At 37.0% G+C, this 72,089-nt stretch overlaps 2 protein-coding genes across 3 annotated transcripts; one reads left to right on the top strand and one right to left on the bottom strand.

Annotated features, from left to right (window-relative positions):
- The first annotated feature begins 42,717 nt into the window (after positions 1 to 42,717).
- Positions 42,718 to 43,970, top strand: LOC110919493 (uncharacterized mitochondrial protein AtMg00810-like). Its single transcript, XM_022163761.1, has 2 exons — positions 42,718 to 42,813; positions 43,059 to 43,970. Exons 1-2 carry the CDS (start codon positions 42,718 to 42,720, stop codon positions 43,968 to 43,970), a joined length of 1,008 nt encoding a protein of 335 aa, XP_022019453.1.
- A 768-nt stretch (positions 43,971 to 44,738) lies between these two features.
- Positions 44,739 to 53,407, bottom strand: LOC110916045 (kinesin-like protein KIN-14Q). 2 transcript variants are annotated; one of them, XM_022160793.1, is made up of 18 exons: positions 52,927 to 53,407; positions 52,256 to 52,422; positions 52,028 to 52,171; positions 51,744 to 51,935; positions 51,599 to 51,658; positions 51,453 to 51,527; positions 51,318 to 51,377; positions 51,166 to 51,240; positions 50,276 to 50,323; positions 49,353 to 50,183; positions 49,194 to 49,275; positions 48,842 to 49,111; positions 48,654 to 48,760; positions 47,578 to 47,756; positions 47,319 to 47,480; positions 46,580 to 46,833; positions 46,085 to 46,448; positions 44,739 to 45,127 (listed from the first exon to the last, which is right to left on the bottom strand). In XM_022160793.1, the coding sequence occupies exons 1-18, from the start codon at positions 53,051 to 53,053 to the stop codon at positions 45,028 to 45,030; spliced, it is 3,297 nt and encodes a 1,098-aa protein (XP_022016485.1). In that variant the 5' UTR covers positions 53,054 to 53,407; the 3' UTR covers positions 44,739 to 45,027. The 2 variants fall into 2 exon arrangements, with proteins under 2 accessions (XP_022016485.1, XP_035841492.1); XM_035985599.1 differs by lacking the exon at positions 51,599 to 51,658.
- Between the last annotated feature and the right edge of the window lie 18,682 nt (positions 53,408 to 72,089).

The raw sequence follows: 72,089 nt of genomic DNA on the forward strand, positions 1-72,089 counted from the left end.
AGTAATGCTTTGACCTAGTCTATAACCTTCCTAGGACCCTAACGCGAGTTTACTTGCGTTTAGTCATAAAACAATACCGTCACCTATCCTTAGGCGACAACCACAACAAGAACATAAATTTCAAAACCGCTTTGAAAACTAATCATCTGTTCTAGGATGATTGATTACTAGGTTTTGAACCCTCTAAGTTTTCAAATCTCGTCAAAGTTTGGGTCTTATAATGTGAATGCGTGCAAACTGGAAGGGTGAATGCATGTACTCTGAGTTTTCTGTCTAAGGTTAGAGTGTTCGTACAAATCCGCAGTATCAGACCAGTCACTCTTACCTGGGAACTCTTGGGGTGAGTGTTCACTTATAGGCAAGCATGTCTTCAGCGATGCATTATTATGACCTGTTTGCTTTGATTTGTCACCGTCTCATTTGTTTGCCTTAGGTAACAAACAAATGATCGCAATTCGTTTGCCTTTCTGTTTTGTTTATCCGATAACATTCCATTTGTTGCTTCCTATGTCTTTCATTTTCTTCTAGAATATCTCTTCATCTCAACAACGGTCAGATGTCCGAGCAAACAGCCAAATTTGCCCAGCAAATAGGAGAAGTAATTCTGAAATCTGTGGATCTAGGCATTGCCATGTCTCGTCTCAAAAATGGAGCCACTCAAGAGTCACCGAAGGAAGCAGAAGTCAGGCCTGCACCAAAATCAAGAAAGCGTAAGGCTTCAGAGAAATCCGCAGCAGTTACACCTAATCAAGCGGGACCTAGCCAAGTAATGACGCCACCAGCTAGGAAGCCGTACTTGGGAGCTGCCCCATGGTGCAAGCGATGCAACCAGCATCATTTAAACCTCATACTCTGCTCCAAATGTACCTTCTGTGGATGGTGGGGACATTTAATTATCATATGCCGCTTTGTCATCCAAAACAAAGCTGCTATAAACCTTGCTGCTACCCAACGCCAAGTCAACCCTACTCAAGCTCGTTTTCCGTCTGGTACTTGCTACAATTGTGGTGAGACGAGCCATTTCAGGAACAAATGCCCGAAGATTGTCAATGCAAATCCAACCCTTGGATGAGCATTTGGCCGAGCAAAAGATGTTCCTATCTTATGTCGTTGTTCCTTTTGTTTTCTTGTATTGTGAAACAATCTGTTTTGTTCATAAATAAAAGTCGTTGTTCGCAATTCTGATATACAAATGTGGTTACATGTGTATATGGCATTTCCCTATGATACCTAGATCAAGGAACTATGCTCTTTGCAAACTACTCTTGTGATTCTCCCTTTCAAGTGATCGCTCATGATTTCCTCAAAAAAATTTTAAGTACTCGTTTCATTCTAGGAGACGAAGTACAAGAAATAAAGCGAAATTGTGAGTAATCGTGCTTTTTGCACATCTGTGTCCTTGAATCCTTGGTTAAGGGTATTTTCAAATCTCATACCCATTACGTTCTGATTTTTCAACATGCATAACATAAGTTTTCAAAACAACCTTCATGATTTCAAAAACATTGTCTATATTTTCAAAAACAACCCCCATGATTTCAAAAACATTGTCTATATTTTCAAAAACAACCCCCATGATTTCAAAAACATTGTCTATATTTTCAAAAACAACCCCCATGATTTCAAAAACATTATCTATATTTTCAAAAACAACCTCCATGATTTCAAAAACATTGTCTATATTTTCAAAAACAACCTTCATGATTTCAAAATGTTTCATATAGTTTGATAACAATATTAATACAGTATAATTACTTATATCAAGTGCATGATTTCAAAAGCATCATTCATGTTTTCAAAAACCTTATATTTTCAAAATTCATCTCGCATGATTTTAAAACATTTTTTTTAAATATACCTACCTAATACACCTACTTTACGATTTCAAAAGTATTATATTTAAGGTTTCAAAAACATTGAACACATTTTTTTTTAAAGAACCCCATGCATAATTTTCAAAGTATTTTCCTCATACATTGACTTAACCTTCAAATTCCGCGTCATATGTTGCCTTGGCATATCTAGCATCTGAACTTCATAAGCATTTTATATCTCATGTTTTGACTTAAGCACATCCAGTGCAAGGTTTCAAAACATCTTCAACTTCAAAAATCCAAGTGGGATCTTTTTATCTTCACAATTAAACCCTGGTGGATAATTATCATTCAAATCAGAGTTCTTAATTGGATTCCTTGTATACCTTAATTCGAACATTTCGTTTCCTTGCAATCGAAATCGAATTTCCTCTTTAAGATCTATCTATATTCATAGTTAGATTTTTGATAATGTTTAAAGCACCAATCAAAATACACTGATTAGATACCTGGTGTGCTTTAATTACATGTGCTCAGTTAGCAGAACAAATTAACAAAATGATGACAAATTTAAAACCAATTTAAACAATTATGTGATTATGTGTTTATGCACCTTGTGTTTTCTTTTATGAATTTTGTGTTTTTGTATACTCTGGATATTCGTTATCCAAATCCTCGTAGAACCTTTCATATCTTCATATGAGGGATTCGTAGTAGGATATTCAAAAAGGTACTACCTCAAATCCTTATTGGGCTTCTACGTGATAGTCAAGACCCTTGGATTATATAGTGCCATTCCATCATTCAAAGGAGACCCTTTGAGTGGTCTAGTCAAAGGATTGATTTAGAATCCGTCTGAGAATGACATGTGATGATATAAGCTGAAAAGACTCCTTGGCGGTCTGGAGATCATTTATTGACTCAATTAAAAAGGACCCCAGTATGGTCTAGTCACAATCATCACAGGCTCGTTCATTGTTTTCCTCCCCTACACATTATAAGATGCACTACGTGACTATGCAAGGAATTACGTAATTAAGGATGCATACATAATTACGAAGTTCAGTGCACGGAAACCATGGTAAGACTTATTATGTGTAAGAACCAATAGTGGCAACCGTAACAAAATGTGAACAATGTAATAGAGGTACGGTGGACGCACCAATAACGCTTTATATACTTGTATATAAGTGACCCTCTCACATTGCAAGCATGATGTTATTTAAAGTTACTAGAAGTTCAGGACTCTAACCAGTGTTGTTCGATCTTTTCAACTTCATGTTTCAAGCTCTCACAAGTTTCCTCTAAATAAATTTCGGGACGAAATTTCCTGAAGTAGGGGAGACTGTGACACCTGTGTCACTTCAGCCATCAAACAAATACCAAACCAATGAAATATTGTATTTCATACTTGGGATTTGTATAAACATGCGTATCATTTGCACATATCAACTCTTGTTCGATTTCGGGCTTTAGATCGCTTTCTGGAGGGTTATAAGCGCACTGATGCGTAAATATAACCAGTTTAATGCAACAAACACTCTAGAATAGTGACATAGGCTTAACATACCTTAAATAACCTTTACATAACTTAGAAATAAGTTTTGGAAGGTTCGGTATGCCGAAATCAAGTTTATTCGCTTATAGGGACTAAATTCGACAAACTGCGCAAGTATGCCAATTTGAACTGTAACGAACCTTCTGGAACTTGACCATAAGTTAAAAATACCCTAAATATCCTTTACATAGCTTAGAAATAGGCTCTCAGGTATTCGGTGTGCTAAAATAAACTTTTTGGTCATTGAGGGACTAAAAGCGTCAAAAAGTGCATAAGTTTGCATTTTCGCGCATAACTTACGTTCCGAATACATTCGGACATCCAAAAATTTATGCAAGCATTGAAGTATTTTATTTTAGTGTTTGGCATGAGAAAAATCCATTCGTCGCGCAATTTGGATCGTTTTTCGCGCTTATGCGCATTCCGTCGTAATTAAGCAAACATCGCGATCGTACGGCCAAACGAACCGACATCTGGAATATTTTTGAGCATGTTTCAAGTTCCCCACACTTTAACTTCATCTTAGAGCCTTGAAATGAGGTTAACGGGGCTTAAACGTGCCAAAAATGGGCCAAAATACATGTTTCTGAAGTGCAGGGACTAAAACTGCAATTTCTGAACTGTGACCCTCAGGCGGGGCGCGTAAGATCCCATGTATTTCTTACGCGGGCCGCGTGGCCTCTCCAGATGTGCAAAATCATTTTAACAGCTGTTAACAGCTGTTATGCACTCCAAACCCAATTTCAAATGGTACTTTCAATCCATGGGCTGAATCTAGGGGTGCCCAAGGTTTCCCAAAACAATGGGCCCATGTGTACGGCCGAGATCGAAGCATGTTTCGTGATGAACGATCCTAACGGTTGTGCCATGCCTATATAAACCCAACCCATTTCATTCATTCCTCACTTGAATTCTGAGATTTTCTCTAAGTTGGAGTGGTTATCACTTCATACCTGAGAAATACTTGGAATTCAATCTTGCGGGGACCTTCTGTAAGTACTTTCGCGTTTTTCATTCATTTTAGCGTTAAAGTCAAACTGCGTTTGACTTTCTGCATTGACCAGTTTATGGTCAACGTGAAGTTCGTTTGAACTTCATAACGTGAGCGTAATCACGATGGTTATAGTCCCTCGTGACTATACCCACTGATTACCACGTTATCTAGGCTCAGTGACGAGTCGTAGTTTCGGCCAAAATGCGTTTCCTCATGTATTTTGTAACCAAACTACTCTAGGGTATCAAAACCGTTTATTTTGATACCAAACCTATTTTCTAACTTTACTAAACATGTTCTAGCATGTTTAGCTCATCGCTTTTAGATTTGTGCTTGTTTAGGGTCGTAAAGGTAAGCGATCTAATCAATCGCTTATACTTTTGAACCCGACCCATTTGGTCGATCATTAGGATCCGACCAAACACCTTAGGTGACCATAGTTGTATAGGGAATAACCTTCCGAGGGTATACCTTATGGTCACGTCGTTTAAGTAGTTGTATGATAAGTAGTTCTTATGCCTTATGTAAATTACCAAAATGCCCTTTTTGCGCTAAAATTCATTTTTAGCCTATGTAACATAACTTTTGACATATAAACTGTTTTGGCAACAATATTAAACATATTAAGGCATATCTTGCTTGTCATAGGACTAGTTAGGCATTCCGAACGCGTTTTACGCGAACGACGCGTTAAAGTAGCATAAGCTACCTAAACGGGTCGTAATGGGTCGTAAGCACTTAGGTTAGGTTTCATTTTAGTATGTGGGCTTTGTTTAACCATATCATATGAGTTCCAATACTCATTTGGTTTACGAAACCTCATACTATCCAATCCCCCGATTTAGGTCCGGTTATTTATGTAGTTATCTATATAGGGTGCCGTTTGATTCCGTGATCCCTCTAGCTTTGCTTGGTTGTTGTTCAAGACTTCTAAGCACCCTCAATTGAGTACATAGTACCCCTCTTTTACTGTTTTTCAAACATTTTGGGATGAAACACATGTGCCTACTTGTTACTTTCATGCTTTCCATGTTTTCATATCATATGCTTGTTATGTTCAATAGTACACATATAGTACATGCTTTCATTGTGTTTTTGCTTTGTATGTCCATTGTGTGCATACTTAGTACATTGTTTTACATGACATTTTCATGCTGTGTATGTTCATCATACTTGGTGCATTTGTTTTTCATCACATGCTTACATTTTGGGTATGACATTTGGGTTGTTTAAGTGGGACCATATACATTCATTAACTTTGATCACGCCACTCGTTAGTAGGTAATGGTACCATAGGAATTGACAACTCCCGTTCCTGACATCCTGGGTATGTTTGGATGGAAGGAATGACCGAATTCGATTTAAACATAACACAGATAAACCTTTAATTTGTTTAAAGGTTTATCACCACAGTCGCAAGGCTTGAATGTATGCATTTTTACAATACCATATAAATGTTTGTATTCAGTATAGCATGCATTTCCACAAAACATAACATTGATTTAGACCATGTTTTACTCAATACATTGTTTTGTGCATTTTTTACCTATGGTTTAGTTGATACATATATCACTTGCCATACATGACATTTTATTTACACATTACATGATTGACATTTGACATAGACATTTTGATATTGACATATACATTTCATAAACATTTAGACATGGTTTTCACAAAAAACATTTGACGAATGCTTTAGACATGGGCAATTTACATTGGTGGTTTGTTTGGGTAAGTGATTTGAGTAACGAGACGTGTGTAATGTGATACAAGCATGGTGGATACGCCGCTGGTACTTCCTATATATAAGTGCTTGTATTATATTACATGTCGTAGCGTTATTTAAATCATTCAATTTGGATTTATACATTTTATACAAATGACATATTTTTCACAAGACATTGTTTTACAAAACTGTTTGTTATATACAAACTCATTTTACTTGGTTATTCATTTAACCTTACATTACTTTTTTACATATCATCTACTTTATCATCGCTTTTCAAATGATTTATAAAACAAAACATTTTACAAGGATCATGACTGGCTTTTGTTAAAACAACTTTTTTTCTAAACTTATAAGTCATGAATTCTAAATCAATAAAACCTATGTACTCGCCGGCATTTTTATGCTGACGTACCTATTTTCACATGTGTTTCAGGAGATGATGCATAGGATTGATCAAGATACACATAGGCGAACTTGGGCCTTAGTGACAATAAAAGATGCAAGACTAGTTAATTTTGTTATACTTCTTTGTTTGTTGAGACATTGTAACTCTTTTTATCAATAAAACAACATTTCAATTTTCCATGTGTTATGAAACAATGATTCTGTTACAACACTCCCCGACGTCTCCGCCACGTTTTGTTGTTTTACGTGGTCGGGGTGTGACAAGGCGGAATCACGAAAAATGCAGGTTTTAGATTGAATTTAAAGCTGAAATTTTTAAGGCTTTGTTAATACATGTTTCCGAACACACTGTGAAAAATTTAGCAAATTTTAACCGTGAAAAGATGTAAAATTTGTAAAAGAAGGTGTAGAAGTCAGAAATCACAGTTGAATTGGTTTGAACTCTTCCTCCTGAGCTCTGATACCACTTGTAGGATCGATTTGTGACCCAACCGAGTCGTTCAGAAGAGTTCTTAGACTATACGAAAGGCGAAAACAGATGTATAGACTCGAAACAGCTTGAATATCACTTTAACCTTCTTGTATATTGAATTGACAGAGTTTACAGTTACAAGAAATACCGGCAGCACTTCGGTACAATATCCTGATTCCCCACCAAATGAAATGATCACTAGCCTATTTTTAGAGATTCTGATTTCCCATGAAAGTGCAATGTTCATTTCGTGGGAAATCAACATTTCGTGGGAAATCAACTCTAAAACTCTATTTTCCTGAACTACGTGACTCGATCTAACATATCTAGTGTAAGACATGATACAAGACGAAGTCGACAGATGTATGCACTAACATCATACAAGTGGTTGATAAAACAAAATGATGAAGTAATCCCCAACCTACAGGTGGTAAAATCAACAAAACTTATTTTCTGGAAAAACCATTTTGATTAAAACAAACTTAAGTGTTTTGAAATCATAATGGGAAAATAGTTTGTTGTCAGGGGGAGTTTGGATTGTTTAAGCCAAGTGGATGGCGAATTGAAGCAATTCTCATCAGTTTGTCACTTTACTTGTACAGTTTATTTTCAAAATTTTCTTTAAATATTTTTGAATTTTAGGGGGAGTAAGAAATTTTAGAAAAATCCAAAAACATTAGAAAATTTGAAAAAGCCAAAAACATTGAAAAATTTAAAACGAGTTTTGTTGTGAAAAAGAGGAAATGATAGTTCATCAGTGGACTATCACAACACACTAAAGAATTAGAAAGTAAAAAATGTGATAAACAATCTCACTGAGGATATGCCAATAGGATTTTATACATTCAGTAGATTGTTTTCGAGATATAAACATAAATATCAAATACTTATTTATCTTGTGGGGAACATCTCTCGGATATATGGGTAACCCCCGAAATCTTGTTTGAAAGATTTTCTATTTCTGACATACTAGGTCTTTGTGCGTGGTGATATCTGGGGTATTATACCAGGACTTCTGATTTTGCGGGAGCAATAGCCTAGTCCTCATATAATACTTTGCAAAAGCTTTAATCTTAAAGCCAGCCCTCAGTACAAAAAATGATGAAACATTGAAAAATGCTAATCATGTGCTGTTGAAGAAAAGATCCCCAAACGGGACACACCTAAAGACGAGCCGTCATCTCTTTGTACGAACGGAAGTTCTAGCCTGAGCTCTCACGGTCTCGCATTTACCCGTTTACAGATATCATTGGTGTACATTCACCTGTAAGACTAAATATAGAAGTCTGGATACGGGAGTATATTCTGAGGTGGGACACGCGAATAAGTTTATGTCATTAAAACACTAATCTCGTATCTCAAAACATTTGAACCTTGTGTGAAAATTTAAGTGGATCAGTATACTGACAATCTAAGTGAATCGTTTAGAACTTAAAATGTGACAACCCTCACAATTACAGGTACTGTACAATTAATTAATCTTAATTATGTGCCTAATGACTGTGCTTGATTATAACTGACAGTTTAAACTCCTTTATGATTTCTGCATCATACATACGCATCATATTTTATACTGTCACTTCGTATATTACACACAAACTTTAATGACATACTTGATGCACAAAGCACAGTTAGCACACTGAACGGATAATTCAGAAACATGCTGACAATGCCAGCAATAGACAGACAGTGTTTTTAAGGCCCAGTATGGGCCAGGGATAAGGTACTACACTAGTATGGAGTGTAGGGAAGTGAGGGTCATAAAACGGTGTCAATAGGTGCTAGTTACAGTGCCGGGAAGTGCCTAAAACACACTTTAAATGCAGAATTCTGCACTCATTAATAAAATTCAGCATTTTAAAATACTAGTAGAGTGCAAAAATATGGCAGAATGGTCCTGTATACTTTCCTAAGTGCCGGGGATTAAAAGTGTTGCAAAAATATATATAAAAGACTCTTTAAGGAATAATTAAATACTTTAACGGAACGGTATCCAACCGAATAACCGGACATTACCCGGAACACCAATTTTTTGCCAAATACATTGTTTATTTATTTCCTGGCTTGTCGTGATCCCCGAACACCCTAACACCCATTAAAAAGCAACTAACTAACATATATAAACACATTACTTGAAATCTAACTAACCATTACACATTAGTTGACAATATTTCCCTTAACCTCCCCCCCCCCCTCCAGCCGAAATCGGTCCCCAAGGGACCCACAAATCACCACCTCCATGCTTCACATCTTGTTCAAGATTTAATCTTAATTTTTTATTAGGTTTTGCTTGTTGATATCACCAAAACATTAGGAGGACATGCTATAAGTATGGCACCTAGATCACCTTCATCATTTCAAACTTTCACACCCCTCATCTTCACTCACTCTCCCTCTTTCTCGGCTCCCCACAACCGCCCCCATCACCACCATTAAACCACCATCATCCTCCATCATTCAAGTTCCATTCAAGCATCTAAGGTGATTCAAGGAAGTGCAAACTTGTGGAGCTTCAAAAGGGCTTTGTTCTTGCTTGTTCATCATCATTTCTCATCATCTTTTTCACTAGATTCTACCCTAGCCTTTGTGCTAGTAGTAAGTTCCTTGTGCACCCTTGTTCATCTTGTTTCTTAGTTAAAAATTGTAGTATGATGGTTATATTTAAAGCACACAAGAACTAGAACACTAAAAAGGGTCAAGACAAGAATCATTAACATAAAAGTTTACATGGAAGTGAAAAGTTACTAGTATGATGTTGTAGTAAACATGTTGTTGGTTTATTATTGATTCTTGGTTATGTAATATTGATCACCATGTGAATCTTGTTAAATGATATGTAGAAGTATGATCTAACAAGAATAGAAAGTGGTTATGTGTTACGAAAAATAACCACCTCCTAGTTAGACATGAACTTGATAAAAATGATTTTTCACAAAATATAAATTAACTAGTAAGTTGATGAGTTTGTAAATCCAAGAGTTTACAAAGGATTTTTGTAAGAAACCAAGTTAGAAAAGCGGTTTTTGGAAAACCATGATGATTACAAACACTTACACTATTTTTAGAGATACGACAAGTATGAAAATGTTTTATTTACAAGAAGAGTTCAAGAGTTTAAATTTTTGTAAAAAAAATTATTTACAAGTTGTAAACACTAAACCATTTTGTGAGAATGATTTCTAAAGAAATAAATACGTTTCGAAAGGTAACTAAGTCCACTAAAAGTCTTACCAAGTTACTACGCGTTTTCGAAATGAATCAAGTTCATGGTTAGTGTAAAACACATATATTTTTGCTCTTGGTAGTGTAAGGATTGTTGTTTTGATTTTGAAAAGAAAATGATATGCTTAATAGCATGGATACCTCCGTTTTTAAGGGAAACTCTGGCGAAATTTTCTAAAATTCCAACCCTTAGAAAATATTTTTCTAGCAAGTGTTCACGAATATATTTTTAACCTGGTTTTCAAAATAAACTTCGCCATGATTTTTATTACAAAAATACTAAGTGCCAGAGGTTGATTTTCGTAAGTAAAATTTGATAAATATATATTTAGAATATATATTTCATACTAAAACTCTTGTGTGATTATTTGTTTATTTTGTGAACTAGCTATATTATTTTTAGGGTAAAATAATATAACTTATGTATACCATGAAATTACAACTCCAAAATAATACCAAAACTCTCACGAAATAAATATTTAAGTTACGTAATTATTATTGCAATACGAAATGCTAAAACGTAACTTATATGATATTTCAGAAAATACTCTCACACGCACATTTTTGGTAAAATATTATTTTGGAAAATTTATGAAGTAAAATATAATATTTTTGGGAAAAACATATGTATTTTGAATTAAGGTGTTTTAGACGAGTAATTTAAATATATTTTTCTAAGTGGGACTTAAAATACATTTTTCGGAATTACAAGTGTACATGTATAAATTACCCCATCCTTGGGAAGGAAATACACATATAAAATACTTGAGAAGTGTGGATACGAAATAGTTGCCTAACTATTTTCCTTAAAACAAACTTTAAGTTAAAATAATTATTATTATTTTAACAAGTAGTTACAAACTTGGAATAATGTCAAAGTAACGCGACTCAGAACATTAAACCCTAAGCCAAGGCACGGCCCGTTCGTCTAATAGACATTAGTACGTGTAGGTCGTCGCGTAGCAGATCGAGTTTGGATTGACGATTCTATTCAGGAGACGCACTTCTGTGAGTTCATGTCCCCCTTTTCTCTTAACTGTTTTCAGTTTTATACTTCGGGGTGAAATACATGCTACAATTATTAGAAACATTTATTTACATGGTATGTTGGTGCAGTTATCTGACGACTTCATCTTCGTTCGAGTCTTAGATTAGAACTGATAGATTAGTGCACGCAAAACGAGAAATGGGATTATAGGTAATTCTGCTTGAAATGACATGGTGTCATTTCAAGCAAAATCAGCAGAATTATTTCAAGCGAAATCAAGTGATTCAGCTTGTGTAGTGATTCCGCTTGAGTTGTGATTCCGCTTGAGCATGTTCAAGCGAAATCACTTGCCTATAAATACCATACAAGCGAAATCAGTGGTAATGTTCTTGTTTCCGACGCCGAAGTGCTATCGAAGTGTCTACGAGTCTGTAATTGCTTTCTAATCAATACAAGAGACAGTTAATAGTGATTCTAGTGTTATACAAGCTAAACAAAGACTGAATCAATGAATTCCGCCTTTGATTCAGTCTAAGACCTCTTTTGATCGACTCATTCGGGTTGCTACACGATCCTACATGTGGTATCAGAGCTCAGGAGGAAGAGTTCTTACTGTTTAGCTCGTTTTCGCTGGAAAATTTTGATTTCTACACCTTCTTTTCAAAATTAATCAAGTTTTCACGGTTAAAATGGACTGAGTTTTTAGTATTGTGTGTAAAACTGTGTTTTATCAAATCCTTGAGAGAATCAGATCAAAATTCGGCCTAAATCTGCTAAAAATGGACTGAAAACCTTATTCCGCTTGAACGAGTCAGGTTGATTCCGCTTGAAATTTCAAGCGAAATAAGGTATTCTGCTTGAAAAGATCTGATTCCGCTTGAAGATTGTGGTAATTTCAAGGGAAATAAGTGATTTCGCTTGAAAACACCTGATTCCGCTTGAGAAGGTTCAAGCGAAATAAGTGATTCCGTTTCAAATAGCTATTCCGCTTGAAAAAGTTGTTTGATTCCGCTTGAAAACGTAATTTCGCTTGAAATTACACTTGATTCCGCTTCAAGTTGTTATTTCGCTTGAGTGATCTCGTTTAAAAACTAATTTCGCTTGAAACATTTCAAGCGAAATCAGTTATTCTGCTTCAAGGGAGTTATTCCGCTTCAGAAGTGTTATTTTGCTTGAAGTGTGTTTGAGTCTTGAAAATTAATTTCGTTTGAAAGTGATCATTTGTGAAATTTGTCGGGATTGTTTTGGAAGTATGGAAAACATGTTTGATGAAAAGAAAAATGATTTCATTGAAAGATTAAATAGTAGTTATTGTTGGAATAGAGTGAGTGTGTATGAACAAGATGATAAGAATATCTGGACGCTCAGACTTGAAAATTTTGCCTGTCAAAAGAATGAAACAGTGACAGAGATGAAAAAAAGATTTGATTACTTAATAGACAAATTAAAAACATTTGAGATAAAGTTGACAGATTCTGAAAAGGTATCAAAGCTTGCAGATGCATTACCTGCTGAATGGGATGATGTATTGAAAAAGATAAAACAAAATTCCAAATTTTCAAAATTACATCCATCTGATTTTATCGATAAACTTCAAAAGCATTGTTATGAAAATTTTGATAAGAAGAAAAAGTTGATAGATAAAAATAAAGGGAATCTAGATGAATTGAATTTGGGGAATCTAGATAAAGTAAATTTGGATGTAGTTACTGAAATAGATAGAAGAATCTGTATATGCTTTGGTGCACAAAGGATCATGATATATGATTATAAGAGGGGATGTTACATTGATAACAATTTGAATCCTCTTGAGTTTGTTAAAACTCTTTGTGCAGGTATATTCTTGACAAGGACAGAGACAGAGCAAGTTCAAAAGAATGAAGAATCTGTGAAGATTGGATCCTCAAGTTCTGAATCAGTGTGTTCTAAATATGATAAACTTAAAGTTGACAATGTCAAACTCTTGAAGGATGCGGAAAGTTTGACATTGGAAATTAAAAAGTTGAAAGAACAGAAGTTATCTGATGATAAACAGATTCTTCTTTTGCAGGAAAATTGTGAGAAGTTGAAATCTGAAAATGTCAAACTGTTAAGTGTTTTAAACAGTTTGACATTAGAAAACAAGGTGTTGAAAGAGAAAGAAAAAGATTTTGAAAGCAAAAAGAAATCTTCAGAAAATGAAGATTTCTGGATAAAACTTGAAAACAAAAATTTGAAAGCAAATGAAATAAAATTTCAAGAACAGATAAAAGTTTTTGAAAATGAAAAACCTGTTCTTGAAAACAATCAAATTGAAAATGAAAAAACAATCAAGTCTCATCTTGAGAGAATATCTAAGCTTGAAAATGAAGCTAAGAATTCAAGAGCTAAAATTGATGAGCTTGAAAAGAAATTGAAAGGTTTTGTGACCTCATCAGAGTTTTTGAATCACCCTTGTCCAAAACCGATCAATTCGGTTCCAATAAGTGACAATGTCACAAATTTTGACAAAGTGAAAATTAAAGATTGCGATGAGAAATCTGATGATGAAAATGAAAAAATTGAGAAAAAGAAATTATTTTTGAAATTAAAAGAAAAGTTTCAGAAAACTGATTTGCATTCTACAGAAAAAGGTGAATGTTCAAAGCAGAAACCTTTGGAAAAGAATGCAAAACCAAAACAAAAAGAGAAAAATATGAAAATTGTTCAAAAAGAAAATAAAAGCTCATCAGATTAATCATCCAATCGCAATCAAAAATCACAAAAATCAAAAAATCAAAAATAAAAAAATAGTTGGTAATGGGTGGTGCAGGTTTGACCACAGTACTTCAAAGCCAAATCCAGCTTTCAGGAAGAGAGATGATTACCACAAATCCAGACAATGCTATGATCTGAGTATTTGGTGTGAAAGTGGTGAATGGTACGATAACAGAATGTGTTACACATGCGGTGTTCGAGGACACATTGCTGTTAACTGCCAAAATCAGTGGTTTGAGACTAGAAGATGCTTTGAATGCCATATCAAAGGTTATATTGCCAGAGATTTCCCAATGAGATCAAAGGGAAGATCGAGAGCTGAATCTCAGAAAATGGCAAAGAAATCAGTCAATGTCAAGCCCAAAGAACAGAAATTTCAAGAACCTAAAGTTCAAGACCAGAAAGTTCACGAACAGAAAGTGAAACTTCACAGGGGTAGAAAGACAGACTGAGGAAGAAAAGAAAGAAGGCGAGAGAGTATCTGGAAAGGATTTTGTCCTCGGGTACACCAGTTGGTTCAAATAAGAGTGCTGATGAATCGCTTAACTTGACTGCAAAATCAAGTAAATCGAAGTCATCAGATGCAAATCTGAGGACAAAAGGGAAGGAAAAAGAGAAGATAAAGAAAGAAAAATTAACTAAGCAAAATGATAAACAGTCAAAGAAAGTTAATTTTTCAGACAAAATCTTTATCAAGGTTTTCGAGTATAAAAGAGACTGTGAAAGATTATTCATTTCACAGGCTAATAAGTTTGGAAAACCTAGATCCAGAAAGAATTGGGTACCAATGAAGTATGGCGATGAATCTGTTTCTTCGGAAACAAAGGAGCCACGTGTCGGCGATGAATCTGGCTCATCAAAGTTAGACAAGCCACATTCAGGCAATGATTGTGGTTCGTCAAAACCAGAAGAGCCATTTGTTGAGGTAAAAGTTGAGAATTCTGGTTTAACAATGGATGATGCAAATTTTCCACCATTGTTGAACAAGAATTCAAAATCTCCCAAGGACCGTCAGGCTTGGGTGAATCTGTTTAAATAGAAAAAACCTGACTTGCCGGAGTTCCCAGGTTGGTAAGCGTGGAACATGAATCGGCACATTTCTTGAGAAATTCACTTCGGTGATATTTCGAACGACAAGTGGTTAATCAAGGATATTAAATTGTACTTGATTTTCTACAAGTGGTGTTGAGGTTTAAAACCGGAAAAATGATAAATCTACATGTGGTTAAAAGGAACAATGTGATGAAGTAACCCCGAACCTACAAAGTGATTGGTAAACAAACTAATTTTCCGGAAAAACCATTTTGATTAAAACAAACTTAAGTGTTTTGAAATCACAATAGGAGTATAGTTTGTTGTGAGGGGGAGTTCTGATTGTTTTATGTCAAGGGGATGGAGAATTGAAGCAATTTTCATCAAGTTGTCAAGTTTATACAGGTTGTTTCAAATTTTCCCAGAAAATCAAAATTGAAACATATTTTGATTTTAGGGGGAGTAAAATTTCAAAAAATTAGAAAATTTGAAAAACTCAAAAACATTGAAAAATTCAAAAAATGAGTTTTGTTGATACAAGAGGAAATGATAGTAAATCAGTGGACTATCACAGCATGCTAAAGAAATGTAATGCCAAAAGTGATGAACGATCTCACTAAAGATGTGACGATAGGCTCAGCTAGACTAGTAGATTTGCTATAACGATACAAACATAAATGAAAAAGCCTAGTTCTAGTGGGAAACATGATTGAAAGCATAGTACTTAGTTTTGTCCTTCTTGATTGTGTGCCTGCTCAGTAATCGCTGAATGCCAAAAAGCATAAAAACTGGTTAAGTTTGTGAGCTTTCACAACTTTGCTGAAAATGACACTGTGATTGTGTATTTCTTTTGCAAAGATTTAAGCTTGTTTTATTTCTTTATTTTGATTAAGCATTGGACATCCTCTGCGTATACGTGAGTATCGACCTGGATGTTAGTGCCTAAACGTTCTGCTTTATTTTCTTTGGTGTTTCGTTTAAGCTTTGGATCACCTCTGTGTATACGTGAGTATCGAACTGGTGGTTAAATCCTAAACAATTTCAACTTGTTTTTATTTTTTTGTTTTGTTTAAACATTGGACTTTCTCTGCGTATACGAAAGTATCGACCTGATTGTTAATGTTTAAACATTCTGCTTTGTTTTCGCACAAATCACAGTTGATCAAAGTTTAAAGGCATTACTTGAGTTAGTGTATTACATGATGAGGGATATGCTGAAATCGTACTTAGTGCATAATTAATATACCTTAACGTATCGGTAAGCATTTCGAAAGTTTTTAGATTGAGTTTAAGAGGACAAATATATTGTCAATCTATGTGAATCGTTTAGAACTGAAAATGTTTAAAAGCTTAACAGTGTTAGTGATTGGTCACATAAACTGATATGATCCTCTTACACAAACTCACAAAAAATAATGTTTGTACATAATTCATTTCTGCATTTAAATTTCTGTTTAGTTTACATCTTTTGAAAAATCCAAAAAGATTTTCGACAACTAATGATGAAGAGCTGATTTTCAAAATTCAAAAGCTAAACATGTCGAACTGATGGTTTGGATAAGAGTGTTTGAGTTGGAAATTTTGAAATGTTTAGATGATTCATTAATTTGAATCAGATTTTAGAATGTTTAAAATTTTTGATAAGCTTTTAAATGAGAAAATTTGGTTATAAGTGTTTGAGATGTGTGTAGGTGAAAGAAAGGTTTCTGATCCTGTTGCTACGGAAAGCCAGGATGCAATCCAGAACCTGTGGAGAGCTTAATCAGAGAAAAAGCCAGGGATTGATCTCAAGGTGATAGCTAATTCCAGACAACAATCCCAGCATGATGATAGGGGGAGTCTGACGAGGTTAGAGCCAAAGAGAAGATCCTGGTACATTCTAAGAAAGAAAAAAGACCGACCAAGATTGAAGAGTCGTCATGTTGAAGACTCTCACAGAAGATTCCGTCAACATTCAAGGGGGAGTCTGTTGGTGCAGTTGTCTGTTGACTTCATCTTCGTTCAAGTCTTAGATTAGAATTGATAGATTAGTGCACGCAAAACGAGAAATGGGATTATAGGTAATTCCGTTTGAAATGACATGGTGTCATTTCAAGCGAAATCAGCAGAATTATTTTAAGCGAAATCAAGTGATTCAGCTTGTGTAGTGATTCTGCTTGAGTTGTGATTCGCTTGAGCATGTTCAAGAGAAATCACTTGCCTATAAATACCATACAAGCGAAATTAGTGGTAATGTTCTTGTTTCCGACGCCGAAGTGCTGTCGAAGTGTCTACGAGTCTGTAATTGCTTTCTAATCAATACAAGAGACAATTAATAGTGATTCTAGTGTTATACAAGCTAAACAAAGACTGAATCAATGAATTCCGCCTCTGATTCAGTCTAAGACCTCTTCTGATCGACTCATTCGGGTCGCTACACGATCCTACATGGTATGGTTAGCTTAGGGAGGGTTTTTACTGCTAGATCATGTGAAGGGTGGGTACAACACCTAAGGCCATCAATCCTCGTTGTTAGGACCGAGGGACATGAGTGATAGATCTATTTGGGTGTAGCGAGCCCACACCCATGAGGCCGGGGCGGCCCATAGAGGTGACTGTGTCTTACAGCCGAAGCCCGGTAACAAATTTGCTAGGTTTGAGTCTTCCTGCACCTTTTCACACATACCAGTGGCTTTGCAACCCATTGGTGATCTCTTTTTCCTTATTGCTACATACCAGGGACTTTTACTCATACTTTGAAGGTTTATACATACTCACTTTTACATGAACTCGCTCAACTTTTGTTGATTTTTCAAACTACATGTATTTCAGGAAATTAATGGATCTGGCGAAGTGTGCAATTGTGTCAAGCTGCGTAGTGAATAACGATGTCATCCAGGTTTAGGAGGTGTAACCCTTACCTGGACGGGTTACATGTCTATAAACCACGTTTTTATTTAAGTCTTTTATTGTGTCATGTGAACACGCTTTAATCATGTCATGGTTGTAATTTGTTTTATGTGTCTACATTTTAAACAATGTCGTTGTGGTATTTTGTTTTAACTTAATGAATGGATGAACGTCTTGTGTTTTATCATATAGCATTGTTATATTAAGAAGTCACACCAAAATAAACCCACGCTTCCACAAAAGCCAGGGTGTGACAGCTTGGTATCAGAGCCTCAATCATAACAAACTAAGATTCTTTCTCGAGTCTAGACTATGATCACTAGGGCTCTCACTAAAACATTTTTACATTGCATACACTAAACATCCAGATCCAGGGTACAAAACATTTTTACAAACAAAAAGGCATAAATACACTTTTCAAAAATTATATTTCAGTCTTAGAGACTGAGGGAGGTTCAGTCTTAGAGACTGAGGGGTTCAATCTTGGAGATTGGGGAGGTTTAGTCTTAGAGACTGGGAGGTTGGTCTTAGAGACCAGGGGATTAGTCTGAGAGGCTAGGGAGTTCAGTCTGAGAGGCTGGGACGGGTAGTCTGGGAAGACTAGGAGGATTACTTGCTTGCATTGTTGTGACTTACGTGTTTATTTGATTTCATGTTAATATATGTGCATATGTGTGGTTGTGTTACAGACACCATGCCATCATCTTCAGATACTGGAGTATTGGACACCTTGGATCCTATAGCGATCGTGTCGGACGATGAGATCCTGTCAGAGAGTGAGGTCTACACATCAGACACTACTAGCACGGATGAGGATGACTTCCAGCCGTTTGCTCTTCCTGATTTTGGGGATGATATTCCTATTGCTGATGGCCCTTTCGGTGGGGACCTACCTCTTCTTCAGGTCCCTGCTCCTCTACCGATCGCCGCAGTTCCTCTCGAGGATCTGCCTCATGATGAGTTTGCCGATGATGACATTGACTTGTTCCTAGAGGGTCCCCCGGAGGGTGACCAGGATGGTGTGGCCTTCATGGATGCCGATGTCCCTTTTGCTGATGATCCTGTTGTCGACCCTGTTGTTCCCTTGGCTGAGATATATGCCCATTGCTGATCCTGTCGTTCCAGTCGAGGCTCCCATTGAGGAAGCTCCTTTTGATCTGTTTGGTGCTTACTCATTCGAGTCTGTAGCATCCGCTTCACTGCACGCCCAGGGCGTACAGCTCTATTCCTCTGATTCCGACTCAGACATGGCGATGTTTGTTGCGCCTCTCGTTTTCCTCGACGTTGACCCAGATCCGGAGATCGAGTTTTTACCTGATGAGCCTGCTCCTGTTGGTCCGGAGCCGGTCGTTGCTTATGACACCCATTGAGGCCCCAGCTGTTGCACATTTTCCAGACCCTTTACCTGAGCCTGGTCATGTCGATATGCCAGACATAGCACCACCCGTCGTTGTTGCGCCCGTCGATTTGACACCAATTTCTGATGTTCCTGTTATTGATGCACCCATTATTGCACCGGTAGTACCTGTTTCAGCCCCTGTGCATGCTGACCATGCACCGTTTGCTTCTCACATTGATCCTCGTTATGCTGACACCCGTAACGGGTGGATCGAGGATGATGACTATCCACCGTTTGTGCTACCCGTTACTCCTCCTGTAGCACCTGTTTCCATACCTACTGAGATTCCATTGTTCCACCCACACACCTCTGACGTCCATCGCACTGATCTCCCCATCACATTCCTCCAGGACATCCCGCCACCTCGTCCTGGGGAGGGTTCATCGAGGCAGCCGCCTGTTTTTGCTCCACCTGTATCGTCATCAGTCCCGTTCATGTCCCAGTTCCCTCATACTGCACCATCTTTTGTACCTTCGGGCGAGCTGTTTCTGTGGGCTTCGCCCAATGTTATGCCGTTGTCAGACCCGTACCACCCTTATCATGTGGGGTACACGACAGAGGACATACTCATCTCTCTACAGCTACAGCAGGACGCACTGAGTCGTCGCATTCAGGAGTTAGAGAGAGCTCCACGTCCTCCATGCAACTGTCAGACTCCTTTTGCCGCACCGCACACTCCCCTTCCTTTTCCACCTGATTCGGATGTTCGTTTCCTTACATCTGAGCAGCAGATTGCCTATTTGCTGCGCGACATTCATGCCTTAGAGGAGGATTGGGTGCACATGCGCCGGTTGCTTTTCTCTCACCTTCCTCCTCCTCCTCCGCCATCAGCATAGATATTTTTGGTTTGATGCAGGTAGATCATTTTGTTGAGAAAGTCGCGATTGGGCCAGCTTGCGAAGACTTTTTGGAAGACCACGCTTTTGTACATGATTTGTGTAGACAGATTTGTATTCTTGGGGGTGATGTAACCCCATGATCTTATTTTGATATGTGATCTACTGTAAAACATGTAAAAACAATATGGTGGTCATGATTAATGAAAGCCCAATGGCAACGTTCTCACTACATGCTTTGTTGAATTATTTGTTTTATATTATAACATGAGATGTTATGTGGTTGATGAATGTTACTATATATGCATATTTACTATACTTACTATGACCTGACCAACATGATCATCTTTTAGAAGATGCCTCCATGACACGACGCACGCATGCCTACTACTGAAGCGGAACTCCAGGGGATAATTTCCGCGGCTATAGCTCAGTATGCGGCCTCCCAAGCAGAGACAAGCGGGAATATCTCGAACAACAACGGCAATAACAATCCACCCAATGGGTGCACCTACAAACAATTCCTGGACTGTAAGCCCGTAAATTCCGACGGCACGGGAGGTGCTGTTGCATTCGTCAGGTGGGCAGAAAAGACAGATTCTGTCCTAAGGATGAGCAAGTGTACTCCTAAGCAACAAGTTACCTACATCTCAGGGCTGTTTCTTGATGGTGCCCTATCGTGGTGGAATCTGCAAGTGCAAACTTTGGGAGAAGCAGCGGCATATGCACTAACCTGGAATGAGCTGAAGGAGCTCATGAGGAAGAAGTACTGTTCGCGAGCTAAAATACAGAAGCTAGAAACTGAGTTCTGGCACCTAAAAATGGAAGGTCCTAAGATTGCAGAATATGTTCAAAGGTTTCATGATTTGTCCCACGTGGTGCCGTACATGGTCACGCCCGAATTTAAATGCGTTGAGCGCTTCATCTGGGGATTGGCACCCCAGATCATGAGCATGGTTACCACGTCCAAGCCTGCAACGATTACGGAGGCCATCGATCTCAGTGTGGCACTTACTGAGGAAGCCATTAGATTGAACAAGTTTTGAGTATCTGAACCGAAGAAGAAGGAGACTCATGTGGAGTCGTCTGCTGAAAACAAACGGAAATTTTCCAACTTTAAGCAAGGTACCAGCAATGTGAGCAAGAAGGGTGAGTCAAGCACACCGGCCAGAGCCACAACCGGTGTCGAAAATAAAGGGAGGGGTTACATGGGCACTCTGCTCAAGTGTGATACATGCCAGCGCCATCATTTTGGCTAGTGCAGATTGAGGAAATGCGAGACATATGGGAAGAACGGCCACTCGAAGGATACATGCTGGGCCAGAACTGGTGCTGGGCATAGTGGTAATCGAGGCTATGGGAATGGTAATGGAAACCGCCAACAGGGAGGAAATGGCAGAAATGGAAACCGTGAAAATTTTGCGAACCAAGCTGGGAGTGGAAATCGCAACCAAAACAACACTCAAGGTGGAAATGGAAGTGGTAACGGTCAGGGACCGGGATGTTTCAATTGTGGAGACATTGGGCACTTTAAGAGGGAATGCCCAAAACTGAATCAAGCTCGTGGGAGGGTATTCAACATTGGCGCAAGGGAAGCGCGCCAGGATCCAAACGTTGACACTGGTACGTTCCCTATAAACCAACGCTTTGCATCTGTTCTGTTTGATATTGGTGCCGATTATAGTTTCGTATCGTTAGAATTTAAGAAAATGCTTGGGTTAACTGCTAGTAAGTTAGACATTCCGTACTCGATCGAACTGGCTAATGTGAAACTAGTTGAAACGAATGAAGTCATCAGAGGATGCGTGATAGAACTGGGAGGACACGAGTTTACACTAGATCTACTGACAGTCAAGTTGGGAAGCTTCGACGTAGTGGTAGGGATGGATTGGTTATCGAGCAACAAAGTCGAGATTGTTTGCCACGAGAAGACCATTCGTATCCCAATGACAGATGGAGAGACGATTGTGGTTCATGGAGAAAAGCGCGATACGCCTCTGAGAATCATCAGTTGCTTGAAAGCTCGAAAGTGTTTAAAGAAAGGATGTGTTGCCTTCTTGGCACATATCGTAGATAAAGAAGCCGCTGAGCCAAGGATCGAAGACATTCCAGTCGTAAAGGAATATCCTGAAGTCTTTCCAGAAGACTTGCCAGGATTACCGCTGCAAAGACAAGTCGAGTTCCACATTGACTTAGTCCCAGGCGTCGCGCCTGTGACTAAGGCACCCTACCAACTTGCGCCTTCGGAGATGCAGGAGTTGTCAACGCAACTCCAGGAGCTGTTAGACAAAGGATTTATCAGGCCAAGCTTCTCACCTTGGGGAGCTCCAGTTTTGTTTGTTAAGAAGAAAGATGGTAGTTTTCGCATGTGTATCGACTACCTGGAGTTAAACAAGTTGACTATCAAGAATAGATATCCCCTGCCGAGAATTGATGACCTATTCGATCAGTTACAAGGTTCAAGTTTCTACTCAAGGATCGATTTGTGATCAGGTTATGATCAGTTGAGAATTCAAGAGGAAAGTATTCCCAAGACTGCTTTTAGAACTCGATATGGACATTACGAGTTTCTGGTGATGCCATTTGGATTGACAAACGCGCCAGCCGTTTTTATGGATTTAATGAACAGAGTTTCTAAGTCGTACCTCAACAAGTTCATGATTGTGTTCTTCGATGATATTTTGATCTACTCGAAGACGAAGGATGAGCATGAACAGCATTTAAGAGCTATTTTGGAGCTACTTAAAAAGGAGAAATTGTATGCCATGTTCTCGAAGTGCGAGTTCTGATTACGCGAAGTCCAATTTCTTGGACATGTGGTTAATGGAAATGGAATCCATGTGGATCCCACAAAGATCGAAGCGATAAAGAACTGGGAAACTCTAAAGACGCCAACCGATATTCGACAGTTCTTAGGTTTGGCTGGTTATTCTCGAAGGTTCATTGAGGATTTCTCGAAAATCGCTCAACCTTTGACTTCCCTTACCCAGAAAGACAAGAAGTTTGATTGGGGAGACAAACAAGAAGAAGCGTTTCAGTTGTTGAAGAACAAGCTTTGTGACGCACCGATCTTATCGCTACCCGAAGGAACGGACGACTTCGTGGTATATTGCGACGCCTCGCGTCAAGGTTTGGGTTGCGTGTTGATGCAGCGACAGAAGGTTATAGCATATGCTTCTCGCCAGTTGAAGGTCCACGAGAAAAATTATACCACGCACGACTTGGAATTAGGCGCGGTGGTATTTGCGTTGAAGATCTGGTGACATTATTTGTATGGCACGCGATGTACAATCTTCACTGATCACAAAAGCCTGCAGCACATATTTGACCAAAAGGAGCTTAATATGAGGCAAAGACGCTGGGTAGAGCTGTTGAACGACTACGATTGTGAGATCAAGTATCATCCAGGGAAGGCGAATGTGGTCGCCGATGTCCTAAGTCGGAAAGAAAGGATCAAGCCCATAAGGGTTAGGGCTTTGGAAATGATTGTCCATACAGACCTCTCATTGCGCATTCGTGCCGCGCAGAGAGAAGCTCTCAAAGAAAGGAATATTGAGGACAAGTATCTCCGTGGGATGGAGAAGCAGTTGGTACCAAACGAGGAAGGAACTTTATGCTTTATGAAACGAATTTGGGTTCCTTTGTTTGGTGGATTGAGAAAGGTGATTTTCGACGAGGCTCACAAGTCACGGTACTCGATTCATCCAGGAGCGGATAAGATGTACCAAGATCTTAAAGATTTCTATTGGTAGCCAAGGATGAAAGGCGATGTTGCGATATATGTGGGCAAATGTTTAACTTGCGCCAAAGTGAAAGCCGAGTACCAGAAGCCTTCAGGCCTTCTGCAGCAACCGGAAATACCCAAATGGAAATGGGAACAGATTTCAATGGACTTCATAACGAAACTGCCAAGAACGCCCAAGGGCCACGATACGATTTGGGTAATAGTAGACCGTTTAACGAAATCTGCACACTTTTTACCAATTAGGGAGAAAGACAACACGAGCAAACTTGCCGAGATATACCTGAGAGAGATTGTTGCACGTCATGGAGTGCCTCTCTCAATCATCTCTGATAGAGACGGAAGATTCGTGTCAAGGATTTGGCAATCCTTTCAAGAAGCATTTGGTTCTCAGTTGAATCTGAGTACAACATTTCACCCGCAACAGACGGACAGAGTTAACGAACAATCCAGACATTAGAAAACATGCTGCGAGCTTGCGTAATGGATTTAGGTGGAAGTTGGGACACTCACCTACCATTGGTTGAATTTTCATACAATAGCAGTTATCATGCAAGTATCCAAGCCGCACCGTTCGAAGCTCTTTATGGACGTAAGTGTCGATCACCAGTTTGTTGGGCTGACGCGGGAGATAGACAGTTAGTTAGTCCAGATGTGGTTCAAGAAACAACAGACAACATTTTCCAGATCCGGGAACGCATCAAAGCGGCTCGTAATCGTCAAAAGTTTTATGCGGGCCGAAGAAGGAAACCTCTGGAATTTGGGGTAGGAGATATGGTTTTACTGAAGGTTTCACCCTGGAAGGGTGTGGCACGCTTTGGGAAATGTGGGAAGTTGAATCCGCGTTACATTGGCCCATTCAGAATTCTGCAAAGGATTGGGCTTGTAGCATACAAGTTGGACCTACCTGCTAAACTTAATGGCGTTCACGATACATTTCATGTATCGAACCTGAAAAAGAGTCCAACTCAAGAGACAGTTGTCATTCATGCTGACGAAGTTCATATTGACGACACACTCCACTTCATTGAAGAACCAGTTGAGGTCACTGATTGGAAAGTTAACAAAACACGCAGGAGTAGTGTCAAGCTCGTCAAAATTCGATGGAATGCAAGACACGGCCCAGAATTCACGTGGGAACGTAAGGATCATATGAAAGAGAAATACCCACATTTGTTCCCCAAGACCCCTGCAACTAGAAGCAGCACCTAAAATTTCGGGACGAAATTTTCTTAACAGGGGGAGAATGTGACAACCCTCACAATTACAGGTACTGTACAATTAATTAATCTTAATTATGTGCCTAATGACTGTGCTTGATTATAACTGACAGTTTAAACTCCTTTATAATTTCTGCATTATACATACATACGCATCATATTTTATACTGTCACTCCGTATATTACACACAAACTTTAGTGACATACTTGATGCACAAAGCATAGTTAGCACACTGAACGGATAATTCAGAAACATGCTGACAATGCCAGCAATAGACAGACAGTGTTTTTAAGGCCCAGTATGGGCCAGGGATAAGGTACTACACTAGTATGGAGTGTAGGGAAGTGAGGGTCATAAAACTGTGTCAATAGGTGCTAGTTACAGTGCCGGGAAGTGCCTAAAACACACTTTAAATGCAGAATTCTGCACTCATTAATAAAATTCAGCATTTTAAAATACTAGTAGAGTGCAAAAATATGGCAGAATGGTCCTGTATACTTTCCTAAGTGCCGGGGATTAAAAGTGTTGCAAAAAATATATATAAAAGACTCTTTAAGGAATAATCAAACACTTTAACGGAACGGTATCCAACCGAATAACCGGACATTACCCAGAACAACAAATTTTTGCCAAATACATTGTTTATTTATTTCCTGGCTTGTCGTGATCCCCGAACACCCTAACACCCATTAAAAAGCAACTAACTAACATATATAAACACATTACTTGAAATCTAACTAACCATTACACATTAGTTGAAAATGTTACCCTTAACCTCCCCTCCCCCCTAGCCGAAATCGGTCCCCAAGGGACCCACAAATCACCACCTCCATGCTTCATATCTTGTTCAAGATTTAATCTTAATTTTTTATTAGATTTTGCTTGTTGATATCACCAAAACATTAGGATTACATGCTATAAGTATGGCACCTAGATCACCTTCATCATTTCAAACTTTCACACCCCTCATCTTCACTCTTTCTCCCTCTTTCTCGGCTCCCCACAACCGCCCCCATCACCACCACTAAACCACCATCATCCTCCATCATTCAAGTTCCATTCAAGCATCTAAGGTGATTCAAGGAAGTGCAAACTTGTGGAGCTTCAAAAGGGCTTTGTTCTTGCTTGTTCATCATCATTTCTCATAATCTTTTTCACTAGATTCTACCCTAGCATTTGTGCTAGTAGTAAGTTCCTTGTGCACCCTTGTTCATCTTGTTTCTTAGTTAAAAATTGTAGTATGATGGTTAGTTAAAAATAGTAGTCACAAACTTGGAATAATGTCAAAGTAACGTGACTCAGAACATTAAACCCTAAGCCAAGGCACGGCCCGTTCGTCTAATAGACATTAGTACATGTAGGTCGTCGCGTAGCAGATCGAGTTTGGATTGACGATTCTATTCAGGAGACGCACTTCTGTGAGTTCAGGTCCCCCTTTTCTCTTAACTGTTTTCAGTTTTATACTTCGGGGGTGAAATACATGCTACAATTATTACAGACATTTATTTACATGGTATGGTTAGCTTAGGGAGGGTTTTTACTGCTAGATCATGTGAAGGGTGGGTACAACACTTAAGGCCATCAATCCTCGTTGTTAGGACCGAGGGACATGAGTGATAGATCTATTTGGGTGTAGCGAGCCCACACCCATGAGGTCGGGGCGGCCCATAGAGGTGAATGTGTCTTACAGCCGAAGCCCGGTAACAAATTTGCTAGGTTTGAGTCTTCCTGCACCTTTTCACACATACCAGTGGCTTTGCAACCCATTGGTGATCTTTTTTTCCTTATTGCTACATACCAGGGACTTTTACTCATACTTTGAAGGTTTATACATACTCACTTTTACATGAACTCGCTGAACTTTTGTTGATTTTTCAAACTACATGTATTTCAGGAAATTAATGGATCTGGCGAAGTGTGCAATTGTGTCAAGCTGCGTAGTGAATAACGATTTCATCCAGGTTTAGGAGGTGTAACCCTTACCTGGACGGGTTACATGTCTATAACCCACGTTTTTATTTAAGTCTTTTGTTGTGTCATGTGAACACGCTTTAATCATGTCATGGTTGTAATTTGTTTTATGTGTCTACATTTTAAACAATGTCGTTGTGGTATTTTGTTTTAACTTAGTTAATGGATGAACGTCTTGTGTCTTATCATATAGCCTTGTTATGATTGTTGCTATGGTATTAGGAAGTCACACCAAAATAAACCCATGCTTCCGCAAAAGCCAGGGTGTGACATAAAATGTTTAAAGCTTAACGGTGTTAGTGATTTATCTCAAAACTTATATGATCCTCTTACACAAACTCACAAAAATATTGTCTGTAAATATTTCTTTTCTGCATTTCTTTCAAAACAAAAATCCAAAAAGATTTTAAGTGTGTTTTAGCATAAAGTTTTGAAAATACAAAAAGATTTTATTTCATCTTATTTTCGACAACTGATGTTGGAAAGATGATTTTCAAAATTCCAAGTGCTAAACATGATGAACAAAAGGTTTGAGAGAATTTGTTTGAGATGAAAAATTGTTTGAAAAAAATGTTATTTTTACAATTGGTTCATCAGAGATTTAAATTGTAAAATCATTTTGTGATTGATTGATACCTGCAAGTGGTAAATAAATTTGTAAAATTTTAAATTTGTGAAATTTATTTTGGGGTAGAGGATGTGCAGGTAAACTAGGTTTCGATTCCTGAGGAGTCTATGATTAGGAAGAACCAGGTTTAGATCCTGAAAATGTGAAAGTCAGACTATGATCCCAAGCACAGCTTAAGGGGGAGTTGGCTAGCAAAAGAGGAGTCTGTAGAGCTAGGTTCTGATCATGGATCTGTGAGATTGCGCAAACTGATGATACTGATGAACTTAAGGAATCAAGAGATCTGATCAAGAGAAATAGAGTGAGATAATAGCCAGGTCGAGATCCTGGAAATGAAGAGAAGAAAGAAGATTGAGGATGCTTTACATTGTCAGATACTTCGAGAGAGTTCGAGAAGACTGATAAAGATTAAAGATTGAAGACTCGACACTGAAGACTTCGTCAACATCTGAGGGGGAGTCTGTTGGTGCATACGTCTGTCGACTTTGTCTTGTATCGAGTGTTGTATTAAAATAGATAGATAATGGCACGTAATACGAGAAAAACGTCAAAAAGTATGTTTGTGGGTATTTCGCACGAAATCACTTGGTGATTTCGTACGAAATAGGAATTTCATCTGAAAGTGATTTCGCGTGGGCATATTCGTGCGAAATAGGCAGTCCTATAAATACCCATCGTGCCATCTCATTTGTAACTTTCCGGTTTCAGTACCGAACTGCTGCCGAAGTGTCTACTCGCTGTAAAACTTTGTCAAATCAATCAAAAGATAGTTTAAAGTGAATTACAAGCTGAATTACCTCAATACGTTTGTTTCCGCCTCTCGTATTAAGCAAAAACTCTTCTGATCGACTCGTTTGGGTCAGAAAATGATCCTACACTCCCCCACCTTGTTTTAAATCTCGTCCTCGAGATTTGAGCTATGCTATCTCCTTGGAGTTAGGTCAGGCCTTGTAGTTAGTAAAAACAGTGTCAAGGTGTCTGAGGTAGAATCAAAAGATGAATATAAGGATATCATATGGTAATTGGAATTCAATGGTTTCAATAAAATTAGTTTCAGGAATCGATGTTAACTAAACGAGATGAAATGATATCATCATTAAGGTGACTAAATGTCACAGGGACTTATGAATCGAATGTAAATGACTTTTTAGATATAATAGGATTCAATGTCAAAAGAGAACTTACTTTGATCGTCAATTGAGGAAGACTCAGAATCATTGATTCCAAATGAAAATAGAAGTATGAAAAATGATTTGTCAACTTATCAAACCAGAAATTAGTGACATTTATTTGAATGGCAGGGATACATCAAAAATACAATAGAGTTTAGTGTATCATTGTCCTGATACATAATTGTATCAAGACTACTTGAATGATGAGTCAAACGAAAGACATATGGAGGTTGCGTGAATTAGTGGAAATTAAAATCACGAATAACTCATGTTACAAATTTATACAGACACCGCAAGGTGTCGTATTGATTTGAAAGAATTCAATGATTACGGTGACCGAACGAATTCACCGTTCTCGAAATTAACTGAAAGTTTCAATAAAGTGAATCTGGATATTCAAAAGATAGGATGTTCAAATGAAGGAATAAATGAATATCATAGGATTGATCAAAGATGAAAGAAATGTCATGTAACACCCCAACCCGGAAGGGCTGACGTGTCACAATAACGGTAACATAAACAAAAGTCATAATTCCATTTATTTATTTGATAAGGATACAATCACACGACCATTAAAATTAAGATTATTATACAAGCGGAGACGTTTGTCTTAATTAACTAACATCTTCAGATTTATTCCTAGGCTTTATTCTTCTCTCGTTTCCCCTCCCAAAGTAACCTGTGGACCTGTATATACAAAAAGTTTACGGAATGAGCCGAATGCTCAGTACGGAATTTTAGGCTCAAATAACAAATAATGCTTCATATGAAATCTTATCCGGATGGAACTTTAGGCGAAAATGATACGATGCAAGAACAAAATTTCATAATCATATCTTACGGATGTACCCATGAGCAAACTTAAAACGTGACAATACACAGGTAGCTACTCCTGCATAATTATCACATGAGATGGCGAATTGGCATACCCGTTATCCACCTCCTTATACTTAAATTCTAGGATCGATCCATACGCCTCCTAATAGCCTTATGTACCACACTTGTACTTAAGAGACGCCGTGAACTGATCTCTCCATCACGGATGGAGCACATGATGTTGATGCCACAACAACATGCTCGTGGGACACTCCACGAGAAGCGATACTCAGGGTATCAGAGTACAAATGGTCTTATTCACATAACTTATAAAACTTATTTTCATAACAAAACGGAACATATATTGGAACATGCGATAATGAGTATAACAACATAATACTATCGCATGACATGAAAGTTAAATCAAATGTTTAGGATAGGAATCGAACGGACTGTCAAATGAATCGATAATCAAAGACGTGAGGAGTTTTTTAAAAGATATAGTAACTTAGGGGTTTATAACAATTTGAATATGAAGCAATAAAGAGTGGGGTAAGGATCCGTACCTTAATAACTTCAAAGTGACGCTACCTTGTGCTAATATTTTAGATTTATACGGGCAGAGTTTAGACTACTGATTAATCTTTTAACCTAATTTAAATAACATGCACACAAACTAGGTTAGTAACTTAATACAGCATTTACGTCAATTCACGAGATTAAACCTTCACAACAATTAACAAGTACAATCGTCGGATAGTTATAATCGATCGGATGTTGAATCGTAATAGCGATCGAGTTATTACCCTGATTGCGGCAGCGTTTCGAGATTAGTGTGTGTTTGTGTAGTAATTGAACTATAACTCAGCGTATATTGTGAATTTTTCCGTCGATTTTGTGCCAGAAATCAAGTCCCAGGCCCGACTATTTATAGCTGGAAAATGGACTCCTTCGCGCCACGCGAAAGAGACTTGTGTACCCGTCGCGTGGCGCGACGGGTCTACTTTCTAGCCTAGGTTGCTTCGTGTCTAAGTAGCTTAGCTGAGTCAAAATCTGGTCCAATTGAATTTAAACAACGTTTTTAAGTAGATAAACATCCAGCCGGGTTTAACCCCCCTGAGTTTTAGGGGCCCTGATCCTGATTCCGATTGTTTCGAAAATTTTAGGGTTAGTGCAGAATTACTTGGGTGTCTTAATTAGGGTGTTCTTAGTGGTTAATGATTTTAAATTTATGGGCATTACAACTATTACCCCCTTAAAAGAAATTTCGTCCTCGAAATTTTTCAAATAAGAATATAACCTAATGTATAAGTAACAGAAACGAAACTTTCCTAACAGAGTTACTAACTTATGTAATCAGAATCTCCTAACCACACATGTGTATCTGAAATTCATAACTAAGGTCATGACTATACTTGTTAATTATCTTATATATGTGCCCTAATGGTCCTTTTATAACTTATCTTAATAAAATATCTTACCATACGAAAAGTCAATAGAGACTTTTTCATTTGTAATCTGAACTAATTCTGGCCCTTCAATAATCTTTTCTCCGACTTCATTCCAGCATAATGGTGCGCGACATTTCCGACTGTACAAAAGTTCAAAAGGTGCCATGCCAATACTTGCTTGCCAACTATTGTTGTAAGCGAACTCAACAAGACATAAATATTCATCCCAGTTTCCAGACCATTCAAATGCGCATGCTCGGAGCATGTCTTCCAAGGTCTGAATCGTGCGTTCTGACTGCCCATCTGTTTGTGGATGGAAAGCCGTACTAAACTTTAGTCGTGTCCCCCAAGCTGCCTGAAAACCTTTCCAAAATCGTGAGGTGAAACGTGGGTCTCTATCGGAAACAATGGAAGATGGTGTGCCATGGAGTCGAATAATTTCTTGAAGAAATATTTCGGATAACTTATTAACCGAAAATCCTTGTTGAATTGGTAGAAAATGTGCTGACTTTGATAATCTATCGACAACAACCCATACAACATCATTCTTCTTGAATGTCTTAGGTAGACCAGTAACAAAATCCATTGTGATCTCATCCCACTTCCATATGGGAATATCCAATGGCTGCAACAGACCGCTTGCTCGTTTGTGTTCAATTTTCACTTGTTGGCAAGTGAGACATTTACTTACGTATCGAGCAACGTCTTCCTTCATGCCATTCCACCAGAAGTTTTGTCTTAAATCTCTATACATCTTGGTAGATCCTGGGTGAATCGAAAATGGTGAGCTGTGAGCTTCGGCTAACAATGACTCACGAAGGGTGGAGTCATCGGGTACACAAAGTCTTTTGCCGCACCAAATCACCCCCTGATGGTCTATACTAAATTCAGATTGCTTACCCACCTCGAGATTTTGCACAATTGCCCAAAGTTCTCCATCTTGCTTTTGTGCTTCTTTGATCCGGGATATGAGTTCGGGTTCAATCTGCATTTTAGCTAGATATCCATCAGATTTACTAACCTGAAGCCAAATGTCCATCCTTTCGAGATCCCTCCTAACATGAGGTTGAATTTGTAGGCAAGATATAGTGCCGGAGTTCTTTCGGCTTAATGCGTCAGCTACAACATTGGCTTTGCCTGGATGGTATTGAATATTTGCGTCATAATCTTTTAAAAGTTCTAACCACCTTCTTTGCCTCATATTTAGCTCCTTCTGCGTAAATATATACTTGAGGCTCTTGTGGTCGGTGAAGATGTCACAACTCTCACCATACAGATAATGTCGCTAAATCTTAAGTGCAAAGACGACTGCGGCTAGTTCTAAATCATGTGTAGGATAGTTAACTTCATAAGGCTTCAACTGACGGGAGGCATAAGCGATAACCTTCCCATGTTGCATTAGCACACAACCTAATCCCTTCTTTGAGGCATCACTGTAGACTTGGTAACCTCCTGATCTAGAAGGGAGAGCGAGTATCGGAGAGGATACAAGTCGTTTCTTTAATTCTTCAAAGCTTTTCTCTTGTTCCTCATTCCATGAGTACTTCACCCCTTTCCTTAGGAGTTTTGTGAGTGGTAAAGCAATTACCGAGAATCTTTCAACAAATCTTCGGTAATAGCCAGCAAGACCCAAGAAACTTCGTATTTCGGTAACAGAAATGGGTCTTGGCCATTTTGTAATAGCTTCAACCTTTGTTGGGTCTACCATAATTCCCTCTGCTGATATGACATGACCTAGAAATGACACTTGGCTAAGCCAAAAGTCACATTTGGAGAACTTCGCGTACAATTTCTCATGCCGGAAGGTTCCAAGTACTTCATGTAGATGTGCTTCATGCTCTTCGCGACTTTTAGAATATACCAGAATGTCATCGATAAAGACAATAACGAATTTGTCTAGGAATTGGTGAAATACGCGATTCATCAAATCCATGAAGACTGCGGGTGCATTAGTTAGCCCAAAGGGCATAACCAAAAATCCGTAATGACCATATCGAGTACGAAAAGCGGTCTTGGGAACATCATCATTCTTAACCTTTAGTTGATGGTACCCAGACCTCAGGTCGATTTTTGAGAAGAACTGAGCCCCCTGAAGTTGATCAAAGAGGTCATCAATGCGAGGCAGAGGATACTGATTACGAATAGTAATCTTGTTCAGCTCTCGGTAGTCAATACATAAACGCATACTACCGTCTTTCTTCTTCACAAATAAGACCGGAGCACCCCAAGGTGAAACACTGGGTCTTATGAATCCTAAATCTAACAATTCTTGCAATTGTTCCTTCAACTCCTTCAGTTCCATCGGGGCAATACGGTATGGAGCTTTAGAAATAGGTTCGGCACCAGGAATCAAGTCGATGGTGAATTCCAACTGACGGTCGGGTGGTAATCCCGAGAGTTCATCCGGAAATACATCAGGATATTCACGAACAACGGAGTGGCTATCGATACTCTTAATACTAGCAGAAGTATCCTTAATCGATGCTAGGAATCCAGCACAGCCGTTTGATATGGATTTTCGAGCCTTAAGTGCAGAGATAATTTTAAGAGATTTATGGGCTTGAGTTCCCTGATATATAATATCAGGATGATGAAGATCACCGAAAATAACTCGGCGAGAATGACAATCTATAGTTACACGATGTCTAGACAACCAATCTATTCCTAGAATAACATCAAAGTCACACATATGTATTGGAAATAGGTCTGCCTTACACACAATAGATTCAATACGGATCGGACAATCTTGATATACGTAAGTGATTACGGATGAAGTTCCTATGGGAGTGGAAATGGTGAAAGTGTGATCTAAGAGAGTTGGTCTTATCGGAAGATACTTAGTAAACGAGTGGGATACTAAAGAATGGGTCGCTCCTGTATCGAATAACACATAGATACTACGTTCACCAATCAGTAGCAGAAAGTGCGAAAATTCTTCCTCCAACATTGGGTTGATTATTCTTCTTAGTATCTTTCTTAGGACATTCCTTGATCATGTGTCCAGTTTGGCCACATCTAAAGCATGCTCCTGTACTTCGGTGACATATGCCCTGATGTCTCTTACCACAAGTATTACATAGAGGATATGTAATCTGATTCGGGTTTACTTGTTGATTCAGTGGTTGAGCTCTAATAGGTTCTGCATACAACTGAATCTGGTTTTGAGCAGGCTTTGGGTTTTGAAGTCTAGGTTGCCATGGACGTGCTTGATTTCCGGAGTTTTGATTTCCTTGCACTTTACGATCTTGATGCTGTGGCGTAGTGGATGATTGGCCGATTTCTTGCTTAAATTGGCCTTCCCTATTTCTCTTCTTATTATCCCCAGTTCGGGATAGGAATTCTTTCCTTTCGAATTCAAAAGTTTTGATTGCATCAGCAACTTCGGTGATATCTATAAATTTCATGTACATGATCGATTTCCGAATTCGATCATTAACTGCCCACTTGCATTTTTCTGCCTGGACTTCTGCTGATCCTGCAACATCTCCTACAATACTAGCCAACCTTGAAAATCGAGTAATGAACTCAGAGGCTGGTTCATCACTCCCCTGTCGAATTATTGCATACTCCCTGATATAAGCTTCTTTATCAGCGGTCGAAAAATACTTATCGTAAAAGATATTACGAAAGTCGACCCATGAAAGATTAGCGTCAAAATCATCCCCTCCTTTGACTTGCTTATATCCTTCCCACCAAGTTTGTGCGTCATCTTCCAATTTGTAGGTAGCCAGTCTAACTTTGTATTGCTCCGGAACTCCAAGAACTCCGAAGATCTTTTCAACATGAGCTATCCAGTTTCTTGCTTCGACTGGATTAGTAGCGTGACTAAAGGATTTCGGCTTTTGTTTTTGGAATTTACTAATCCATATGTCTATACTATAAGTAATATTGTTCGTGGTATTCTCACGAATTTCACCACCAGAGGTTAGATTAGTGTTAGGGCGTTCTGGATGAAGAGTTTGTTGAATAACGGCCTCAGCTGTTTGAGCAACCAGGTTTGGAAGCAACCCAGCAACAGCCTGGTTGATAGCATTAATTATGATAGCATCAAAACTTATATGATCCTCTTACACAAACTCACAAAAATATTGTCTGTAAATATTTCTTTTCTGCATTTCTTTCAAAACAAAAATCCAAAAAGATTTTAAGTGTGTTTTAGCATAAAGTTTTGAAAATACAAAAAGATTTTATTTCATCTTATTTTCGACAACTGATGTTGGAAAGATGATTTTCAAAATTCCAAGTGCTAAACATGATGAACAAAAGGTTTGAGAGAATTTGTTTGAGATGAAAAATTGTTTGAAAAAAATGTTATTTTTACAATTGGTTCATCAGAGATTTAAATTGTAAAATCATTTTGTGATTGATTGATACCTGCAAGTGGTAAATAAATTTGTAAAATTTTAAATTTGTGAAATTTATTTTGGGGTAGAGGATGTGTAGGTAAACTAGGTTTCGATTCCTGAGGAGTCTTTGATTAGGAAGAACCAGGTTTAGATCCTGAAAATGTGAAAGTCAGACTATGATCCCAAGCACAGCTTAAGGGGGAGTTGGCTAGCAAAAGAGGAGTCTGTAGAGCTAGGTTCTGATCATGGATCTGTGAGATTGCGCAAACTGATGATACTGATGAACTTAAGGAATCAAGAGATCTGATCAAGAGAAATAGAGTGAGATAATAGCCAGGTCGAGATCCTGGAAATGAAGAGAAGAAAGAAGATTGAGGATGCTTTACATTGTCAGATACTTCGAGAGAGTTCGAGAAGACTGATAAAGATTAAGGATTGAAGACTTGACACTGAAGACTTCGTCAACATCTGAGGGGGAGTCTGTTGGTGCATACGTCTGTCGACTTTGTCTTGTATCGAGTCTTGTATTAAAATAGATAGATAATGGCACGTAATACGAGAAAAACGTCAAAAAGTATGTTTGTGGGTATTTCGCACGAAATCACTTGGTGATTTCGTACGAAATAGGAATTTCATCTGAAAGTGATTTCGCGTGGGCATATTCGTGCGAAATAGGCAGTCCTATAAATACCCATCGTGCCATCTCATTTGTAACTTTCCGGTTTCAGTACCGAACTGCTGCCGAAGTGTCTACTCGCTGTAAAACTTTGTCAAATCAATCAAAAGATAGTTTAAAGTGAATTACAAGCTGAATTACCTCAATACGTTTGTTTCCGCCTCTCGTATTAAGCAAAAACTCTTCTGATCGACTCGTTTGGGTCAGAAAATGATCCTACACTCCCCCACCTTGTTTTAAATCTCGTCCTCGAGATTTGAGCTATGCTATCTCCTTGGAGTTAGGTCAGGCCTTGTAGTTAGTAAAAACAGTGTCAAGGTGTCTGAGGTAGAATCAAAAGATGAATATAAGGATATCATATGGTAATTGGAATTCAATGGTTTCAATAAAATTAGTTTCAGGAATCGATGTTAACTAAACGAGATGAAATGATATCATCATTAAGGTGACTAAATGTCACAGGGACTTATGAATCGAATGTAAATGACTTTTTAGATATAATAGGATTCAATGTCAAAAGAGAACTTACTTTGATCGTCAATTGAGGAAGACTCAGAATCATTGATTCCAAATGAAAATAGAAGTATGAAAAATGATTTGTCAACTTATCAAACCAGAAATTAGTGACATTTATTTGAATGGCAGGGATACATCAAAAATACAATAGAGTTTAGTGTATCATTGTCCTGATACATAATTGTATCAAGACTACTTGAATGATGAGTCAAACGAAAGACATATGGAGGTTGCGTGAATTAGTGGAAATTAAAATCACGAATAACTCATGTTACAAATTTATACAGACACCGCAAGGTGTCGTATTGATTTGAAAGAATTCAATGATTACGGTGACCGAACGAATTCACCGTTCTCGAAATTAACTGAAAGTTTCAATAAAGTGAATCTGGATATTCAAAAGATAGGATGTTCAAATGAAGGAATAAATGAATATCATAGGATTGATCAAAGATGAAAGAAATGTCATGTAACACCCCAACCCGGAAGGGCTGACGTGTCACAATAACGGTAACATAAACAAAAGTCATAATTCCATTTATTTATTTGATAAGGATACAATCACACGACCATTAAAATTAAGATTATTATACAAGCGGAGACGTTTGTCTTAATTAACTAACATCTTCAGATTTATTCCTAGGCTTTATTCTTCTCTCGTTTCCCCTCCCAAAGTAACCTGTGGACCTGTATATACAAAAAGTTTACGGAATGAGCCGAATGCTCAGTACGGAATTTTAGGCTCAAATAACAAATAATGCTTCATATGAAATCTTATCCGGATGGAACTTTAGGCGAAAATGATACGATGCAAGAACAAAATTTCATAATCATATCTTACGGATGTACCCATGAGCAAACTTAAAACGTGACAATACACAGGTAGCTACTCCTGCATAATTATCACATGAGATGGCGAATTGGCATACCCGTTATCCACCTCCTTATACTTAAATTCTAGGATCGATCCATACGCCTCCTAATAGCCTTATGTACCACACTTGTACTTAAGAGACGCCGTGAACTGATCTCTCCATCACGGATGGAGCACATGATGTTGATGCCACAACAACATGCTCGTGGGACACTCCACGAGAAGCGATACTCAGGGTATCAGAGTACAAATGGTCTTATTCACATAACTTATAAAACTTATTTTCATAACAAAACGGAACATATATTGGAACATGCGATAATGAGTATAACAACATAATACTATCGCATGACATGAAAGTTAAATCAAATGTTTAGGATAGGAATCGAACGGACTGTCAAATGAATCGATAATCAAAGACGTGAGGAGTTTTTTAAAAGATATAGTAACTTAGGGGTTTATAACAATTTGAATATGAAGCAATAAAGAGTGGGGTAAGGATCCGTACCTTAATAACTTCAAAGTGACGCTACCTTGTGCTAATATTTTAGATTTATACGGGCAGAGTTTAGACTACTGATTAATCTTTTAACCTAATTTAAATAACATGCACACAAACTAGGTTAGTAACTTAATACAGCATTTACGTCAATTCACGAGATTAAACCTTCACAACAATTAACAAGTGCAATACTTCAACTCATTTATCGAATTATCGACAAACGACAAAGTATAATACTTAATAATTCGATCGGATTCACAACCAATAACAGAGCATAGTCCGAATTCGAACAGCACTCAAATATTCAAGTCGAAATCACGATGAATAATAAAGTATAAGCTCGATTTGAGCAGCACTCGGACAATCGTCGGATAGTTATAATCGATCGGATGTTGAATCGTAATAGCGATCGAGTTATTACCCTGATTGCGGCAGCGTTTCGAGATTAGTGTGTGTTTGTATAGTAATTGAACTATAACTCAGCGTATATTGTGAATTTTTCCGTCGATTTTGTGCCAGAAATCAAGTCCCAGACCCGACTATTTATAGCTGGAAAATGGACTCCTTCGCGCCACGCGAAAGAGACTTGTGTACCCGTCGCGTGGCGCGACGGGTCTACTTTCTAGCCTAGGTTGCTTCGTGTCTAAGTAGCTTAGCTGAGTCAAAATCTGGTCCAATTGAATTTAAACAACGTTTTTAAGTAGATAAACATCCAGCCGGGTTTAACCCCCCTGAGTTTTAGGGGCCCTGATCCTGATTCCGATTGTTTCGAAAATTTTAGGGTTAGTGCAGAATTACTTGGGTGTCTTAATTAGGGTGTTCTTAGTGGTTAATGATTTTAAATTTATGGGCATTACATGTCAGAGGTACATTGGAATAGGAATTTAGGTACCTTTATCTTAACACATAATTGAATTAAGACTGGTTTAGGATAATGAACCAACAGAAGATGGATAAATTCACACCTTAGGCGTGAAAATGAAATCAGTTCAAGTTTCAAAGAAAACGTCACCACAGGGTGTCGTGATTTAACAAATGATTTATTGGAGTTGAATACTTTAAACAAGTCTACTATGATTCAAACAAATGAAAGGTTAGTTGAGATTACCTTGAATATGATGAGCTCAATTCATCATATGGGATCTTGAATTGAATACATATCTGAGCAAGTTCAAAAAATTTGAGCTTGGTTTGGACATATTCCAACAATGGATATATGTTTTTGACAATAAATGGTTACAATGAAAAATCCGGTAAGGAACTTTAAAAAGAAAAGGAGTTTTCCAAGAAATCTGTTGACTCGATATCAAGAAGTCAATGTTTTGTAATCATATAGATTATCAGAATGAGTATAACGAAATAATATTTGAACTTGTGAATAAATGATTTTTTGAAGTGAAATCACGTGCGTAACAAGCAATGCATGTGCGACATAAGAATATGCCAAGAGATGAGACAAATGTGTGTTGGCTTTATGAAAGAAATTCGGCGACACAATGATCATAAGATTTTGATTGGAATCAAAAAGTCAATTAGTACTTTAGTACAGACAAAACGTACGGGTGCTTATATTAAAAGTTGTTGTTGCTTCCTGCGTCGTGGATATTTATGCGTTTTCCTTAGCTTCATCTGGGTTTTTAGCCTTGTGGTCGAGTGCCTTAGATAGTTTCGGGCAGTAAGGACGGATGTGACCTGGTTCTCCGCAATTGAAACATATGTTATTTTTCCTTCTACATTCTTCCTCTGTATGCCCAGTCTTTTTGCAAAAGTTACAGTGGTGTGTCTTCCTAAAATGGCGTCTTCCTGAATGCTTTTTATTATAGGTGCTGCAGATAGGTTGCTGGTTTCATTCCTTTGTTCTTATATGATTTATTAGAGCGGGATTCCTTATAAGAATAACTATAGATTGTGGTTTTCTTTCGTTTGGAAGATGGAGTTTTGGTATGAATTTCATGGCTTCCATTGATACTACGGCTAGGTTTGAAGTGATGGGTATGCTTACAGCGTATAGCGGGCTTCTCGTTTATAGGCATAGAAATTTTAATAGCTTCAATGATCGAAGGTATGGCATTAGATATTACTTGAGCTATCATACTTTCTATAGTACTTTTATCCCAAGAATTTTCATTACTAGCCTGAATTTCCTGAGTACATGCTATTTCCTTTGACATCTGAATTGCAAGCATTTTCAGATATTAATATCACAAAACAATCATTCAGATACGTTTTGTTGTTCATACTGCATTAGCATAACTATAATCATACCTATCAGTATTAGGCATTGCTAGATATATATATATATATATATATATATATATATGTTATATATTATCATTTACTTTCACTATATATGTTTTATCAAAATATAAGGAAAGTATATGTGTGTGTGTATATATATATATATATATATATTATGTGTTGTTCCCTTTCGTCGTAGTTGCAGGCAAGCTTTTCTTCTAGATTACGAGCTCGGTGTTCTACTGATAATAGCTTTTCTCCATATTGCCATAATTCAGCTATATTTCTAGAACTCATGGCTGGATAGGTATTCAGAATGTACGGTGGAAGTTATGGTTGTGGCTAGAAGTAAGGGTTTTATATAAGATTCTGAGATTCTACGTCATTGGCCTACCATTGTTCCCTTAGATTTGGTGCTAGTACGGGTATCCTTAAGGTTTCTTGTAGGTTAAATGCGGTTAATGGTTGAAAAATCATTTGGAGAGATTCTGGGTAAACATGTAGGTTTGTTTCTTCTATTATCTATAAAAGCTTATTTTTCTACAGAAGATTATTATATTGTGTATGCTATCAACAAATTGTGTCTTGTATATCGATACGTATATAAATATAAAGTTTCAAAAATCCAATTATATATAACTGATGGTATTAGTTGTCCTGCTTGTTCCCATAACTTTATTTAATGAAGCGCGTGCACGTAATAAAGTTGATGCTATTAACGGAAACGCCACCGCGCCAATCTAATCCATACATTGTTTTGATCCAACTGATCAGAACCGTTTTCACTGTTTTCACACTTTAGGATGTTTTCTCTAAATCATGCCCCTATATATATAATATATAAACGTACAATGATTTGAACCACTGCCTTCAATGATGTTTTTAGCAGTGAATCAACTGCAACATAGTGTTGGTTGATTATTTTTGATAGAGTCATCCCTTTAATTAGATTTCGTGTCCTTAGTAAAATACACGTACGCCCGCAGAGTACAACAATCCACCTAGAGCAATAATTGTAGTGATGGACATGAGCTCGGAAATCCAAGCACGCACCGGGTTTTTGGTGTTTTATTTTGGTGGAAAAGTAGATAGTAGTGAATGAACGATTGAGATTACTCACCAAATTTTTAAAAGGTTTCTAAGTTGCTTATTCCTGTGTTGTAGTTTTTCATCTTTAGAAAAATGAACCTTCAAGTTCATTTATACATGCTAGGAAGTACTATACAAAATTAATTTCATTAATATGAATTTAAGTTGTCATGAACTAAAAGTCTAAAACCGTCATTTACAATTCATGACAACTGTTACAATGGTTTGTAACAGCGATAACCACGTTGTTTCTCGTTAGCAGTTACAGTCACAGTGCCAGAGCTTGACCAAAAGTTCTGCGGGGGCGGAAAGTCATGGGACCCAAAAAAAAATTCCTATCACTATGTTTCGAGTTATATGTTTGGGTTGGCTATTTGATTCGGGTCGGGTCAAACAATAATAACTCCAAATAAAACTAAATAATCTTCATTCATCCAAAGGACTCATTCTTACGTATAAAAAACTAAATTTGAACCCTCAAGTTTCATTTATATAAAAACTAGTTTCAGACTTTATTTAAACTCACTTTAAGTTTAAAAACAATTATAAAAAAAATAACTAATAGCCCCATTCTTCACGTTTTTTTTAAACTCAATACGAAAATATGTATAATTTTTTTGTGGGATAATCACGAAAATAGCAATTGAATGGTTAACTTTTCAAAAATGGCCAACTGAAACGGCTCCACGAGGCTTTTCACGAGTTCCAACACGGCTTAAAAGAGCTTTCCTCAGCAGCCACTCACCTTTTGCCACGTGTCAACACCATTTCTCTCTCCTTTTTTTTCATAAATGCAGTTGACTCACCTTTTACCATGCTTAGTCTAGTCTGTCATCCACGCTCAGTCTCACACACACACACACATACATACAGACGAAACAAAGAATAACGCTGTCATTTTCCATCATTCTTTATTCATCTTATTACTCTCTTCTTCAATCTTCATTCATTCAACTTTCTCCTTCTTTATGACGTTACACTTCAGATCCAAATCCTGTGGTGGTATTCCCCACCCCAAAGCCTCATTTTTCCGGTACTCCTTTTCTTCATCAAAACAAGACAATGATCATAACAATGACGATGATGATGTTTGCTTCTGTTGTCAAGATTATAATAGTCCAATAACCACTCCGTTTATCACTCCTCGTCAACCTCAGTCACATCACAATTTCACTATTGTGTCTGTTTTGTTAACCGCCTTATGCAAGTCGCTTCTCACCTGCACTGTTAATGATTCCGACGATGTTGTATCCACTAGTATCATAAAGATTAAGGGTTTAAACCTACTAAACCCCACAACTTTGAACATGATTCAGCAAACCCACAAAGCAAGGAGAAGCCAAAATTAAGAAAGTGGTAAGAGAGAGAGAGAGAGAAAGTGGGTTTTGTAAGATCTTAATGAACAAAACAATACGGAAGAGAGAGAAAGAGAGTGATGTGGATGTAACATGGTCAGAACCCAGCACATGGTCAGAAAGTTCTCAGTGGCAAAAGGTGAGTGGCTGTTTTGGAAAGCTCTTTTAAGCCGTGTCAGAACTCGTGAAAAGGTTCGTAGAGCCGTTTCAGTTGGTCATTTTTGAAAAGTTGACCATTCAATGGCTATTCTAGTGATTACCCCATTTTTGGACAATAAACTTGGTAGGGGCAGTGTTAGACAAAAATAGTTAAATGTGTATTTATTATATCTATTTATTTGGGTCCATTGGTGTTCTCTATTTTTTTGTATATATAGTCTTTAGCTCCCAAAGGTTGGATTTACTCAAGTATCACATGGTATCACACTAGTCTCTTACGGCCACGAGTCTCTTACGGCTGACGGTCTCTTCCTAACCCAGTCGAAATATGCTCATGACATCCTTGCTCGTGCGGATCTCCTTGAGTGCAAGCCCGTTCACACTCCTATGGCAGCGCACGAGTCTCTTACGGCCATTGGGGACATGCATTCGGATCCAACTTTATACCGTTCTTTGGTTGGGGCTCTCCAGTACCTCACAATTACTCGCCCAGACATATCCTACGCTGTGAATCAAGTCAGCCAGTTTCTACAGGCTCCCACCACCACTCACTTTCAGCTGGTCAAACGCATCATTCGCTATGTCAAAGGCACGATTGCATTTGGGTTGTCTTTTAGCAAGCCTGCAAAAACTGCCATACTTGGGTATTCTGACGCTGATTGGGCTCGTTGTATTGACATCGGACGCTCCACCTATGGTTACTCAATTTTCTTGGGTGGGAACCTCGTTTCATGGAGTGCTAAGAAACAACCTACTGTTGCTCGCTCAAGTTGTGAATCTGAATACCGAGCTATGGCTAACACTGCTGCTGAAATTGTTTGGCTTACTCACCTTCTACGTGAGCTTCATGCTCTTCCTCCTGATCGTCCAACCTTACTGTGTGACAACAAAAGTGCTTTATTCTTGACTCAGAATCCTGTCTCTCACAAGCGTGCTAAACATATTGATCTAGATTATCACTTTATTCGAGAACTTGTCTCCTCTGGGAAGTTATACACGTGCTTTGTTCTGACCAAGCTACAAGTTGCGGATATCTTCATCAAAAGTCTTCCTCGATCCCATTTTGAAGTCTTTCGTGATCGTCTTGGGATCCGGCCGCCACCGTTCCGCTTGAAGGGGGATGTTAGACAAAAATAGTTAAATGTGTATTTATTGTATCTATTTATTTGGGTCCATTGGTGTTCTCTATTTTTTGTATATATAGTCTTTGGCTCCTAAATGTTGGAGCAGTAAATTTACTCAATTATCACAGGCAGGGAATTTTTAGGCAAAATAATTGGCGGTGGCGAACCTATATAATTTTAAAAATTTCAGACGAAAAATCGGAAAAATTACACTCCTAACCGAAATATTGGCGGGGGCGGGTGCACCCCCTTCCCCCTTAAAAGCTCCGCCCCTGCATTAGTAGCACTTGTATCATCATGAACCATCGACGACAACTAGATCTATCCATAACAAGTTCCAACTGATCAATAGCAACCGAGAGCAGCGCGAACTGAACTCAACAGAAACATGCAAGATCTTTTGGAGTCAATTTTGAAAATGGCTTCTGAGACCTGCTTCATGACTTGATCCTAAACATGCCTCCTGAGACCTCCGAGTGCCACTGAACCAACCACTGGACTGAACCATTCGCTACAAGTTCATGCTGCTCCCTTCATAACTATCCGGTTTTAGAACAACCAGTATGAGGATGATACTTTTAAAATGATTTGTTGTGCATGCACTTCTTTCTACAACTAGAAATCCCGCCTCATTTTGTTCATAAATATTGGGTCATAAGAAATGTTCAGCCTCAACGCGTTTTAGGCGCCTTGAGTGAGAACTCCACAGTACAATATGGTGATGATCTTGTTATTCTTGTGTGCTTATTTTTTTATATAAATAAAGTAAACAAAATGAAGAGAACGTAAGAAACGTGATCCAACCATGTGATCTATACAGAATCAACTTTTCTATACATCAAACTGATTCCCAGTATCACCATATACAGAATCAATAACTCTATCTCTATGTATAAACAATAAAAACTATAGACCCGTCACTCGTATAAAATCAAAAATTCACTTCCAGATGAAAAACACTCCTCATCTCTCTCTACACGTCCTTCCGGTGAAAGATTTGAAGAGATAAATGCCACAAAGTTCTTCCTTGGTAGAAATTGCATCCACCATAAAACCGAAAAAAAAAAAACTTACTTTCCAGCTTTTTTCTTAGTATCAGCAGCAGATGCCTTTCCCTTTGTAGCAGGTGAACTGCCAGCAGCCTTTTTTGCAGGTGCCGCTGGACTAGCCCTGTTATGGCACAAATGTTATGAGGTAAGTTGTATTATTTCCTTTCACAAAGAAAAAAGGTTTTAAAATGAAAAAAAAAATGGTTAAACTTTATGACAGGTAAAAATCAACTCCGATTTGTGATCATAAAGTTACTAGGTTTGAAATCGTTAGATGAAGTCGAACGAACTACTTATAAAACGACATGGACTCCGATGCATCTTTTGCTTTATTTATGAACTAGTATTAAGACCAGTCGCGCGTTGCGGCCGCATCGAAACTTAAAGTAACTCGAACTTATACTGTCAAATATTTGACCTGACTCGTTTTCGAACAAAATTTAAGTCAAAACGTAGACCAACTGAAAATGCACATGAAAATAAGCCCGCAAACATACTATATTTGACCTGACTCGTTACCGAGAAAATTTACGTCGAAACGTAAACCAACTTGGAGTTATAACGAAACATAAGCACGTAAGAAACTAGTGTTTTTTACATTAAAGAATGGTACCACGCATTGCAGCGGAGTTGAAAGGTAAAGTAACTCAAATTTTATACCGCTTAGTGAGAACGTATTATTTTTAACCCGACTAGTTTCCGAACAAAACGTAGACCAGCAAAAAACGTACATAAAAATAGGCACGAAAATGTATTATATTTGACCCACGTACATCAATATAAGCACGTAAAACTCGAGGGGGGGGGGGGATGGCATTTTACAAAGTTTTTAGAAAGTTGAGGGGGTGTAAGTGGCAATGCTAAAAGTTGAAGCGTTGAATACACAAAAAGAACGGAAAAAAACATGTGTTGGATGGCATTATTGTAAATTTAATAAAGAAAAGAACAAAAATTGAGTTTAAGACACCCTCTTTTGTTATAAATATAATGGGTCAATTTGGGTTATCGATTACGGGTCAAATGTCGCAAATAAAAGAACAACTAAAAGACAAAGGAGCTAGTGATTGTCATGTCTTACTTGCTAGGTGCGCTCTTTCCTGCTGCTGCACCAGCCTTCTTTGACGCTGCACCACCATTAGCAGCTTTCTGTGGCTGTGAGTCAGCCTCGGAACACTCACTTGCATTATCATCATCATCATCACCTCCGTCTAGATTACCACTATCCGTCGGTATATCTCCTCCTCCTTCTTTGGATAATGCCGCCTTAAGAGAAGCCACCTGTTCTTTCAACTGCCTCAGATCTATGTCATCTTTGTTAGATTTAGCAGCCCCGAGCTCAACCGTAGACACGCGTTCCGCAAATTTAAGCGTGCTAATCGTTTCCCCAACTGTATCCGGATCAGGACTTACATGGATAAACATCAGTGTCTTGGCCTGCCCTCCTAGTAAATCGACAGACACAAGCTTAGTGAAATAAATAATAAAAAAAGAATATAATAATAATAATAATAATAATAATAATAATAATAATAATAATAATAATAATATTTAGAAAAAGGAGTTACCAACTTACCAAGAGCATCTTGGAGCAACAGGGTGAGTTTACTATTCCTATAAGGAACGTGTGTGCTTTTTTGGGCAAGAGAAGCTATAACGTCTCCTAAAGCAGAAAGCGATTTATTTATAAATGTTGCTTCCTTTAATCGATCACCCGTAGCCTCGGTTTTGTCAGCTCTTTCACTTCCAGCAAGATCAACCAAATGCATACAACCTCGAACAATTGAACCGGATGTCAAGTCTTTTCCACTGACGTGAACCGTAAGGCAACTGCAATGATATAATAAGGTTCCATGCATTAAAATTAGACATTAGGAGACTTCCAACCGGTTCGACCTGTTTTCCTTTTACTAAAGTTTTGAGTAATGAACACGGATGGTCCCTGTGGTTTACCAAAATTTCGGTTTTGGTCCCTATCTTTCCAAAAGTACACAGATGGTCCCAGTGGTTTGCACTTTATAACGCATTTAGTCCCCAGCCAACAAATCTAAAGTTTTTAGCATGTCCAAGTTAGGGACTAAATGCGTTACAAAGTGCAAACCACAAGGACCATCCATGTACTTTTGGAAAAAGCTGAGGACTAAATGTGTTACAAAGTGCAAACCACACGGACCATCCAGTGTACTTTTGGAAAGCTAGGGACCAAATCCAAAATTTTGGTAAACCATAGGGACCATCCATGTACTTAGTTTTTATATGACGCGTTTGAAGTAAAATACAGACTCAAATCGACCAACATATAAGTAAACAGGTACCTGTGAGAACGACTGCTACGTTGGTTCATTGCAGTAGAACCTACAGCACGGTTTTTGTGACCAAGGTTCATCAAGCGTATAACATCTTCTGTTTTCGAAACAGGTATAAGAGCTGCATCGGGTACATTTATTCCATCTTGTGTACCCAGTCGTATTTCTAATGTGGATAGTGGTTAAGAACACAAAAACTAGACAACACGTAGTGATAATGATAAGCGAATGTCAAACAAACAACCATAACCGTAAAAAAAAAGGATATTTCTTGCTAGCACCATCTGCACTAAGGAGATCCCTGACCATTTCATTGTAAATTTCAAGCATCTGAACACAAACTTCATAGGCGATCATATTCGCCCTCTGCTGTTGGATATCGAACAAATCATTTAGTGATCGGTAGTTAACTCCCATGGTTTCTGTTGTAAAGACATCAGGTCCAGTCTGCAAAAAAAAAAATCATAATTACCATATTTGATTTAAGGGTTAATACCATAAAAATCCACAACGTTTTCTTATTTTTATTCTCTAAAAAGGTAGTATATTAAAGTCCCTCCATTTTTTTATAAAACGAAACTAATTTTTGCATATTAAAGTCTCTAAACTTGTCTAAAACGCATGTACTTATTAACTTATAAAAAAATAAGGACTTGTTAACTCTTAAAATGGTCAAAATTTGATAAAGTGACATTCAACATTCTTACAAAAATAAAATAAAATTACTCCCAATCTTATTTTGACCAATTTAAGAGTTAACAAGCATTATAAATAAAATTTGTGTGCATTTTAGACAAGTTACGGGACATTGATATATAAAAACAAGTTTATTTGATTTTTTTTCATGTATTTGTTACAAGCAATGTTTTTAGGACCGGATCAGACGTCGAACCGGTAGAGGTAATTCCTACGGGTAGAGGTAAGGTTGTCTACATCTTACCCTCCTTAGACCCTACCTTAGCTTTGCTATTGGTGGGATTTACCGAGTATGATGATGATGATGATCAGACGTCGAACTGGTCTTCTTACCGGTTTTTAGGTCGGGCCGGTCGAACCGATGTAAGAACCAGGTGATACCATAAACAATATAATAATGAATAGGGTAAAATTGAATTTTTTTTTAATAAAAATCCGGTTTTCTGGTCCGACCAGTTCGACTCAAAACGGGTCTGATAGGGTGAACCAGTTCAGTCAGACCCCTAGTCCGGTCCGGCTTTCAAAACAAACATTGGTTACAAGTTGCGGGACTTGAATATACCAAAATTAGGTTGCGAGACTTTTTCATGAAAAATAAGGAAGTATGTTGTAGTATAACATGAAAGAATACGCATAATTTGTTGTTACCATTGTGAAAGTTTTCCCTGATCCTGTTTGACCATATGCAAATATGCAAACATTGTATCCATCAAGGACAGAACGGATCAACGGTTGGGTGTCTACGTATACCAAAGCTACAAGAACAACATGGAAACAGAAAAAACGTATAAAAAAAACAATGAAAAGAAATCAAAGATTCGAGTTTCAAGACCTACATTGAGTTGCAGCTGCATTAAAAACTCTATTAAAAGTGAAATTTTTGCGGGTGTCTTTTCCGCCTTTTCCAGGTATGATGACTGCCATATTCGTCTCATCAATGCAATCCACACAGCTCGGTTTTTTTACCGTTCCAAAAGCAGGTCTCAGTCGGCAGTACACCCTTATACTTCCTTTTAGGTCCTGCACTAGATTATATAACTTTCGGTTTTCATCCACCACTTTACGGTACCCTGATGCTGCTTGCGCCAAAGTCGTCAAGTGTTTAACTGATCAAAAACAACCATGTTATCAATGGAATGACCCAAATCGCTTCATTCATAAATTAAACAAAAAATGTCAAGACTGTACCCAAATTATTGACCTCCTCTTGATAGTTTGTCCTCAGTAGCTCTACATCTGCTTTTGCAGCAGAAAATATGTTTTTCAACGCCTGTGTGACGTCGATATTAGAATTCATCTAACTTATAAACATTATTTAATTCTATACGGTGGAGAATAAGAATATACTTGTATGTCTTTATGTTGGCGGTCAACCATACTTTGCTGCTTTGCGATACTGCGTTTTAATCGCTCGCTTTCGTCGCTGACCCAATTGTAGTATTTCTCTTCCTTTGCGTCTTCGGCCGCTTTCCGTTCCATTTCCATTTTCCGTTCCATCTCTCTCTTCTTTCTAATCTCTCTCTTCTTTTCCATTTCCGCTTGTCTTTCCATCTCTTTCTGCTTCTCCGCTTCTTTTGCTTTTTCTATCTCTTTATCCTTTAGTTCTAATTTTTTTTCCATCTTTTTCTTCTTTTCCAGCTCACCGTATACATCACCGCTCACATCGTCCTCAGCGGTTGCTTCTTCTTCCTCCTCCTCCTCCTCCTCCTCCTCACTAGCAGGATCCTCTTCCACATCATCAACGACATCCAAGACTATCTCCGCTTCCAAGTCAGCATCATCATCGTCACTAATGACTATATCATCTTCCTCGTCATCATCCGAATCATCAACAACAGAATCCACGGTTGTATCCTCTACCGTCTTGTTATTTACATCAGCGGTAACACTAACAGAATCAACGGCTTTTGTGGTTGCTTTCTCGTTTGTCTTGTTACCTACATCACTAGTGGACTTTATGGTATCTGTGATTACATTCTTTTTTACCGTGTTGTCTGTATCACTAGTGGGCTTCATGGAATCGGTGATAACGTTCTTTTTTATCGCGCTGGTTACATCACTAGTGGGCTTCATGGTATCTGCGGGTACATTCTTTTCTATCTTGTTTGTATCGATAGAAGGTTTATCAGTATCCGTGGTTGCTTTCTTTCTCATCTCGTTCATTATGCTGCTAAAGGACTGTCATGCAGGTGAATCAAATCAAATCAAATCGGTAAGTGAGCCGACAAAGGCGGTAAGTTATACGAAAACCGGAACGTAAACATTCATACCTTTCTTTCTTCCTTTCCTTTGGTCTCTGCGGTCGTATTTTCTTCCTTCTGTCATGAAAGATAAAGCAAGTAATTTTGTAAACAACTATTTTAACATGTTAAATCGTAGAATTAAAAAAAAAAAGAACTTGAAAGGAAACGGGTCAAATGGGTCGAACTGGTCAAACAAGTTGAAAGTCACTCAACGTGTATCTTTAATGAATAAAACCTCTTAAATCATTATATATACTATAAATATGCTATTTTGTCACATCAACTAACTTTTGCCCCTCAACTTTAGCACTAACAAACTTTAGCCCTCAACTTTAATAATGACATGTTTAGCCCTTCAACTTTGGTAATGACATGTTTAGCCCCTTAACTAAAACAACTTTAGCCCCTTAACTTTAACAGTAAACAACTTTAGACTCTCAACTTTAATAATGACATGTTTAGCCCTTCAACTTTAATAATGACATGTTTAGTCCTTCAACTTAAATAATGACATGTTTGGCCCCTTAAACTAAAACAACTTCAGCCCCTCAACTTTAATAATACACAACTTTAGCCTCTCAACTTTATTATTGACATATTTAGCCTCTCAACTTTAATAATGACATGTTTACCCCCTTAACTAAAACATCAAACAACTTTAACTCTCGCGACTTGCTTACTTTTATCTAGGTTTCGAACCCGCTGCGGAGTGCGGGTGGTAACCCACTAGTTTTATTGAAAAGAATAGTTAATTATAAATGAAGTAAAATAACATATGTATTCATATACAGCACTCTGACTGTTTTTTTAAGATTTTTTTGTTCAACCATGCGCATCCCATACCCTCCAAACTACCCAATTTGACCCGTTGCCCAACCCGCACATTTTGCCGCAGAATTCAGAGGACATACGCATACCTTTGGAAACTCATCTTTCTTGAACGATGCTTTTGACTTGGATTCCATCTCTTGAAATATATTCCTAGGGGATGCCTGGCATGTCGTGAATCAGAACGTGTGGAGCAAAGTGCTATAACTCATGCAGAAATCGAATGCTAGTCAAACTATACCTTTATCTCAGGAGGAGGGATCGGTTCCTTCTTTACAGGAGGAGCTGTTTTAAGAGCAATCTGTCACAACGCCACCACTATCAATTTGACATATATGATGCAGTATTTTATTTGTTCATTGTCAATGGTATGCACCTTTATCTTTTCTTTGTGGGCGGCTAATTTTCGTTCATAAGATTCTGTGAGTTTGCTTAACACAATCTCAACAATCTGTGGCACAAGGGGCAGAATAGTTAGCTACACAAATAATGTCTTGAACTTGAGCAATTCGGAATACTCACAATAGGAATATCTCGTGGCTTATGACCCGAAAGAAGATCACGAGCACGCGTGTGAATAGGCTTACAAGTACAAGAATCACTTGATTATCAAACGGATGCATAATTTTCAAAACAAAAAAAAAACTAAAGTCTAAAACACACTAACCTTTTCTTCGCATTTTTTCCACAAATTACAACATGCATTCAAATCCAGTGACTTACAAACCATTTGTTTCCTTTTTGAAGACGGTTTTCGGTTCCCTATATACCTAAATGTCCCATGCGCGCCTGCCTTTTTCCAGTCACTATACGCTTTCAAGGCTAGTACACTGTTCACAACTCTAGATAACCTCCCACCCTGTATGTTACAATCAATCAAAATAACCGAATAAGTAAAACATCATTCGCCAATCGGCAAATGAGTATGGTTTGTTTCTAGTTAACTTTCACCTGTTCTAGATCAGAACCTTCAAAAGTTGGAAGTCCCCTTTCTTCAATGGCTAACAGAAAATTCGTGATATTTTCATAGTACGGGGATGACGATAGAGGTGGTCCATCAGGTATAGTAACAGAATCCGCAGGTATTCCCACAAGCTGAGAAACCAAAGTACATAACTCAATATCTTTTATTGGTTATAATAACTATAATAAATACGATAAGTGGGTAAAGAGGGTTACTTTAGGAACAGCACCGGGTTCAGTCTTGTTAAGCGCACAGCAAAGGATAAGCCCACTTCTTAGTCCCATTCTAAAGTTATGTTCCGAAGGTTCAGCTGGCAGATCTTTTGCAGCCACCACACCTACAGACTTTCGCAACCATCTTGTAGCTTCATTTCTTTTTGTTGCTGAGAATATCAAACACCCATAATTAGCCCAATTCACATGACCCATAACCCCCAGATTTCCTCCTCAAGAACACAACATACAAAGTCGAATTCTTGAAACGACAACAAATCAAACAGGTTAAGTGCATGAATTCATATTGTATAACTTTTTATTGCTGAATACTTCAAAGTTCAAACACCCCCAATGTCACATTTCTATTAACCAAACAATTGGCCCCAAATTTCCTCCACAGGTACACAATGAACAAAGTCGAAATCTTGAAATGACATTACATCAAACATGTTAAGTGCATGAATTCACAGTTCATAAATCCGTGTCATTTCTTTTTGTTAATAAGAAGTTCAAACACCCCCAATATTATACTTCTATAAACCAAAGAAATCCCCAAATTTCCTCCTCAACAACACAATATACAAACCAGAATTCTCTAACCGACATTTCATCAAGCACCTTACGTGCATGAATTCATTTTCAACAAAAGATGAAAGAAACAACAAACGTACAGATTTTTGATTCAGCCTTTGTTGACGTATGAACATCGGTCAATTCATTCCCATGAACCGTAAGAACTTCTTCGATCATTGACACCACAGAAAACTCCAATGCCGATAGGTCTTCATGTCCCTCCATTGTTACAAAATAATCCTAACACCCTCTTGAAAAAACAACTTCTGGGTTTTGTTTAATCGTGTCTAGCAAGCTGAAAACGATCATCACCATTAAAGTTTGTGGTTTCTTGATTCAGTATTTATTTTCATGTTGTTTTGTTGTATGAAAAAGAAAATGTGAAATTGAAATGTTAATGGTGTTGATCGAGCTGCTAGGAAGAAAGGGTGGTTGTTGTTAGAAAAAGGGTGGAAGAAAGATATCCGAATCTTGTTCCGTTTCTGTCGCCATGGAAAGAAAGCTCCATCGGTTCATAATTTACAGGGGCCTCATGCATGCCTATTTTATTGGGGGTTCATTTTTTTTTCAATTTAAGTCAACATTCAACAACATCATAAATGTTAGTTTTCATGTTTATATATTAGAGTAGATTCTAAATTTTGTAAAATTAGGGTGATAAAAAAAGCCCGTTTTTCGATGTCGCTTGAAAAAAGCTCACTCATAATTGTCTCGTTTGTAAATGAGACGAGCTCGAGCTAAGATCAGTTTGCTCATGAATTAGCTTGATTTTTTTACTCGTATAAATTAAAATTAAAATTATGATATAAATCAAGTATAACATAAAAATAGTATATTAACTATAAAACTCCATCTATTAAAAATGTTATGTTTTGTTTATAGGGGAATTATAGAGATAAAACTCACTTGATTTACGAAAAATCAAAAAAAATTTTGTGTAACAAACTTTTTTTTCTAAAAAAAAAAAAAATAGAGAATGTAAGTTACATGTTTTCGAACGTTTTTGAGTAAAAAAACAAAAAAGCGTCGAGTGGGGTTTTTTATAGCTTTTTGTTTTTATTTTTTTTGAAAATTCAGTGTTACATTATATATATGCTAAAAATTGAATTTTCAATTTTTTTTTTATAAAAACCCCACTTGGCGCTTTTTTTTGTTTTTTTAGCTCAAAACGTTCCAAAACATATAACTTACATCCATATTTTGTTAGAAAAAAAAGTTTGTTACATAAGGCTTTCTTAAGTTTTCTTAACTCGAGTGGGTTTTCTTTATATCATTTTCCTTTGTTTATATATATATATATGTAGGTAAAGAGTATGGTACAAATCTCCTTATCGTACATTATGTACGCGCTACCCACAGCCATACACGTGTCCTGATTCAATTTAATTAAATAAGGGTATATCAGACATTCTATTCCATGGAATCCCGTCAATTATATGCAGATACGGAGTTCGTTTCGTAACCGTCCCATTTAATTATTCTTCGCTTTAATTCGATTGTAGGGTTTTTGATTGATTCCACACAGAACGGGCATTTCCGAAAATGCTTGATTCGTCATTTAGGATTCGTCAATAGGTATATTAGTTTTGAGTTCTGTGTTTTATTTGATTTGAAGCTTTGTTTTTTTACTTTTTTAGATTTTGTAATCAGGGGTTGAAGATAAGTGTTTCTGGGGGTTACTTGTTGTGTTCCTATATCGCATGTGTTGTTTTGATATATCGCATATGATGTTTTAACATAATGCAACTAGTTAAGAATGGTTCTGTTGTATAATTTCGCATATTAGAAATAGTCATTTCGCACACAATAAAGTTTAATATATAATTTCGCATGTTTAATTATGGACTTCGCAAACCATAAAGTACTTATCAATTGTAGCTATTTATTTCGCAATCTTTATTAGTAATTATTTTTATTTTCGCACAGTGTGTTTCAATTATTGAAATCAAATAATTCAGTTCAATAATTCATATCAATAATTTTTCTTTTTATTATATAATTTATGTTTCATCACTATTGCAAACATCCATGTAAAAAATGGCAGATCTACCAACATCCTCTTCTTCTGAACCAAGTATCAAGCAGGTTTTGAGGAAAAGGATTCAGCAACAAATTCAAGATGATCAATCATGTTAAGAGATGTTGGAGGCCAACATTTCTCGTGTAACAGAAAACATAAAGAGAAGACAAGAAATTCTTAACTTGCTATCGCAGATGCAAGTGAGTAGTCTTAAAGAAATTGTTGTTATGTTTATGGTGGATTTGGGTGAGAGGGATGAGAAACAGTTGAAAGAGTTGGCTGGTGCAATAACTGTTTTAAGATGCTCGATGAAGATGAAAATGGAGTTTCTTTCATCTTTTGAATGAACCTTTGTTTATTTTTTGGTGCATGTTTTGTTATGTAATGGACTTGTATTTCGCAAATTTAATAATTCATGTGAAACATGCGATTTCAAACATAACACATGCGAAATAAAAACACAAATGCCAATTTAGAAACACCAATATATTAGAAACACCAATATATGCGAAATTAACAACACTAACAAGTTTAAACATGTAACATAAATACATCATCAAATGAAGTTTACTTTCCCTTTCCAAAATATGTACTCATCCTTTCTGGGATTATCTTATCCAGATCTTTCATATACCTCTCTTTGTCTGGCATTTTGTCGAAAGCATTGGCCATTTTAATTATTTTTTGGCGATGCATGTTGTGTTCTGATAGAACGATTTTGCTGAGATATCTTGTCCTTAGGAGATGAAGTTGTGCTTTCTGTCTGTTGTTTACTTCATTTTCATTCACAAATCCTGTCACCCATGGTTTTTGGTCTCCTTTGTACGTTTCCATGTGACGCATCGTAAACACTCAACAGACTACGCCGTTATTCTTCGTCCTCCAATCCATTTCTTTTCTTTCTATAACTGAGCTTCCAAGTTCTTGTATAGCCGGTGTTGGTTTTAAAGCCTTTTCTAGGTATAAAACCAATACCCTTCTCTGTAACATAGCAACATTGTGTTAGTAGCTTTTTTACATAAAACATAACATGTTTATGAATAATTTTTTCTATTACCAGTGTGTCTGGAAGCCCTTTGTATCTATCCTTGAAGTTTTATTCAGCTGCTGAATTGTCAATCAGCTCAATTTTGTCGGATTTCAAGTTGAAGCACAAGACATAGAAGTGGTCACCTTGAAGTACCGGAATAAACACCAGGTCAACCGAATCAAGTTTTTTTACCTCATATCTCAGTAACATGTCTTCAAAATTTGAGGCAAATATTTTTAGTCGTTGGTTGTCTGTGTATTTCTCCTCGTCGTAAAAGATATCCGGCTGTATGTTTATGTAACCAGAGTCAAAGCCATGCAAACAATGGTTTTTTTTCCACATGCGAAGAGTGTATATAACAAATGCGAAATTAAAACAGGATGAGAAATGCAAACAGTGGATTTTTTTCACATGCGAATAGTATATATGACACATGTGAAATTTTGAACAGTATGAGAATGTTTCAAAAGGAAAAATTCTGCCATAATACATGCGATTTTAGATATAACTAGTGTGCGAAATCATTTAATATGCATTTGCTTTTAGAAATCCAAATGACAAAAATGTATATGAAAACATACCATCATTGTGGAATACAAGAAGAATCTGTGTGGTGATGATTTTCTATCCCTTTTCTTCTCTTCAAGGTTTAGAATATCTACAAATGCATCTATTCCGTTCGATGCTACGTATTGTTCCCTGTAGAAGCTTTCAAACACAGCTTTGAATGTTGCAACCTCAGTTTTTGATCGGTAAAATTCTTCTCTGCAAGTCATAAAATAAATAATTAGTTTTTGTTTTGTGTATATTTTTTACATGTTTCTTAGTTGATATATGTTTTTTTACTTACTGCAAGCCTGCAAATGTAGCAAATGTATAGCGGATCACACTCAATTCTTGGTTCAAGAGAGCTTCGTGCATGTTTACCACTCTGTTGCAGTAAGGGGAACAAAATTTGTCTCCAAGCTCTGCACATCTTCTCTGAGCTCATATTTTTGCTTGTTCTATTGTCTTATAAAGCAGTTCATTTAACCCTTTTGGCATAACTTGTTTTGGAACTTGCTTTGGCTTTGAGGTTTTTCTCCCCTTAGTTTGTTTTTTTCCTTTATCTTCTTCCAATCTTGGTCCTATGCTCAAAACCAACTCAACTGAATGCCTTCAGCAGTTACCTGAGGGCATTCAGGTTCCTTTTCCTTTTCCTTTTCAACTTCAACGTCCGTATCGAGTTGTTGAGGGTCTTTTTCTGGCACTTCTTCCTGGACTTTTTCTTGAATGTTTTGTGTAGATTCTACCAAGTTCAATGTCTCTTCGATAACAGTTTCATTTTCACCAGTTTCTGCATGCTAGAGTAATTTAAGAAATACAATAATTTGTGATGTTTAATTTTTATCCTAAAATAAAGTGTTTTTCTTACCCTTGGCAGTTGTTTGGTAAGCATATACACCCGGTTCCACAGTTTGAATGTTTGCAATAAGGGTGTCTGTGACTCCTCCATCATCTGGTTGCAGTGTACCTATAGATTCAAATTATTTTATTTAATACAGCAGAATCAAAATCGCAGTGGTATACATGACATCGTGTGCGAAATCAAATCTGAAGTGTTTTTTGATAGTATCGCATGTGTTTTTTCATAGGTTTCGCAAATGTATATTTTTTAGTGATTTTTTACATGATATCGCATGTGTTAATATTGAGTTCGCATGTGTTACCTTATGATGCCAATTGTACCAAAACATTGGATATTACTTTTTGAGCTTCTTCATCCTCTCTACCTTCTTCGTTTGTAGTAACTTCATGATGAACCTCAGAAGCTGGGTTTTCAGGTTCTTGATTAACAGGAGAGGCTGCAGTTTCATGCTCTTGAACTGGATCAGGTGGCACACAAATGGGATTATTCTGAAGCGTCTGATCCTACTCTTTACAAGCCTTCATAACCTCCGGATCCCAAAAACACTTAGTTTTTGCTTCTGACACTAAGTTGTTCATCTCTTGAACATCTCGAACCATTTTAAGGTATTTTTTGACATTTGCTTTCATTTTTTTCAACAGATTCTGTAATATTTTTCAAGTTTAGATACTATCAATATAGAAGTTAAATATAATTGATTAAGTTAAATAAGTTAAATTAATATTTTTTTACGTTTACCTTTTTATTTGCTCTCGAAGCCTCTAGTTATTGTTCGTGACATTTGCTTTCATTTTTTTCAACAGATTCTGTAATATTTTTCAAGTTTAGATACTATCAATTAGGGATGGGATTGGTACAGTACCCGTACCTATACCCGTACCAGTACCGAAAATACCGGTACCAAATTTGAACAAAACTAGGTACCAAATACCGTACCAAATATATAGGTACGGTACGGGTACGAGTACGGGTACTGGTACGGGTATTTTCGGTACAGTACCCGCTTGGTACCTTTTGATTTATTTACTTTTTGAGCACTTGTACGAGTACTAAATAGGTAAAATTGACATGGGTACCAACATATTACGAGTACCAAATTGGTAAAATTGGTACGAGTACCAATACGATAGGGGTACCATATAGGTAAAATCAATACGAGTACACTATAAATACCATAATATGAAATAAAACATAATACAAAAAACTTTCAAAGGTATACATAGAATTCGGTACCAGTGCCCGTTTTTACCCGTACCTGTACCCGTACCAATACCGAAAGTACCGAATACCAAAATCAATAAAACTGGGTACCGATACATGTACCAAATACCTAAAATCGGTACGGGTACATGTACGGTATGGGTACGAGTACGGGTATTTGGGAAAAAAAGCTCATCCCTACATATATGAGTTAGGTTGGCATCTCAGCAGTATTGCTTCATTGCTGTATTTGAAGAACTCCCTATGTTCTGTTTTAGTTTGTTGCACCTTTTTTGAATGTTTTTTTTTTTGTGTGTATCTTTGATTTCCTCTTATCTTCTTTCTTCTCATGTTTTTTTCTTTTTTGGGGGTGGCTTAACAAAGTCATCATCTTCTGAACTTTCTTCAACCACCAATCTCTTTCTATTCTTGTTAATTTTTATCAGAGTTGATATTGGTCCTTCAAAGTCATCATCAGATTCTATTTCTACAAAATCGCATGCTATAGTTAAAAACACTTACAAAATCGCATTTATCAGTTAATCATGTACAACAAGTCATCAATTCGCATGTGTTAGGTATCAATTCGCATGTGTTAGTTATCAATTCGCATATATGAGTTATGAATTCGCATTTGTTACATAAGCATTACCTAAACTATCAATCATTATAAATCATAAACAATACAACTAACTTATGATATAAAATCGCATGTGCATTTATATCAATTCGCAAGTTTAATCTAACCTAAAACAAAAAACCTTCGACATACTATTTTTTTATCATATGAAATCGCAAATGTCATAAAAACCACCACAAAACCCTATATGATATCGCACATCTATCAGTATCATTAAGAAAACTGCATAAAAAATGTAAAACCTAATAAATAACCATACCATCAATAAACCCTAGCAAAATTGAAGTTGTTATCAATATGTAATGTTATAAAACTTTACGTTTCAGTTAAAACGTTAATAAACAAACAAAATCTCATTTGACTTTAAAGCCCCTGTATATTCCACTATAAAATCGCAAATGTCAATAGATACCTGGATTCATCTTCTTCGTTTTGTGGTCTGTCGTTGTTTGTTTTGCTTCTTTTCTCAATATTCATGAATCCTAGTTGAAATCGCAATGGAGAGTAGCAGGGAACGTTTGGAGAAGGAGAATGCAATGTTTTGATTTTGGGTTTACGGTATGATTGTGAGTTATTGTGTGCTGATTATCAGGGGTTTTGTTCTCGCTATGGACAATTTTAACCTTGGCGGTTTCTTTTATTAATTTTAATTTGATTATTTAATTGTTAAACACGCGCTTTTAATGAGATGATCGGACGGTTGTTGTTGTAGCGTACATAATGTACGATTAGTGTATTTGTATGTTAACCGGCCTCTATGTGTATATATATATATATATATATATATATATATATATAGTGAAGAGTTCAAATGAGAAGAAATTACAAATTAAGAATAAAGGATACAAAGGTAATTTCAACAAATCATTTAATGAGTCTATTATTTATTTTTACTATTCAAATTAATGAACTTTAATCATTTAATGAGTCTATCTTATAAAATAGTTGTGCATCTTACACAATAAAACAATCGTGCACATGATCTTACATATTCAACGTTTCTTACACTATTAAAACAATGTTTTGGTGTAGGGTACAGAATATGTAGGACTCCAACACTTTTAAATAATTTTACGACTCATAATAAAATATATGTAGGACATAATACCTTTGAATAATTTTGTCACTCCTAATAAAATTAGTGTAGGATCCAACACATGAATGGTGGTGAAGAAGATAATTATGGTGACATTAATGAGACTTTTGTAACTCTATAAAATATTTATTAGTATTTTACATCAAATTGTCTATACTACCCTTAGTAATTAAAGCATTAATGCAAAGTGGATAAAAATAATATCTTAATTCTCAACCATTAATCAAAAAAATATAAGGTCTAGATTAATTTATTTTTCTTCTTTTAAAAATATTCTTCTCAAATGAACCTCCCCCTATATATATATATATATATATATAGGGGAGAGTTATCTTGAAAACGCTAAATGTGTTAAATATTGTGAGACCATGAGAACGAATGGGAACACCAATCAAAACCATTTTTTTAATACAACCCTCATTGAAATTAAAATACAACATCAGGAAAAAAAATTTACAACATCAAATAATTTATTTCTCCTCTTAGAATCACTCTTATTAGATTTTTTGCACATGTGTAAATATAACAAATTTACACATGTGTAAATGGCAAACTTACACATGTGTAAATTTTCTTTATTTACGAATTCACGTAAAGTTAAACATGTAAATTTAATTTCTAACATTGTATTCGGATAATAATGATAAGTGTAAAAAGAAATTTTGAATTTGAATTGTTTTTTGACCAAGTTCTCATGGTTTTTTATTCGTTCTTACGGTTCTCACAATATTTAGCGTTCTCATTTAAACCCTCCCATATATATATGTACATATATATGGGTAGAGGATCCTGTAAAAAGTCTAACTTTTGTGAGAAGTGTGAGAAATAATTTGGGAATGACAAGTGTCCCTTATCTTAATTAATTCAAAAGGGTATATTAGTAATTGTCCATTCTTATCAATTAATTGATTTCCAAAGATAACTGCCAAAAATATCAGGCGATATATTAGGGATGTGATTCAAATTCAATTTGTTCTATACATTTAATTGTTTACGGTAAGTTCTTGTTGTAGTGTTATATTCCCCAGTTAATAGTGTTATATTATGTACAGGTATCTTTAATCTCCTTTTCATAGTGTTTTATCCCCATCAATAGTGTTTTATTCTGTATAGTGTCTTACAGTAAACAGATAGGGTTATATCTTTCTATAGTGTTTTATCATGTAATATACTGTTCCTTTTCATAGTGTTTTATCCTCATCAATAGTGTTTTATTCTGTATAGTGTCTTACAGTAAACAGATAGTGTTATATCTTCCTATAGTGTTTTATCATGTAATATATTGTTCCTTTTCATAGTGTTTTATCCCCCATCAACAGTGTTTTATTTATGTATAGTGTCTTACAGTAAATAGATAGTGTTATATCTTCCTATATTGTTTTATCATGTAATATACTGTTCTTTATAGTGTTATAAAAAGTTGTTGTGAAGGAAATCGAAGAAATTATTTCAGTACGAGAAATTCGCTGATTTTTTAGGAGATTGATGGGGGTTTTGAAACAGTTACCATAAATTCGCTGATTTATAGGAGATTAATGGGGGTTTTGAAACGGTTACCATATTTGAAACGTTGGAAAAGTCACTATTGCCCTTTAATTTTACATAAGGTCCTTCTAATTAAAACACAGTTTACATTTTATACCCTATTGATCTCAACCATTAGATCAAATATCCAATGGTTTAAAACACTTCTTACCCTTCTCACATTTTAGACACTTTTTACCATATCCCTACCCCATATATATGTGTGTGTGTGTGTAAATGAAAAATTAATATTTTTTTGTAAATAAACGTGTTGGTTCAAGGTTTTTACGGTCGAGTTTTAGTTCAACATTTCAGCTCGTTAGGTTAAAAGAGTGAAATCGGTTCAGCTTGGCTTAGCTTAGCTTGTCTAAAATTCTATAATAGAGTTTCATGTATTTTTCGTTTCTTTCTCAAATAGTGTTTGCTAAGTTTGTTAAGCTATCACATGTGCCATTTGCATTAGGGCATTTGCTTTTGTTATAGTTCACTAAAGTTTAATTTACTCCCTTTATATTTTACTCTCGTCCTCCTCCATCATTAACACATTCAAAGACGAGTAACCATAATGATTTTCATGTTTGCAATGTGTATTATTATTATTCGAGCATCATCATGGACCTCACATAAACTTAGACATCTCACCCTTTTCAAAGTGTAAGTTAACTAAACCCTAATAATTAAGGTGTATACCCCAATATTGAAGTTTTATTTGGTTTGTAGTTGTACCTCCCATGCATTTTTTTCACTTTTTTCTTTTTTCAAATTTGGCAGTAATTTGATGTTAAGGTGAACTTTTATGCCGGTTTGAACAAGGTTGTGATATTTTTTGTTTACATGTATTAGGTCAACAATAAAACGATATTTGAAGCAGAGTTTAATAAAACATATAATATGTGTGGCAAAGAGCCAGCATATTCTCTCTATGTATATCTACGTCCAATCAAATTATTGGTAGCAATTCAATGCTAACCATATCAACCCGTTTTTAAGAATATATAAAAAGTAGATTTTTTGAAGAACTTTTTGCTTTAAAAATTTTGTATCATAAAGATTCTATAAGAGATATAGTTTATAGATGAGTCTTGCACTCTTTTTTGTGTATGGGACTACAAAATGAAAGAGTGTGCTATGATATTGTTCGTAACATCTAAGCTCACATACCTGCTAATTTTTTTTTTATTTGGTGGTAGTTCAATTCTTTTTTTTTGTTTACCAAGTTGAGACATCCCATGACTCATGTAAGCCTAACTACGTGTTCTCCACATCCACATTTGATGCATTCAAAACATGTTGATATGTCTGAAAGAACCCATGGTTTTCTATGTTAAATTATGTATATTTGTAGTTGTTTGTTGCAAATACGCCCTGAATTGGTTAATTATCTGTATGTTGATGTTTTTCATGTCCCAAGGCTAAAATGAAGTATTATAAAGGTGAAAACAAGCTTAAATTAATAAATCTGAGCAGAGAGGTGAAAAAGACAGTGCACGACCAATACAAATTCGTTGCCAAATGAAAAGTCAAACTCTAAATGGGCCCAATCTGTACAAGGTACGACCGGTAACACTGTTAATGAGCGTACGACCCACAAACAGGTCAAAAACCCTAAAAAATGCTTATAAATAGAATATGACGACCGGAAACCCTATAGGATGATTTTCGGTGATTTAAAGGCGAAAAGGGTCTATATGGAATTGATCAACAAGATCTAAAGGCAAATAAGCTTAGGAATCAAAGTTCGAACATCCAGATCATATTCGCGTTACCAATCGGGGTTAAGACATCTTTCTTCTGTTTTTATGAATCGTTACCATGTTTTTACTGAATTCTATGTTAAACTGATTAATGTTTGGCTAACCTCCTTATAGCCAGCTATGCAAGATGAGTACTAGCTAATTATTATGTTTCAGATGATTTGTTTATGAAAGCGGGATTTACTTAGTTGTTTATTGTTGAACTTGTGATTTGTAAGATTGTATATTGATGATTGGTCTTTGAATGAGTTTGTGTGGATGGATTAGATCTTTCTATGAGGCTATGCATGCTAAATCTGTTCAATTTTATCTCTGATATATCAATCAATAACTTAGGGTTTAACACCTAGTTGTAATGGACAAACTTGTTTGAGGGTTGGTTAAATGTATGAGCTATCTATGGGAAGGGTCTAAATAAACAGATCTGGAAATTAATTTGTACGGGTTGTAAGCTTGTAAGGCCCCAAATATGACATTCTGTCAAATATGGTGTTTACTTGTTCATTTCATGAAACAATTTAACTAGTTAGTATGTGTTGTTAAGTAGAAATAATGAAAGCAAGTGCATGGACCATTTGTGACATTTTGAAAGTTATATAAATAGTTAAAAGAGTGGAATATGGTCAATATAAGAATTTGGGTCTTGGATGATGGAGAATGGTGACATTAGGATGAGCACGTGTGAAGAAACACTAGATAAATGACCGGAATCAAATTATCCAGGGGGTTAGGTTCTGCATAAAGGATGGTTCTCTCTCGTTTGATTCGAAGGGACTGGTCTTCTTCTCCAGTGAACACTGCAAAACAGAACACCATTAGCCTCGTTACAGGGAGAAGGGAGGTTCTCTCCGTAACCCGACTCCGGCGTGAAAATAAGTATGTGTTTATGAAGAAGAAGAAGTATTGGTGAAGTGAGTGTAACTTGAGGTTCATACCTGATTTATTCTCATATTTATAGCTGGGAATTTGAGCGGGAAAACTCGTTGTTGAAATATTAACGGAAGATGCTAACTCCGTAGGTGGTTATTTTCCCTCCGTTAATTCTCTTGATCAGACTGTAAGATCACACGGATCGTGATCTTGATCGATAGCTGGGGTGTTGCCACGTGGAAAGTGGGCAAGTGGAGGTTTCTCTCCAATTCCATGCCATCATCGTGATTTCAGGGTGGCCTGGGATGATGACACGTGTCCCAGACGGTTATAACCGTCTGGTGATGCACGATTGAGTCTTCTAGAAGGTTATTGCCATAATCCGGTGTGACTCCTTATCGTGTGGTATTAGTGCAATAAATAATATCCAAGTCTGGGTATTATTTAAGCGGAAGTGTTAAACTAGGATTCTCATCCTTTGTTTGTTATGGAGGATGGCACAAGGATTTATTAACTTCGTTTTGGCGCGCAGGTGTTACTTGTTGTCTTTCTTCTAAACTCTTTGTGGGACCAATGCGCGGCCGCGCAAGGTCTAAAGAGGGTTAAAGGACGAGGTTGTGGTATGGTCCCAAGTACTTGATATGAGGTTTTTGGGACCTTACCTCTTCAAGTCTCCCCAGTCTAGTGTTGCTCTTATGCAAATAAGTGGAGCACTGGACTTTAAGAGAGGGGTTTTTATTGCTTGTAGGGGGTTTTAGGCGCGAAAGTGGGGAATCTTCTATGAGAAGATACACTTTGCTCATTATGGTGATTTTGAAAATCTTTGACTTTGGGTGAGAAAGGTTCAGTAAGGACTGTGTGACAGGCTGTCACTGTCAGGTGCACATTACTGACCGTATTTTACACACGCGCGTGAACTCGCGTTTGTGTTGCTTCCCACTCGCCCCTGTCGCTTGGGTAACTGTGCTATCCCCAAAAAGCTATTGTTGCAGTTACCGAAGCTATTTATGGCGGCGAGTATATAAGTGTTTTGGATTTCCTATTTTCAGTAATCATTACTTCGTTGAAACCCTTCCCCTTCTTCGTCTTCTTTATCCGTTCTTTTAGAAAGAATTGCAATCTCGTCCTCCTATGTCAACCGGAGATCATCACGAAGATTCAACAGAAGAAATGTCTGTCGAACTTCCACCATTGAAGTGGTCCAGGGCAACCTTCATTGGATTGATTCGGAACCACAGATTTCCAGAGAACTGGGGTGCCCGATACCCTGAAGAGGGTCAGACGGTGGCGGATGCTCCGGCTGGGTATATAACCCTCTTTTGGGATTTCTTTTGCGAAGGCAACTTTCGTCTGCATGTGACAAAATTTTTCCTTGAAATTCTTGAGTATTATAGGTTTCTGTAACACCTCGAAAATTCACGTCCTGTAATGTGTTGACACGTGTCATAAAGTTTGAACGTGTGAAAGAAATATTATAGAAGGACTAAAGTTGACAAACATGGAAAGTATGTGAATATACGTATTCTAAGTGTCAACTGTGAATAAATATAATGTACATTAACCCTACATGATGCTCATACCTTCAAACGAATAAATCATGGATCATACGAAGCTAAAAGTGAGAGATTACAAACTACAGGGGTTAAATGTGTCAACATGTTTAAAGATATACCTCTGAGTGACCTTTTGACAAACCCGAAGCTTTGTAAATGTTAATCATGCTCACTAGAATGCACGATTTAAATTTCGTAAAGTTTCGTTAACGTATGAGAAAGTTATGATCGAATTCGTGTGCGAGGGGTTAAAGCGTCAACGTTGAAAGTTAGGCCTTTTCGGGTAACAATAAAGTTACCCGGGGACTTAACAAAGTGGGTATATGTCTTGAGGCCCTTATAGATCAATTACGAGGGCTCAAAATGCAATAAACAAGTGCCTAATCGAAGTTTGAAGAGCCAGGGACTAAACTGCAATTTAACCAAAGTTTGTTGGATGATCTGAGGTGCTCGCGTAGCGTGAGCTTATAGGCTCAGGCAGTCGCGCTACGCGACTGCCATATCTGGACAGAACTTTGATTTGCATGATCCTTTGTCTGCCACAGCCAAGTTACTCCACCTTTGATCGATCTTTCCACCTCACTTGGCCCCTAAAACACCCCCTACACACTAGTAACAAGTGTTGGATGATTGTGGTTGATGGTAGACTTGTTTGTCAATCACTTATGGTGGGTGAAACCACTATATAAGGCACTCCAATGTCACATTCATTCTCACACCTTCATTTGCATGATTTGATCATTCCTGGAGCTCTCAAGCAGGTCCAACTGATCTAAAGTCGTGCATAGGACTCTTGTAAGTCTACTAGTCCTTCTTTATTTGAGTTTAGCTTGTTTAATTAGCTAAAAGTCAAACCATCGCAATTACCGTTTGACTTCGAGATTAGTCAATAATGGCTCAGTCATACCTCGAATTAAAAGTAGTTATAGATTGGTATTTATGTGGGTAATAAAACCTCAAAAGGGTTTCCCCTGATCACCACTCTAACCAGGTCAAAAGTCGGGTCAAACATATAATTAAAAAGTCAACAGGATGCTTAAAATGTCATTTATGCATAATTAGCTATCTAGAACATATACAACCTGTTTGATCATTGTTATAACTTAGTAATAAGTGTAAGAACATGTCTAAACATGTTCCACCCGACTATTTCCTGTTTAGACCCGGTTCGGAACCGAAAGTCACATAGTTTGACTTTCACTGTGACTTTCAGTTCTGACCCATTTAGGCATGTTTTAGAAATGCCTCAGAGCTTTAATTGGATTAGGATACATGTTAGAACAACCCTCTACGATTATGCACCTTGGTTCACTAGTTATCCAATTAATATGCATATTTCCGTTAATTGCTCATATGTTGACCGTTATGCCCTTATTATCTTAAAAACGTGATTTATGAAAATGTAAAAGTGTTTTATAAACTTGTATGCAAAGTTTGACATCAGTTTGACTTGTAGATTAAGAGTTATGCTCAATATCGCTAAATCAATGCTTTATGTTAATAAAATGGCGTAATTAGCGTATAGCCTAGTTAAGCCTACTTTTTGGTATCAAACTTAATACCCACTGATGTAATATATTATTTTGGCATTTTTAAAGATTTTTAATTAATTTTAGGCTGAGCATAACTAGTAGTCGTAGGCTTAAGCCGGTAATTGTCGGTTTGCCCTTACGGGCCATAAAAATGAGTTTTACTTATCGAAACGACTCCAAACCTTTTGCTACCGACCACATATAATAAATAAATTAATTTAAGCCTTCTGGAAATATAAAAATATCAGATTTAAGTATCAAACCCGGAAATGGCCTTTAATCGCCTTATTTAGCGTTTTTAACGCATAGTATGTTTTAAAATCATATTGAACATACTCGGGTTGATACCTACTGATATATGAGGCAAATTATGATATTCTAACAGTAAGAAAAGGTTGATTAACTCAGACTTCGTTTTTGAGCTTTTCGGCTTATGTGAAATTACCAAAATACCCCTACGGGGCATAGTTTGGTTAAAAATGATAAATTTCACATATATGCTTTAGCCTACTGTTATAACTCATCAAATTGAGTATGTTTGCTGTTTACATCAGACCAGTAACTCAGTTAAACATCTAAGCGCTTTTACAAACTTTAAAACGACCAAACTACCCCTACGGGGCATAGTTTGTGTTTAAATTAGTTCGGGGCATAATGAAAGACATCCTACTGATGTCACAACATATTTGAAGCATATTAACTTAGGAAACCTGTATATGGCTCTTACGGATACCCGTTACGCATTTTACGCGTTCGGTTCGGTTTATGTAACAAGTTTACATAAATTAACCGACACGGGTCAAACCTTATCGGTTTCATCTCAAAATCCAGAATGTGAATAATAGACCCACATTAAACAAGTCTCTGAACTTGTCGGGTCTAAATCACATTCTATCCGGTCTTCGCTTAATCGTGCGTACGAACCGTATCTTTGAAACTAGTCGGTCTAAGCTTAAGCTTAATAAAAGACCCGTTAGTATTCTAATAGGTTATATTAAACCTTCGTTCCAGATTAGGAGAACCAGTAAAAGCTACGTGCATTTTGCTTATTGTGATTTATACTTTGCATCAGGTAAATACTTTTAACTTATTTTCCCTATACGGGCTTGGGTTACGGTACATAGCGTACCGCTTGATCGAGCATCAAATCTCCACGCTTAGTGGGTAGTTGAATAATTTGATCGGCTCGTTTAAACAGTCTTGTTTACTTTACAGCCTTTGGGGGTTAATGACCATGTCCCGGATATCCTTGGCATCATCTTACGAGATTGGCCACGACCTGAGCACGGCGTGTAGGCGTACACCGTCCGTGTATAACTCAATTATGTGGTGTGTCTATTGATCTTTAACCCGGACTAGATCCGGGCTACTGAACGCATAAGTAACATGTAATTCGTTCACAAGATTATAATATTAAATAATTCTCCCAAGTTAATAAAAAGATTAATCTTGCCTCTGTGCACTTTAATCAAATTATAAAAACATTTATGCCATGTGCATCCAAACCAATTTTTAAATCATTTTCCAAAATGAGTCAGTTGATTGTATTTACCAGTGTAAACTGACGTATTTTCCCAAAAAGACTAAATGCAGGTACTAAACGTAATTGGCTGGATTGTCTCCTTAGCATCAATAAAGAGTTTCGCAAGCTTAAGATGCCTGAAGTCTGTTGAACTATTGTTTCCATTTTATGTTCGATCCTTCTGTGGATAAGCTCCCGAATATTGTGATAGTTGATATTACAATAATAAATTGGGTTGTATTATATTTTAATTGCTTCCGCTGTGCTTAATAATATTGTGTTGTTTGACTATTATGTTGCCAACCATGACGTCACGATACTCCCCACCGGGCCCACCGGTGACACGTGGAAAATCGGGGTGTGACAGATTGGTATCAGAGCCAACACTGAGTGAATTAAACACTAGCCTTAGTGTTTAATCTCAGTTACACAAAATTGCACATATCTAAACCTTCTGAGTCTAGACTTAACTTAGGAATATTCTCAATCCTAATCTTGAAATTTTTACTTTCAAATTTTTGTTGGATACGTCGCCAAGCGAAGAAGCCGTAATAGGAGTTCTCCACACCCGGAGCCCTGAGATGCTGAGCTTCGTACCGCGGCTAGAATGAAACGAGCATCCAAGGAGAAAGCATTCAGAAATAAAATGAAGAAGAAACTCCTTTTATTGAAGATCGTTTCCTTATTAGTCCTTATAAGGACATAATTATCTTTCAGTCCCTACGAGGACAACATTATTCCTTTCAAGTCCCGCTTAGGGCAACTTTATACTTTTATTTTTATATAATGGAATGATTAAGTTTAAACTTTCATTCTAAACAAGAAATATTAAATAAATGTAAAATAACATTTCTTTTATAAGATCTACCATTATAATAAAATGGCAAAGTCTAAAAAGGACAAGACCTAGCCACGTGTCATTTTTAGACCGGGCCAAGATGGTAATTCCATAATTAGATTTAGATCCATATTAACACCTCAATTTAAAATTGTTCTGCGTTAATTATAAATTAAGAATCTTAAGTGTGAAACCTAGCCTACGGGTCAATTATAAGACCGGGCCAAGATGGTAAGACCTGTTAAAAAGATTCAAATCATTAATTAAGAATCTTAAGTGTGAAACCTAGCCTACGGGTCAATTATAAGACCGGGCCAAGATGGTAAGACCTGTTAAAAAGATTCAAATCATTAATTAAGAATCTTGAGAGTGAAACCTAGCCTTCGTGTCAATTATAAGACCGGGTCAAGAAGGTAAGACCTGTGTAAAAGATTCAGATCTCTGTTAACATCTTAAAACATGTTAACACTCCTGGCAGATGTGATTTCATTTAAAATCACACACGTCATTTTATAAAGGATTCTTCAAAAGATTCCTAACCCAGTTTAATGATCTCTGAATCCTGGGTTTACATCATTAATTAAGATGATCATATTTTAACCATACGTGGTAACATAATGTCTACGGGCCTTGCTCATTTCCATATGAGCCAAAAGACAGTGGTAGCAAAGACTCCCTGTCAGATAAAGCTAATGAACTAGGTTCAAACCTCAAATGCTTTGATTCTCTGAAATCCTAGCATATAATTTATAATTGTCCATGTGACTAGGCCTATTGTGCCAATATACTTTCATGCTTTGATTCTCTGAAATCATAGCTTAAAATTTATAAATGTCCATGTGACCAGGCCGTTGGGTGCCACTGATAAAACTGTTAATGTTTTATAATTAGGATAAATTATAATAGAAATCCTAAATAAATATATGAATAATAAATTAACCAAATATGGTCTCTGTTTACCATGGTTAATGAATTTCCCTAAGGGCAATTCTGTAATAAACATCCCTTAGAAGGGAAGTGCCTACGGGCTATAGTTAATGTCCTCTGAGACTGAAGACAGTGGCAGCCTACAGCTCCCTGTCAGGAAAAAGGTAATGAACTTTGATTCAAACCTTAATGCCGCGATTCTCTGAAATCTTGGCTTATAAATTTAACTTGTCTACGCGACTAGGCCATCTGTGCTATTATTATTAACTTATGAATTAGGATTTATGATAAAAATCCTGAATAAAATAAATATCCTTCCTTCCCTGTCAGTAAGCAGTTTAAAAGGAAATCTTAAAGGTGAAACCTGGCCTACACGGCCAAGATGGTGAAACCTGCTCAAGGAATTCAGATCCTTGTTAACACTTAGGAACGTGTTAGCACTCTTGACTAATGTGATTCGAGAAAATCACAACAGTCATCCTTATATTGGATTCTTCCAATCCCCTTATCTAAACCTAGAAATTTAGGAATCATGGCTTATACCATCCTATAAGATGATCATATTAGGAACATCCGTTAGTGATGATGTGCCTACGGGCTAAACTTGTTGTCCGATAAGACAACGACAGTGATGGTCTTTGACCTCCTGTCTAAAATATTGGACTATGTCCAAACATAATAGTCTACATGATTCAATGCGATCATGACTAATATCATTTAATATGATGATAATATTATTTAACATCCTTTAGTGATGTTTTGCCTACGAGCTATAATATATTGTCCATTTGAGACATTGACATTGTTATCTTTATGATTCCTTGTCTGAGGTGGTGAGCTATGCTCAAGCCAAAATAGTCAATATGATTAATGCAATCATGACTTATATCTTCTAATAGGATGAACCTATTATAAACATCCATTAGTGATGTTTCGCCTATGGGCCATATTATATTGTCCATGTGTGACAAAGACATTGTGATCGTTACGATTCCATGTCCAAGGTAGTGAGCTATGCTCAAGCCTAATAGTCGATACGATCAATGCGAGCATGACAAAAATCATCAATACGATGATTAAAACAGTTTCAACATCCTTAGAGATGTTTTGCCTAAGGGCTATATTATGTTGTCCAATCGAGACTAGACAATTTTAATCTTTTGTGATTCTTTGCCAAAGGGGTGAGCTATACTCAAACCCCATAATCTATACTCGTTGCGATCCTGACTGGTATCATCAGTATGATGATCATAATATTAACATCCCTCGCGATGAAATGCCTACGGGCTATACCCTATTCTGGTGTCGGTAAGACAACGATAGTAGTGATCTTTATGATCCCCTAGT

Source organism: Helianthus annuus, chromosome 16 (genome assembly GCF_002127325.2).
Source record: "Helianthus annuus cultivar XRQ/B chromosome 16, HanXRQr2.0-SUNRISE, whole genome shotgun sequence".
NCBI lineage: Eukaryota > Viridiplantae > Streptophyta > Magnoliopsida > Asterales > Asteraceae > Helianthus > Helianthus annuus.

Bases quoted from the DNA above. Each gene is read 5' to 3' on its own strand.
- LOC110916045 (XM_022160793.1), bottom strand. From the start codon at position 53,053: ATGGAGGGACATGAAGACCTATCGGCATTGGAGTTTTCTGTGGTGTCA. The intron at 51,659-51,743 runs GTTAGTGTGTTT...TGTACTTGTAAG, and splicing joins GGAAAAAATGCGAAGAAAAG to CCTATTCACACGCGTGCTCG. The intron at 51,241-51,317 runs GTATAGTTTGAC...ACGACATGCCAG, and splicing joins TCCCTCCTCCTGAGATAAAG to GCATCCCCTAGGAATATATT.
- LOC110919493 (XM_022163761.1), top strand. From the start codon at position 42,718: ATGAACAAAACAATACGGAAGAGAGAGAAAGAGAGTGATGTGGATGTA. The intron at 42,814-43,058 runs GTGAGTGGCTGT...TATAGTCTTTAG, and splicing joins AAAGTTCTCAGTGGCAAAAG to CTCCCAAAGGTTGGATTTAC.